The 70,534-nt window shown below is 44.9% G+C and overlaps 3 protein-coding genes and 1 long non-coding RNA gene across 5 annotated transcripts in view; 3 read left to right on the forward strand and 1 right to left on the reverse strand.

Annotated features, from left to right (window-relative positions):
* The first annotated feature begins 25,456 nt into the window (after window positions 1-25,456).
* POP5 (POP5 homolog, ribonuclease P/MRP subunit) lies at window positions 25,457-32,190 on the forward strand. 2 transcript variants are annotated; one of them, XR_012487105.1, is made up of 6 exons: window positions 25,457-25,515; window positions 25,614-25,756; window positions 28,558-28,707; window positions 28,829-28,912; window positions 29,028-29,240; window positions 32,049-32,190. XR_012487105.1 is itself a non-coding variant. In XM_074296120.1 (5 exons), exons 1-5 carry the CDS (start codon window positions 25,496-25,498, stop codon window positions 29,135-29,137), a joined length of 507 nt encoding a protein of 168 aa, XP_074152221.1. In that variant the 5' UTR covers window positions 25,457-25,495; the 3' UTR covers window positions 29,138-29,800. The 2 variants fall into 2 exon arrangements, 1 of the variants encoding a protein (XP_074152221.1); XM_074296120.1 differs by lacking the exon at window positions 32,049-32,190 and having other exon boundaries at window positions 29,028-29,800.
* RNF10 (ring finger protein 10) lies at window positions 30,314-57,135 on the reverse strand. The gene is made up of 17 exons (XM_074296108.1): window positions 56,892-57,135; window positions 44,353-44,549; window positions 43,136-43,335; window positions 42,448-42,538; window positions 41,305-41,489; window positions 41,086-41,222; window positions 40,433-40,593; window positions 37,845-37,973; window positions 37,262-37,532; window positions 36,947-37,080; window positions 36,579-36,696; window positions 36,296-36,397; window positions 35,556-35,702; window positions 34,473-34,573; window positions 32,360-32,417; window positions 32,101-32,259; window positions 30,314-31,510 (listed from the first exon to the last, which is right to left on the reverse strand). Exons 1-17 carry the CDS (start codon window positions 57,058-57,060, stop codon window positions 31,434-31,436), a joined length of 2,436 nt encoding a protein of 811 aa, XP_074152209.1. The 5' UTR covers window positions 57,061-57,135; the 3' UTR covers window positions 30,314-31,433.
* LOC141558645 (uncharacterized) lies at window positions 50,651-53,513 on the forward strand. The gene is made up of 2 exons (XR_012487107.1): window positions 50,651-50,725; window positions 52,338-53,513. It is a non-coding gene; the product is annotated as an uncharacterized LOC141558645 (long non-coding RNA).
* A 10,008-nt stretch (window positions 57,136-67,143) lies between the features above and the next one.
* Window positions 67,144-70,534, forward strand: part of COQ5 (coenzyme Q5, methyltransferase) — an 8,470-nt gene continuing 5,079 nt past the window's right edge. The window contains exons 1-2 of the mRNA XM_074296144.1: window positions 67,144-67,360; window positions 68,611-68,760. Coding sequence (XP_074152245.1) covers window positions 67,186-67,360; window positions 68,611-68,760 — 325 coding nt within the window. The 5' untranslated portion in view covers window positions 67,144-67,185. The remainder of the gene's footprint in view (window positions 67,361-68,610; window positions 68,761-70,534) is intronic.

Below are 70,534 nucleotides of genomic sequence, written 5' to 3' on the forward strand. Positions count from 1 at the left end.
ATGAATTGTTGGTGGAGTTTTTTAAAGGGAAGGAAGGGAGTATAACCAGAAAAAATAAATGTCTCAAAATTCCATACTTTATCATTTGGTTAAATTTAACACTTTAACAGAAGGGGAGGAGGAGAGAGAAAAGAGGAGAAATTAAGGAAGGTAACATCTTTTAAATTTATCTCCTTAATTGCTCAGTCATTTCAATTATGTCTGACTCTCTTCATGACCTCATTTGGGGTTTTACTGGAAGACATACTGCAGTGTCTCCTCCAGCTCATTTTATAGATGGGGAAACTGAGGCCACAGGTTAAGTGATTCACCTAGATGTCTCAGGCTGGATTTGAGTCTTCCTGACTCTAAGGAATATACCACTTTGTTACTCTTTATCTCCTTAGGGTGCCATCTTAATCCAAACTTTCATTGTTGTGTACCTGTGAAACCTGGACAGTCCACCCGCCATGCAGGGAAATGGAATCGCTTTCATCTGAATTGTCTTAGGAAGATGCTGAAAATTGACCCGCAGGATGAGGTACCAGACACCGAGGTCCTGTCTTGAACCAAACTGCCAAGCGTTCCAATTCTGCTGCAGAGGGCACAATTCTGCCAGGCCGGCCACGTGGCTTGAGTGCCAGATGTTGCCAAAAATAATTTTGTGGAGAACCCACACAGGGCAAGCGCTCATAAGGTGGTCAGAAAGAAGTGATACAGGGATACCCTCAAGGTCTAGCTTTAGAATGGATTGTATGACATGGCATAGGACCGCCCAATATGGCATACCCTTGTCAGAGAAGGTGCTGTGCTCTATGAACCAAGCGGAATTGAACTGGCCAAAGAAACAGGAGATGCATAAAATTAGAGAAGCTGCCCCAAATGTTCATGTGGATTACTTGTGTCCGAGCTGGTGTTGGTCAGACACACTGTAATTCTATTCTAACACATCACTGTTATACATACACACACATCACTCCTATTCCAACATACTGGTCGCCCAGACCAACCTTGGGAAGAGATCAGTCAGAACCCTGATGGAGGCAAAAATCTTGTCAGCCCAAATGAGAACCAGAACCAAGAGTGGAAGACGGACCCCTGAGAGAAGAGGGGTGAATGAAGAGGTTGGGGGTCTGTCTAAGGCAGATCCTGATAGAGTGATGGGTCCATGGATAGATCCCTATCAAATTGTGATGCAGGACAGGACATTCCCAGGTTTAGACACCAGAAAAAAGGGACTATTTGTTTGTTCTGGGCACAGGGCAGCAGAAAGTGAAGAGGGGAAGAAAACCAGAGGCAGATCAGAGACTTCATCAAGATCCCCATGGAGCCCTAAGGAGGAGCACCAGTTAGCCCCAGGCAGCTGTAGCAGGTGGTTCTGGGAATATTATAAATGGCTTGGAAGTCTCTTTGTCCCTGCGAGTTGTCAGGAAGAGGGCCACAGAGCCACCAGCTCCATCCACAGCCAACCTCATTTCCAGAACCTCAATTTTGCCCGAGGCCTTCTCCACTGCCTCATAGTCTCATTCAATACTAAAAAACTGAACAGACAAAAAATAAGAATCGGCTACTATTTTTCAGGCTCTATGTCACTCATCCACGGACCAGCTTAACTAAATGTGGAGAAGCTCACCACCAGGCTGGCCACAGGGGGATTAATTTTTCAGCCAAAGCAGTCCTCCAAGATCATCCGATAAGACAGGGAGAGATTGCAATCTAGGTCAGTGGAAGCCGCACCAATGAAATCATAGTTAGCTAAGCGACTAATCGATTAACCATCAATAAGCATTTCCGCAAAGTTCAACAGCAACCAATCTGACCAAGAATTGTGCTGGGTATTGCAGAAGATACCAAGGATGGGGACTTATAATCACAAAAGGCTTCTCTCAGGGAGTGATCCTGAGGTCAGAAAGGATTTCAGTCGGACAGATGGGAAGGGAATGAGTAACGCTGGGAAAAAGCACAAAAGCCCAAGGGTGAGTTTATAATAATGAAGAAGCTAGACATTTATCAAGTGGAATAAGTCCTCTCTAACCTTGAACTCTAGCCTTGTGACACTGGGCTCTCCTCCGGGGATTTTTTGCCTTCAATCTATCTTCAATTTCAAGCTATTTTCCAATGATGTCCGTCAGCCCCCGCCCTAACCCCAAACTCCCTTCTGGATCCCATTCTTTTGTTTGTCTGGAATTAGTTACATAACTACTAATACCTTCTCTGATCAGATTACCTTCATGTATTCTGCATTTATTTTATAGGGACTTGTTTATATGTGAGCTCCTTCACTCTGTGAGCAGAACCTGTGTCTGGGGAGGGAGGATTTTTATGGGGATTTTTTTGCTCTGTTGCTTTTTTGTTTTTTGCTCTTTTTTGCATCCCCATGACTTAGCACAGTGCCTGGCAAATAGTTAGCAAGGACTGTTAGCTCCATCCCTGAGGGCAAGAACTATCTTGTACTCTCAGAGCTTAGCACAATGCCAGGCACATAGGGACATCATCCATTCATTCACTGAAAGGGAGATTGGAACACAAATTCCGGAGGCTTTTTAATACCAGGCTAAAGAGTGTGGAATACCAAGGAAAAAGGAAGGGAGAAATGATGCAGTGAGAAGACAGAGGAAGAGGGCAATTCCTGAAGGAATCCTCCTTATCTATTAAAGTTTTTATAAAGAATTTTGGGGTGTTTTGAAAGTAAGGATGACCCTGATTCAGGTACTCTGAGGTCACAATCAATCCGATACTTGGCTCCTGGAGAGATGCTAGTGAAGGCCCTTTCCTAGGACCTCCAGGTTAGGGGTCCTCCTTCCTCATCCCCCCATATGAGAGTCCCTCACGATTTCTGCCCCCTGGGAAGGAAAACTCTTCCTTCCTTCCTCTTTCATCCCCCCTTATCTTCCTTCCCTCCTCCATCCCCTCCCACTGCAGCCCAGTGATTTTCCTGCCTCTCACATGGCGATTTTATTAAACATCTCGAAAAAATATTCTCTCTCACTCCCTCTCTCTTTATTTATAAAAATCAACTTAACACCCTGCTCCTTTGTTCTATTTGGAAACGGGAACAGCCTGGTTTATATTTAGCCGGAATCCTGCTCCTTTCCCAACAGAGCCCAGGGAGCTGGGAGCAGCTGGGGGAGGAGGAAAGGGAGGGAGAGGGCCAACGATGCTGGTGGAGAGAAGGGTGCTCTGAGTGAGCCCCATCAGCCATCGGGAGGAGAGGGGGAAAAGAACCAGCCCTCTTCCAGGCTCAACGATGGGAAAAAGCACCGGCCTGGGAGGCAGAGGGTTCTGGCCCTGGCTCTAGCCCTCAGAGTGAGACTTTGGATCGATCACTTCACCTTGGCCTGGGTTCCTGCTCCATAAAATGGGCATATCATGACTTCCATCATTTAGTTCTTGGGATTGCTACAACTGAATGAGATAATGTGTGTAAAGAATTATATAAATGCAAGCTATTATTATCCATCTCATCTCCATGTCCTCAGAACCAGGTCTTCCCGCCTTCTTGCTCCCACTTTTATTTATAGAATTCAGACCTTCCCATTCCAATACCAGTGTTTTTGTCACTAGTCAACAGCCCATTGGGATCGTGAGGACTGAATGGGACCCTGGAGAGGCTACCCAGTTTGTGACCTTGTCTGTAAGCCCTTTGATACCTGAATATCATGGACCCCACCCCTGTAGACACCATAGAGAGCTTCTTTACAAATACGCCATTTTACAGATGGAGAAACTGTGCCCCGGGGAAGGGAACTGACCTGGGCAAAGTTATACAGCTGGGGTTTGAAGCCAGTTCCATGTTCTAGGAACAGCAAGCATAACAACGCTGCTATTCCTGAAAAGAACCTGTCTATCGAATGTCCTATGGAATGGAATTCCCTTCCTCAGCCACTATTCCTTCGTAAGTGTGTTAAAAGCAAGCTGGGGGTCATCAGATGGCACAATGGGCACGGCACTGGCCTAAGAGTCAAGGGGACCTGAGTTCAGATTTCATCTCAGATATCTACTAGCTGTGTGTCTCTGGGCAAGTCATTTACCCTCAATTAAGCCCCAAGTAAGCCGGTTGCACAGGGACTGTCCTGCTGGATGAGATCTGTATTTGAAGTAATAGCACAGTGCCTGGCACATAACTAAAAGCTAATATCTAGCATTTATTTGTCACTTTGCAGTGTTTTGGGCTTTGGGGTTTTTTTGTGGTTTTTTTTGGTAGACATCTCATTTGAGATAACACATAGTAAATTGCTTTTTCCCTCACTCCAAAGCCAGTACACACAATGCCCATGACAGATGGGCACATCATTTCCAGTGATCATAGCTTTGAAACTGGAAGGGAACTAGCTAGATCCAACCCCTTTTGGAGTATGCTCTCCCTAAATGACCTGTTCAAATGTACTTGGAGCTGCAGGAAGGTAACTAAGGTGGAGCCTATGTTAAGAAAAGCTAAAAGGGGCATCTGGTCCAACTCCTTCACTGGTGAAGGCACTGAGGTCCAAGAGAGTTACATGGCTTGCCAAAGATTACACAAGTGAAAAACAAACAAAAAGACAAAAATAAAAAATATATATATTCGTTTCTAAGCATTTTAGAGGGTAAATTAGATGGATAAATGATTTGGGGAGAAAAGAACTAGAGCCTGATCCCCCGATAAAAGTACGGTATCTGTTGCTCATTACCTGTGTGATCTTGAGCAAGTCAGTTAACTTCCAGCTAGTCAGCAGTCAATGACACGGCCTCCTTGCCGTTCCTCCTCCCCAGTGACACTGCTTTGCAGCATTCTTCGTGCTTGGAATGCTTGCCCTGGATCCAGTCAGGACTTCCTGGCTTTCTCCAAGTCTCAGCTAAAATCTCACCTTCTGCAAGGAGCTTTTCCCTCACCCCCTTAATGCCAGCGCCTGCCCTCTGAAATGACCTTCAAGAGAACCTGCATATTTCTTGTTCCCACACAGCAGTCTGCGTGTTGTCTTCCCTACTGATTTGTGTGAGCCCCTCGAGATAGTTTTTCCATTTTATGTGTCCCCAAATTTTGTTTGATCAAAGAGGATGGCATTTGTAAAAGTGCTAAAGGCCCAGTGCGTGGATTAAAATAGGTGGTTAATAAAAGCTTTCCTTTCTCTCTCTTCCTTCTATCCTTCCTATTTCTTTTTCTTCCTCTTTCCCTTGTTTCCTTCTTTCTTTCCTCTTCCTCCCTTTCTAAGTGACTAATAAATGCTTTCCTTTCTCTTTTTTCTTCTATTCTTCCTATGTCTATTCCTTTCTTCCTTTTTCCCTTGTTTCCTTCTTTCTTTTCTTCTCTCCTTTTCTCTTCTTCCCCTTCATCTCTCCCTTTGTGTTCCTTTCTTCCTCCCTCCCTTTTCCTTCTTTCCTACCTTCTTTCCCTCTCTCCTTCATTCCTCATTTCCTTTCTCCTTTCCTACCTGCCTGCCTGCCTTCCTTCTCCCTTTCTCCCTTCTCTTCTTCCCCTTTCTCCTTCCTTCATTCGCTCTTTGTCCCTCTTTTCCTTCCCCCCTCCTCGCTTTCTTTCCTCCCTTCTTTCCTTCCCCGTGGGGCCTGGCACAAAGGAAATGCTCATAAATGATTGTTGGCCTGACGTAACTCTGGGTCTGTTTCATCATGGGGGGGGGGACTTCTGAGGTCCCCTCAGCCAGTCAGTCACTAAAGCCAGGTTCCCTGCCCACCAGGGGACACAGATCTATTTCCCTCTGACACAGGCCCAGAGACGTTAGGTGACTCGGCCAAGATCACACGGCCGTGCGGCGCGAGGTCCGGAAGGAAGCCGGTGGCCCGGACGCACGTCGAGGACGCCGGGAGTCGGCCCCTCGCGGGCTCAGCGCGTCCCCGGCGCCCCGGTTATTTTTGACAACCGCCGAGGTCTGAAGGCGTCACTGGCAACCTCCGAAGAACCAGACGCCCAAAGTGGAAATAGAACGCGGGGGGAAATGCCCGCCCCGCCACCGTGACGTCAGCCCCACGCATTGTGACGCAACACGAGGACTGCGGGAGACAGCTGAGCCCGCCGGCATCTTTAACCCGTTCGTGGCCGGGGCCGGCTATTGGGGACGGGGCGCCCGCCCCCGGAGCTCCGCAAACTTCCGAGCGCTAACTGTCCCCGGCAACCTTACCCGCGGGCGCCAAAATGAGCCGCTTCGCCCCTCCTGCGAACCCAGGGGCAAGGGCAAAGGGCGAGGGGCGAGGGGCAGGGGCCAGGAAAGGGGGGAGGGGCAGGAGCGGGTGTGGGGACCGGGGGAGGAGACGAGGCCCGTGGGAGGCTGGGGACTTGAGGAACGGAATAGGAAGGCGGCGGCAGCTCCCGCCCGAGTCCGAGGCAGCCTCGGGGAAGCAGCAGGGGCTGCCCAGGAAAGGCGCCAACTCCGAAGAGAGGGAGGGAATCATCCGGAAATCCGAGGGAGAGGAGGGGGCGGCTGCCGCTCCGGGGGGGGGGGGGGGGGAGATGGAGTGACTGATCTCCGTGCCAGAGACACAGACGCTCGCCTAACTCAGCGAAAACGCTGAGGGGCACGGGGACAAAGGGAGGGACAGGGACAGAGAGCAGAGTCAAGTGGGCGGGAGACGGGGAGCGAGGGGAGAAAAGAGAGGGGTTAAAGGGCGGAGAAAAACAGGGGACGTGGAGAAACGGACGGGAAAGAGAGCCAGAGAGAGGGACAGAATAGAGAAGGGAAGCGGGGGACAGACGGGGACAAGAAAAAGCCCGGGAATCGGCGGAGAGAAACTGGCCACACGCTCGGAAAGGGGCAGAGACGGGATGAGGTGACCCGAGGAGAGCCCCTTAAAAAATGGGGGCAAGGAGGAGAGAGAGACAGACGGGAAGAGAGGGGAGAGTCCGGGACAGACAGACAGACAGAGATCAGGGAAAAGAGGGAGCTACGGGGACAAGGGGGAGAGAGAAGAAAGTAGAGGGATCCGGAGAAAGGACAGACAGAAGGCAGTGAGAGAGGGACAGCCAAAAGACAGATAGATGAGGGGGGAGAGACACAGAGATGGAGAGAAGAGAGAGAGGGACAAGTGAGACAGCCAGAGAGAGGGACAGGTGAGACAGCCAGAGAGAGAGGGACAGGTGAGACAGCCAGAGAGAGGGACAGGTGAGAGCCAGAGAGAGGGACAGGTGAGACAGCCAAAGAGAGAACAAAGAGGGAGAGAAAAGGGCAGAGAGAAGAGGATGGGGACAGACAGAAGGCAGTGAGAGAGAGGGACAGCCAAAAGACAGATGGATGAGGGGGGAGAGACACAGAGATGGAGAGAAGAGAGAGAAGGACAAGTGAGACAGCCAGAGAGAGGGACAGGTGAGACAGCCAGAGAGAGAGGGATAGGTGAGACAGCCAGAGAGAGGGACAGGTGAGACAGCCAGAGAGAGAGGGACAGGTGAGACAGCCAGAGAGAGGGACAGGTGAGACAGCCAGAGAGAGAACAAAGAGGGAGAGAAAAGGGCAGAGAGAAGAGGATGGGGACAGACTGAAGGCAGGGAAAGGGACAGAAATACAGAAACAGGACAGAGGGAGGGAGATACAAGGACAGAGATGAAATGCTGGTCCTGGGGTGAGGACGGCGCAGCCCTACATCACTCTCAGAGTTAGATGTCACAGCGGAGACCCCGCTACGGTCCCCGGCCTGGAAAGCAGAGCCCGCTTGGAGCGGTTGCTTCTCCTGTAGTGGGCGGATCTCCCGAGAAGCTCTTTGGCCCCCACTGGGGGTGCTGCCCAGAACACCCCTGGCCTGGCTTCCCAAGGAGGGCGGGGTTCAATCTGTCTCACTTATAGTTGGGAGGTCAGGGGAAGTATCGTAAACTAAGAAGCCTGCGCTGTCACACAAGTAGGGAGAGGCGGGATTCGAACCCAGACCCACAGGTCAAGCTCCGGGGCTTTGGAAGGCGGGTCACCGAAGGCGCCTCCGGTCCCGGGCACGTGTCTCCGCACGTGAGAGGAGGCGGGGCGGGAGGGGGAGCTGACAGCTTTTGAGGGCGCCGCAGCCCAAGCTCGGGTGACAGGCGTGTCGCCCCCTCCCCTCGGCCAATCAGCGCGATTAGGAAGCGCGGTTCAGAGCTTCCCCCGGCGGCTATCCGTGTGCCGCGCGCCGTTCTGCGGCTCCGTCCTGTCCGCCCCGGCTCTTTCTCCCGGCCAGCTTAGCCTCTGTCACCTGCGGTTACGGGGCAGCCCGGCCCATTCCCAGCCCCTCCCCCCGGCCTTCCGCTCCCAGGACTCCCCACCCCAGGGCTCACAGGGCCAATATAAAAGCAGCCTTGGCCTCTCTCCCTTCTCTCTACACAGGGACCTTCCTGAGCCTCGCCCTGCAGTTCTTCGGGCGGCCGGCCAGTGTCTGCATCTGCCCCGGGGGGCGCAGGTTGGGATTGGGCGGTCAGTCCCCTTCTACTTCCTGTGTCTCTCCTAGACGCTGAACCAGACCCCGGCCCCAGAGCCGCGGGGGATTTGCCCGAGCTCCCTGAGAGTTGAGATTATTTCACCCTTAGTATTCCCAGCACCAAGCCTAGGGTTCTGGCACACAGCAGGGGGTTAATAAATGCTTGTCCATTGAGGGTACTGCTTAAGACGGAGGGTCTCCGCTCTGGCCTGTGATTCCCAGATCCCTAGAGTGGGCAGCAAGAAGTCACAGGTCATGGATTGTTAGAGCTGGAAGGAACGGGGGCAGTTAAGTGACACCACAAATAGAGCGGAGATGTTGGAATCAGGACCTGAATTCAAATCCTACCTCACACACCAGCTGTGTGACCCTGGGAAAGTCACTAAAGATTGCCTCCAAAACATACCATGAACCAGAGAAATAAATAGAAAAGACGGACACAGAAATTGTCGGGACGTAGAATCTCGGAGCCGGAAGGGATGAATAGAACGGAGAATGTGGCCACTGAGAGAGGTCCCAGAGCAGGGACTGTCAGAAATGGACCGTCTGCCGGAGCTAGCTGTGGTGTGTGGCTCAGAAGGACCTGGCCAGGCTGACGGGGCAGCTGAGGCACGACCAGAAACCAGACCTGGACTCCCAGGTCCAGTGTTCGTCCCACAAGGCCACATGGTCTAAGCCGGAGCACCCTAAGTCTCCTTGCCTCTGGGAAAGAACTTTCCGTCAGTGAGACTTCTTCAGAGCTCAGGATCGTTTTTTCCGCAGGCACAAAGGCCAGTTGGTTCTTAACCTTCTATCTGGGTCTCTGTCTTTCCTTCTCTCTCGGCTTCCTCTCTCCTTTCTCTCTCTGTTTCTCTGTCTCTTTGTTTCTGTCGCTATCTCTCCCCTCTGTCTCTTTCCTTTTTCTCTCCCCACTCGCTTCCCCTTTTCCCTTCCTTCTCCCCCCTCTCCCCTCTCTCTCTCTTCTTTGTCTTCCTGTCTCTTTGTCTGTCTCTCCCTCTTTCACTGTCTTTTTGTCTCTTTCTTCCCTCCTTTTCTCCCTCCCTCCCTGTTTCTCTCTTTGTCTCTTTCTCCCTCTTTCTCTCTCTCCCTTTCTCTTTTATCTCTTGCTTTCTTCTGTCTCTCTCTGTCTCTGTCTCTGTCTCTGTCTTCCCTGTCATCTATAAAATGAGGCAGCTTGGACTAGGTGACAACTAAGACCTGGTCCAGCTTCTGAGCTCCCTCAAGAGCCGGATTCTCCATTCATCCTCCTTTATGAGACTAGGGGGCACAGGGCCTATTTCCCCGGGCTCCCAGCTGAAGAAAGGATGGAGGAAATGGAGAAAGGAAGGAGGGGGAGGGGGGAAGGAGAGGCCTCTCTAACCTGAAAATAACCTGGATTTTTTTTTGTAGGAGGCAGTAGAGAGTGCCCCCTCCCCCCAAGCATACCATGAAGTTCAACTGGAAATGAAATTAGATTCAGCCCTGGGGGGAAACCTGAGCCGGGCAGCCACAGATGACTTGATGTCGGCCTGGGGCATCGATTTCCATACATCCAGGCCTGCCTGGAGAATGCTGGGTCAAAGAACACAGATGGCTCTTGTTTCCCCCGTGGCCCCCAGGGAGGAGGGGGGAGGGGGGAGGGGAAGGATGGCCCAGTGTCCCGGGTGTGTTCTGGCTGAGCCCACCGCTTCTCTATTCCTGCCTCTGGCCTACAGCCACGCTGAGAAAGTGACAGTTATTTTCAGTTTTTCTGTTCCTTCTCCCAAGTGGGGAAGCTCTGGAAAGGAGGCAATACAGGCAAAAAGCCCAAGCTGGAAAATGGGGAGGTCTGGGCAGGAAGAGGCAGATGATGAGGGCCCCAAAGGTTGGCAGGCCCCGGCCTTCCCCTTCCCCCCCCCCCAGCAGGACAGCGTCACCTACTTGTATAGTAAAGGAGTCTGGAGAAAATGGCACAGGAAAGCTGTGTGTGTGTGTGTGTGTGTGTGTGTGTGTGTGTGTGTGTGTGTGTGTGTGTGTGTGTGTGTTTGTGTAATCTCTGTATCTGGAAAAGATGTGACAGACGGAGCCAAGAGCTAGGAGCAAATGGAGCAAAGATCCAGGCAGAAAACAGTTGGGGGGGAGGCCAGGGTTGGGGTGGCAGGGGGGACCATGGCATTCTGGGAGGGCAGAGGGGACAACTGGTCTCTTCACCGAAGCCCCCCTGCACAGCGATCCAGAGATGCCAGTTTCTGCCTCAGTGAGTTGGAGGCCAAGGGGAAACTCTCAGAGCCCCTAGCAATGGCAGATGGAGGGTTTAATTTTAACCAGATTTTTTTTTGCATGTTCTGTTGGGGTTTTACATGGAATTTGTTTATAGGATTAGAGGTGCTGAAATCCCTGGATTGCTGACAGTGTGGCAATGGAGCAAAATCACGAAGGACATAAGACACGGTTTGAACATTTCTAAAACATTGCCTGACCTCCTGGACCGTGGAACGGCTTCTTGCCTTCTAGATGTCTTTGACCCACAAATCATAGACTTAGAGCTGGAAAAGACCTTACGTTGATCCCCAGCTTTTAAGGTTACCTATTTACACAGGAGAACACCAATTTATTGGATCAGGATCATCCAGGTAATGAATGTCTGAGGAATAATTTGAACTCATGTCTTCCTGGTTCTACGTCCCCACCTCCATCCACTATACCACACTGCCTTCTCCACTGCTCTTTCTCATCACTAGAGCAGCAAGGTGGTACAGGTGATAGAGAGCCAGGCCAGAAGCCAGGAAACCATGAGTTCACACTCAGCCTCAGACACCTGTAAGCTGTATGACCCTGGACAAATCATTTCATCCCATTTGCCTCAGTTTCCTCATCTGTAAAATGAGCTAGAGAAGGAAATGGGGAACCCTTTCAGTATCTCTGCCAAGAAAACCCCAAATGGGGTCATGAAGTGTTGGACATTGCTGAAAGGACTGAACAGCAACAAACTCATTAGTGGGCAAAAATCAGCACTACCTTATGTGGTGAGTTATTTTTTTCACATGAACTAGACATGTAATCTCTCTTGAAACTCAGTTTTCTCCTTTGCGAAATAAAAAGGTTGGACAAGATGACCTCTGATGTCCCTTTTAGAACCAGGAGCTCATGAACCAGATTGGATCCCTGTTTTATACCTTGTTTTATACAGCTCTTCTATTTGGTTGGTGGTTGTCTTTCCAAAATGGCATCTCTATCACTGACATTACTGATCGGATCAATATGAACTGGGAATGCTCTGCCCCAAGTCGGACACAAATAGTCCCTATGAACATTTAGGGTGAATTCTTTAACTTTCCACATCTTGCTCTTCTGTTTATGTTTTATTCTAGTATATTTATTTTTAATACACATCGCTTTATGAATATGTTGGAAGAGAAAATTAGAGCACAAGGAAAAAACCATGGGAAAGATTAAAAAAAGAAGTGAACATAATATGTGCTGATTTACATTCAGTCTCCTTATTTCCTTTTCTGGATGCAGATGGCATGTTCTGTCCAAAGTCTGTTGGAATGGCTTTGGATCACTGAACCATTGAGAAGAACCAGGCCTTTCATAGCTGATCGTCACATATTCTTGCTGTTACCGTGTACAATGTGTTTCCGGTTCTGCTTGTCTCAGCATCAGTTTGTGTAAATCTTCCCAGGCCTTTCTAAAATAAGCTTGTTCATTTTTATAGAACAATATTCCATTATCTTCATGTACCATAACTTGTTCAGCCATCCCCCAATTGATGGGCATCAACTCATTTTCTAATTCTTTCATACCACAAAATGTCACTCTTCTGTTTAAACTTCATAGTACCCACCTAGAGCTAGAAGGACCAGAATTTCTCCTTCTGTAGAATGAAAGGTTTTTTTTGAGATGAGGGACAGTTTCTCTTTTTCTCTTTGAATCCTCAGTAATTATGCAGATTCTCAAAGATGTAAACCTTAAAAATATTTGCTGAATTGGACGGGATCTAGTCCAATCAGCTCCTCATTTTGCAGGAGAGGAGACCAAGACACAGAGCTTTTCCCAAAGATTCTGCTCTTAATTGACAAGGGACCTGTATTCAACTCCTGCTTTGGATTACAATCTCTCTGACTACAGTGTCTCTATTGGGTTTGTATCCCATCAGTTGGAGAATGGCTGAATCAATTAATGGTATATGAAAGTTATGGAACATTATTGTTCTGTAAGAAATGATTAGGAGGATGATTTCAGAGAGGCCTGGAGAGACTGACAGGAACTGATGCTGAGTGAAATGAGCAGAACCAGGAGATCATCATACACTGCAACAATAAGACTAAACAATGATCAATTCTGATGGCTCTTTTCAACAATGAAATAATTCAGACCAATCTAATAGATTTGTGATGGAAAGAGCCATTTGTATCCAGAGAACTATGGAAATTGAATGCGGATCAAAGCATAATATTTTTACCCTAATTTTTGTTATTGTGGTAGGTTGTTTTTTTCTCATTTTTTTTTCTTTTTCACCTTTTGATCTAATTTTTCTTGTGCAGCATGACGAATATGGAAATATGTTTAGAAGAACTGCACATGTTTAACCTATATTGGACTGCTTGCTGTCTGGGGGCGGGAGAGCAGGAGGGAAGGAGAAAACGTGGAACACAAGGTTTTGCAAAGGTGAATGTGAAAAACTATCTTTGCATGCATTTGGTAAAGTAAAAAATATTTTAAAAAATCTTCCTGACTCCCAGAAGCACCACGTAGTGGGCTTCTTCATCACCTCTCTCTTGGACTAATGTGACAACCTTCTAATAGGCCTCCCTGTCTCCAGCCTCCATTCAGCTTATTATTTATTATTAATGACTCTACTAAGCACAAAGGATACAAGGAAAGATAAAAACACTACTCCCCTCAAGTTCATTCAGCTGACAAAGGAATTTTCCTAAAGCTCAGATCTGACCATGTCATTCTTCAACCTATTCAGTGAACTCCAATAGCTCCCTAAAATACACAGAAACAAACCCCGCAAAAATCCTCCTCTGTTTGGTTTATGAATCCCTTCACAAACCACTCCAATATCTTTGGCAAGAAAACTCCAAATGGGGACACAAAGAGTTGGGCATAATTGAAATGACTAAACAACAAACAGCCTGCTTCCTTCTTACCTTTCCAGTTTTCTTACAGCTTAATTCAGCTCTCCTGATCTATTTGTTCCTCAAATAGAATAATCTACCTTGGCTTTGGGCTGAATATTTCCATCCTTAAAATATTCTACTTCCTCCCCTCCACCTCCTAATTTCCCTGGATTCTTTCAAATCCTACCTTCTATAGAATCATTTTCCTGTTTTTCCCCTCCCCACCCACCAAGTCCTTCTCTTTGAGATTACCTTCCATTTAGAGGCCTACAGGTATTCAGGGAGGACTAGCACCTTGCTGAGTCCCCATCACAGATGCTCATCCCGCTTTGGTGCCCACCTTCACTCAATTCTCACCTGTGACTCCAAGAAGCTGTAGCATACACAATGCACCCCCCCCCCAGTAATCCATTTTAGCAGATGGGCTAAACCAATTGAGAGTAATCAAGGGGATCTCAAATCCATCAGTGAATTAGGGGGGTTCTACCCCAAACATTCGAAGACTTTCCCTAATAAAATGGGAGGATGAAACTAATTTGTTCCGATGGCCATGCAGGTGCTTGAAGCGGACATTGTGGAGTGTTTAGAGTTCTATTAGACATTGAAGACCCAAAGTTCATCCATTGCATGCAGGGCCATTGACAGTTGTCTTGATTTTTTCCCTGCCACTGGACTTTGTTGACTCAGCAACAGAAAGTAAGACTGACAACTTTATATGCAACTCTGTCTCACTGAAATCCAATTCACTAAATTGCAATTCATTAAATCCAATTAATGAGTTTTAATGAATTAAGACATCATCCATGATATCATTAATCCTCTTGGGAAACTAAGGGCAATATCTCCATAATAAAGCACAATGCCTACATATAACAGAAGCTTAATAAATGTTTAGTTTATTATTTATGACTCTACTAAGCACAAAGGATACAAGGAAACACTACTCCCCTCCTTAAGGAGTTCACATAATGAAAGGGGGAAAACAGGCAAATAACTGGTACTATGAGATGCATAATATATAAATGGAAAGTAATCTCAAAATTGCACATATTTAATTTATATCAGATTGCTTGCTGACTTGGGGAAGGAGGAGGTAAGGAAGGCAGAAGAAAAACAATTGGAACACAAAGTCTTACAAAAATGAATGTTGAAAACTATCTTTACATGTATTTGGAAAAATAAAATCTTATTGAAATTATTTTAAAAAGTAATCTCAAAAAAGGGATAGACACAAGGAAAGACTTCTTTTTAAAAAAAAATTTATAAGGTTTTTTTTTGACAGTATATATTCATGAGTAATTTTTTTTATAACATTATCCCTTGTATTCATTTTTCCAAATTATCCCCTTCCTCCCTCTACTCCCTCCCCTTGATGACAGGCAATCCCATACATTTTACACATGTTAGAATATAACCTAGATACAACATATGTGTGTAAATCCCATTTTCTTGTTGCACATTAAGTATTAGATTCCAAAGGTGTAAATAACCTGGGTAGATAAACAGTAGTGCTAACAATTTACATTCACTTCCCAGTGTTCCTTCTCTGGGTGTAGTTGTTTCTGTCCATCATTGATCAACTGGAAGTGAGTTGGATCTTCTTTATGTTGAAGATTTCCACTTCCATCAGAATACATCTTCATACAGCATTGAAGTGTACAGCGATCTCCTGGTTCTGTTCATTTCACTCAGCATCAGTTGATGTAAGTCTCTCCAAGCCTCTCTGTATTCCTCCTGTTGGTCATTGCTTACAGAGCAATAATATTCCATAACCTTCACATACCATAATTTACCCAACCATTCTCCAGTTCATGGACATCCATTCATCTTCCAGTTTCTAGCCACTACGAAAAGAGCTGTCACAAACATTTTGGCATATACAGGTCCCTTTCCCTTTCTCAGTATTTCTTTGGGATATAATCCCAATAACAGCAATGCTGGGTCAAAGGGTATGCACAGTTTGATAACTTTTTGGGCATAGTTCCAAATTGTTCTCCAGAATGGTTAGATTCTTTCACAACTCCACCAACAATGTATTAGTGTCCCAGTTTAAGGAAAGACTTCTTAACAGAAGGGGAGATTGAGCAGAAACTTGAGAGGTACTAGGAAGATTAGGAGTAAGAGGTGGATTAGAAGAACATTTCAAGCATAAGGCACGGCCACAGTAAATGAGAGGAGAGAGGATGTCCTCTGGGAAGACCTGCAAATAGGGGGGTTCATAGATTTGAAGATGGATATGAAGTGTGTGGAGCCAGGAAAGGTAGGAAAGAATTAGATTGTGAAAGGCTTTAAATACCAAATAAAGGACTTTATTTTTGATCCTGGAGATAATAGGGAGCCACTGATGTTTAGTGAGTAGGAAAGGTAAAACAGTCCCATGTGCTTTAGGAAAATCACCTTTGGCAGCTGAATGGAGGATGAATGGCAATGGGGAGAGACTTGATGCAGGGAGACCAACTGGAAGGTAATAGCAATATCTGGGCAAGAGATGATGAGGATCCATATTAGAGTGATGGTGACCTGCATTAGAGTGATAGGAGATGTGTAGGTAAAAAAAAAAAAAAAAGTCAAATGATTGGACTATGGAATGATGGAGATAGGAGTCAAGGTCATATGGCATCAGGGTTTCAAGCCTTCTCACCCTGGCCCTCTGACATGCTGGCCCTCTCTTCCTACTGGTGAGTTCTTCCAGGTGACTCCATTTTGGGAAGGAGTCCAGGATGATTAACCTTCATTCTCCTCTCAGCTGTGCTTCTGACTTTCTGAACTTCAACACCATGCTCCCCTCATCCCCTTCCCTTTTTCACACCCATGGTTAGGGAATGTTATAGGGGATGATCCAGCAAAGGAGACAGAGAAGAATTAGCCAAGAGAACTAGGACTCAAGTAAACCTAGAGAGGAGAATCTAGGAAAAGATGATCCACAGGGACAAAGTCTGCCAAGAGATCAAAGAGGATGAACATTGAGTTTATAATAGAATTTATTTTTATATTTACTTCCATTTCCTTATCTGTAAAGGAGATAATAATAGCACCTGAGTTTCAATATTATTATGAGGATCAAATAAGATAGTGTTTGTAAAGCAAAATGTACAGTACTTAACATTTAAATGATTGGGCGCTAGGTGGTGCCATAGTGGTACCATAGCCTGAAGTTAGGAAGACATCTTCCTGGGTTCAAATCTTGTATCAGACATTTACTAGCTATGTGACTCTGGGCAAGTCACTTCACCTTTTTTGCCTCAGTTTCCTCATCTATAAAATGAGCTATAAAAAGAAATGGTAAGCCACTCTAGTATTTCTGCCAAGAAAATCAAATGAAATCATGAAGTTAGACACAACTGAAATAAATCAACAATTTAAAAAAAATTGAAAAAAATTTTTTAAAGAAAAACTCTTAACTATGCTCAAAAACTTATCAAACTGTGCATATCTTTGACCCAGCAGTGCTTCTACTGGGCTTATATCCCAAAGAGATCTTAAAAAAGGGAAAGGGACCCACATGTGCAAGAATGTTTGTGGCAGCCCTCTTTGTAGTGGTGAGAAACTGGAAACTGAGTGGATGCTCATCGGTTGGAGAATGGCTGAATAAATTATGGTATATGAATGTTATGCAATATTATTGTTCTGTGAGAAATGATCAACAGGATGATTTCAGAAAGGCTTGGGGAGACTAACATGAATTGATGCTAAGTGAAATGAGCATAACCAGGTGATTGTACACAGCAACAAGATTACAAGATGATCAATTCTCATGGACATGACTTTTTCCAACAATGAAATAGATGATTGATTCCAGTTCCAATGATCTTGTGATGAAAAGAGCCATCTACACCCAGAGAGAGGACTGTGGGAACTGAGTGTAGACCACAACACAGCATTCTCACTTTTTTTTTGTTTGTTTGCATTTTGCTTTCTCATTTTCTTTCTTTTTGATCTGATTTTTCTTGTGCAGCAAGATAATTGTATAAATATGTATACATATATTGGATTTAACATATATTTCAATATGTTTAACATATATTGGATTACTTGCCCTCTAGGGGAGAAGGTGGGGGAGAAGAAGGGGAAATTTTAGAACACAAGGTTTTGCAAGGATTGATGAGAAATTATCCATGCATATGTTTTGAAAATAAAAAGCTTTAATAGAAAATTAAAAAAAAGAAAAACCCTTATGGAAACTTAGAGAATGGTAGAGAAAACACGGGAAAATTGGAAGTTGTGAACTGATCCAATCATTCCAGAAAGCAATTTGGAATTATGCTCAAAGGTTATAACATTGTAAATAGCCTTTGGTCCAGCAATATCACTACTACATCTGTATCCTAAAGATGTCAAAAAAAGGTGGAGTTGGGGATGGAGGAAATGGGGAGCCTAGTTGTACAAAATTATTTATAGAATCCCTTTTGTGGTAGCAAAGAAATAGAAATTGAGGGGATGCCCACGAATTTAGAGAATGGCTGAACAAATTATGGTATATAATTGTAACAGAATACGCTTGTGCTAAAAGAAATGAACAGGCAGAATTCAGAAAAACTTGAACTACAAAAGTAAAGTGGGCAGAACCAGGAGAACATTGTATACATTAACAGCAAGACTGGACCGTGATCAATTGTGAATGATTTAGCTATTCTCAACAATACAATAATATAAAATAATCCCAAAAGACTTCTGCCTGAAGAAAGAATTGATTATCTGAAAATAGACTGAAGCTATTTTGTTATTGTTGTTGTTGTTGTTGTTGTTGTTGTTGCTGTTGTTGTTGAGGTAATTGGGGTTGTGACTTCCCCTGAGGTCATATAGCCAGGAAGTGTTAGGTGTCTGAAGTCAAATTTGAACTTGGATCCTCCTTACTTCAGAGCTGCTCTATCCACTGCACCATCTATTGCCCCCCCAAGTAAAACTATTTTTCACTTTTGTGCCTGTTGTTTTTTTGTGTCTGTATTTTCTTTCATAAAATGATAGCTATGGAAACATACTTTGCATGGTTGCACATATATAACCCAAATCACATTTCTTAAAATCTTAGGGAGGAGAGTCATGGGAGGGAAAAAATTTATAACTCACATTTTAAAAAAATGAATGTTTAAAATTGTCTTTATGTGTATTGAGACAAAATCTTATTGAAAATAAAATAAAAATCCAACTATATAGTCAAAAAGAGAAAGAAAAACCTTATAACAAATATGTAGCCAAGCAAAATAAAATCCCATACTGGCTAGGTCCTAGGCCTAGAATCAGGGAGTTCAAATTCTACCTCAGATACTTTGCAGGTACTTGTGAGGTAGACCTTACTGCTTGTTTTATGTTGAGGAAACTGAGACAAAGGTTAAGTGACTTTAAATTTAAGGTCTTACACCTAGTAAATGTCTGAGGTAAGATTTGAACTCAGGACTTCCTGAGTTCAGGCCCAGCTCTAGCCTCAAGCTGTCAATCGAAAAGACTATTTGAGTGATGAAACCTCTCCTCATTAATAGTCTTCTCTTCCAATAAAACCTCCTCACTTCCTCCAGGTGCAAGGCCAGAGGGTGCTTAATCATTCTGGTTGCTCTCCATGGTACCCATGCTTTGATTAGTTCCTTGTTTCCCCATTATGCCTGAAAGGGCTGGCAGTCTACTCTCCCAATTAAACACCTCAAAGCTCAGATTTGATGAAAACTGGACTCTGTGACAGGCATCGGAGTGGGCTCCTCCCTCAGTCTCCCCCTCTGGGCTCTGACCCAGGGGTTCCCAGGAGGTGGCAGCCCATCTGAAGGATGAGGGGTCTTCCCTTAGCCTCTCCTCCACCCTGACTCTCTCCCGTTCCCTGTATGCTCTCATGTCCCCACTCTGTCTAGGCAGTTAAGCCTGGATTGGAGTCATCTATAATCTCCCCTCCCCCGTTGCTGCACCTTTCTACCCAAAATGGGGTCTCAGGAAATAGATTCCAGGAGGCCCCAGCCGAGTGGTGGTTGTTCTGATGGTTCAGTAGTGTCCAACTCTTTTTGAGCCCCTTTAGGTTCTCTTGGCAAAGACACTAAAATGGTGGGCCATTTCCTTCTCCAGATCATTTTACAGTTGAGGAAACTGAGGCAAATAAGATAAATCGATCAAAGTCACACAGCTAGTCAGTGTCCAAGGCCCGATTTGAACTCAGGAGCATGAATTTTTCTGACTCCAGGCCCGGTACTCTATCTGCTACCCTCTGTCATGAAGAAGGAACCAGCAAGGCAGGAAGAAGAGCTTGTTGTCTGGAGTGCTGGACTCACATCATGAGTTTTGTGACCCTGGACAAGAGCTTTGCTCTTTGGAAACTTCGGTAAAAATGAAGGACCTGCAGTAATGAGAAGGGAAAAAATTATGGAAAGGGAGCCTTCCTCCGGACAGGGAACCACCAGTGACCAATCTAGGTGGTCTGATCATGAGCCAGACCCTGGTAAAGAGGGGCTGCAGAGCCCCAAGGTTTGGACCGCTGCCTGCATTGCCAGAGATGCGCTCTCCTTTGTTCTGTTTTGCTCGACTTTGTTACGCGGGAGAGCAATAAAAATGCTTATGAAATAAATGGCATCTGTAGAACTCACTTTTTAAAAGATAAACATTTATTAAGCACCTACTGTGTGCCGGGCTCTGTGTTAAGTGCTGAAGATACAGAAAGGAGCAAAAACAGCTCCTACCGTCTGATGGGGGAGACAGCATGCCAGCGGTTACGCGGAGCGGGCTAGAGGGAGGCTGGGTAGGAAGTAGTTACCGGAGGAAGGCGCTGGAATTGAGGGGAGAGGGAAGGCTCCCCGTGGGATTTAGCCCCCAGAAGGGGGCGCCCCTGAGAGTGTGTGACCGCCCGTGTCCTCGGGCCCTCCCCCCTCCAGCCACGCGTGGGGGTGCGTCTCTGCCCCCGGAGTCCCCTCCCCGCACCCCCAGTCTGATTCCCCCCGGCCTCCCGCTCGGCGCGGCGGGGGCCCGGGTGATTGCAAACAGCCGTCTGGCCTCATTAGGAGACGTGTAATTAGCGGCTGGCTGAGCCGGGAGACGGAGCCCGCTAATTACCGCTGGGAGCTGCCGCGCCGCCGCCGCGCCCCGCCCCGAGCGCCCTCCCGGCCCGAAGGCCTGCCCCCGCAACCCGCCGCCAGGAGGCCGGGGGAGCCGGCCGGGTCACCCCCGAGTGTGGCGGCAGCCCCGGAAGCGCTTCTAGAGCTGGCCCGGGGGGTTCCTCCCCAAGGTGTAAATCAACTAGCATCTTATTAAGCGCCTACTGTGTACCCGGCCCTGGGATGCAAAGCAGGGAAAGGACCACGCAAATCAGCCGACGTCTCGTTTTTACAGATGGGGAAACTGAGCCCCAGCGTGCCCCGCTCAGGGGCCAGAGCCGGGCGGAGTCGGGATTCCACCAACTTTTCTAAGTGTTCCAGATTCTGCGAGTCTCCCGTCCTGTCCCCAGAGAGCGCCCGGCTCCCTGTCTCCGCCGACGGGGGGAAGTCACGGGCCGGGCTCCCCTCCAGAAGCCAGGATTTCCCCGCAAGCTCCTTACCCCTGCCCCCGGCAAGTTTTCGCCTGATCCAGACTTTATCCGTAGAGGGGCAAACGGCCCCCGTGGGCTCACTCAGCAGGCGGCCGGGGCCCCCTGCTGGCCAGAACAAGGACTGCGGACCCACCGGCCTGGAGTCCGATCCACGCCTTCCTGGAGCGAAGTTTTTCCAGCAGAGCGGGGTTTGGAGGTCGCCTAGTCCAGCCCCCTCCCCTAGGAAGAGGAGAATAAAGGAAGAATCGGGGCTCCAGAGATGGAAGTTTCACAGCTGAACCCAGAACTTCTGATCCCGGAACCAAAAAGGGAAGAGAGGGGAGGTGCAAAATGAGACTATCTTTCCCAAAATGCAAAAAAAAAAAAAAAAAACGATCTCTAAGGTTCCAAGTACAAATATTTATCATCCTCTTTCACCTCCTCATCAACACCATCCTCCTCTACTTCCTCTTCCTCCTTCTCCTCACCTTCCTCATTATCATCACCATCTTCATCATCATCACCATCCTCCTCTACTTCCTCTTCTTCCTCTTCCTCCCCTTTCTCATCATCATCACCATCCTCCTCTACTTCCTCCTCCTCCTTCTCCTCACCTTCCTCATCATTATCACCATCCTCCTCCTCCTCATCATCACCATCCTTCTCTCCCTCCTCTTTCTCCTCCTTCTTCTAATCTCTTCTATGGACCACATTCTCCCCCATTTGAATTTAAGCTTCTGGAGGGCAGACACCGGCTTTTTGCTTGTTTTTCTTGGGCAGGCATTCTCCTAACTATGTTCAATAAACATTCAAGGTTAGCTTATGAACTTTGATGACTAGCATTAAAACTAGTTAGATCATGAAGTCACTGCTACTATAATAAGTACTTGCTGAATAAGTGAACTAAAAAGGAAGAAGTGAATGTAAATTTTTTTAGAAAAGTTTGTAATGCTATAAATAAGGGAAGATATTAACACTTGCCCAGGGCCAGGTCCCCAAACTTAGAGCTGTCCATTGTTAAAGAGCTGCTAGTCCGAGGTATGATTTGAACTCACTTCTAAAAATAAGTCAGACTACTAGTTAAGTCTACAGTGTCCATGAGAAATCTTAGGATGCTGTTATGAATAATACAAAGGATTTGTAAATTAATACACTATGTTTCAGGCAATAGAGATACAAAGGAAGGTAAAATCACAATACCTCTCCTCTAGGAGCTCACAGTCTACAAGCATTTATTAAGCACCTACTGTGAACCATACATTAAGTTACCTCTGGGGATACTAAAAAGGTAAAAACAGTCTACTCTTCAGCAATTCACAGTCTAATGAGAGGCAGGAGTAACAATAAATAACTAGGACCTCCCAGGATCACTTAACTGCTATAGGCCTTAGTTTTTTTATCTGTAAAATGGGAGAAATAGCATCCATCTTCTTTGTAAAGCAAAATTTAAATACTACATGAATGCTAGCTATAATTATTATCATTATAAACATTTACAAAGTAAAAGTTAATCTTGAAAGTTTAACACTGCTAGGAAAACATATGCAAAAGATCAAAACTTTGTGTACCCTTAAGAAGCTTACATTCAAAAGAGGGAGATATGTGCTCCATAGAGCAACAGCAATAATATACAAGCATTTATGTGCTGCTTTAACATTTGCAAAGTGCTTTATAAGCAAAGGTTTGTCGTTGTGTGAGTCTGACACTTCATGATTCTCTTTAAGACTTTCTTGGCAAAAGTCCTGGAAGAGTTTGCCATTTCCTTCTCTCCTTTTGCAGATGAGGAACCTGCCGTAAACAGGGTTAAGCAACATGTACAAGGTCACTAAGAAGTGTCTGAGGCCACATTTGAACTCAGGTCTTCCTGAAGCCAGGTCAGCTCTTTACTCAGTGAGCCACCTATTGTCCTTGATCCACAAATGAGGAACCAAAACAGACAGAAGTTAGGAACTTGCTCAGTGTCACCTGGCTTGTAAGTGCCTGAGGCAAGATTTGAACTCCAGTCTCCCCATTTCAGGCACAGTGGATAAAAAGGGATTTACAGAATAGGTGAAAGAAGAAGCATTAGCTATACAGTACCTCTGGAAAGGTCTCCTTCAAAATGAGATCTGTTGAGTTTTGAAGGAAGCCAGGTGTATTAGGGATGAAGAAAAGCATTCTGGGTCTGGGGGACTATCAGTGCAAAACTCAGAGACAGGAGAGGAAATCTCTCTGGCTGCCTAGAACCAAACTCTCTCTACTCCTCCAAAGTTCTTGTTTTTGCTGTTTGTCTTTTGTTCTTGAAGACAACTATGACATCAGGAAGGTCATATACTGGCATGCAAGTGATTTCGATTGAAGTGAGGGAGGGCTGTGCAAAGTCACTCTCCCCTCCAGAGTCATGTAGATCCAGTGGCAAGGAATAGATCAGGATAACTGGAGATGGCTCAGGGTGCAGTGGGAAACCTTGGATTTTCCAAGCTAAAGTCTTTCATAGGTCTCAATATAATGGCCATTCAAGTGGTTATGGGTAGGTAAGAACTGAAGCATAGCTGTCAGAAAGTTAGTTAAAATTTCAGAAAAGCCTGGAAAGACTTGCATGGACACAATGCTGAGTGAATCAAGCAAAGCCCGGGAAACATTGTACACGGTAACTATGTTCAGTGATGACCAACTATGATAGCTGTGGCTCTTCTCAGCAAATTAGCAATCCAAGACAATTCCAATAAATTTTGAATGGGAAATGTCGGTTTGATCTAGAGAGAGAACTATGGAGACTAAATCTTTTTTTTCCTTCAATTTTTCTTTCTCATGGGTTTTTTTTTCTCCTTTTCTCCTGAGTTTTCTCTTCCAACATGACTCTTGTGGAAATTTATATATATATTTGTATGACCTAAAATAAGTAGATAGATATATGAAGAAAGAAAAGGAAAAAAAAAGAAAGGAAAGAAGGTCACAACATAACATTCTCACTCTTTTTGTTGTTGTTCGGTGTATTTTATTTTCTTACTCATTTCTTTCATTTTTTATCTGATTTTTCTTATGCAGCAAGAATTGTATGTTTACATATCTTGGATTTAACATATAGTTTTAACATGCCTAACATATATTGGATTGCTTACCATCCCCTAGATGGTAAGGGGAAGGGGTGGAGGGAAGGAGGGGAAAATTTAGAACACAAGGCTATGCAAGGGTAATTGTTGAAAAATCATCTGTAGGTGTTGAAAAATCATCTGTAGGTTTTGAAAATAAAAGGTTTTAATAAAAATTTTCTTTAAAAAAAAGGAAAGATGGAAGGAAGAAAAGAAGGAGGAAGGAGGAAAAGAAGAAAAGAATGAAGGAAGGAAGGAACAAAGGGAGGGAGGGAGGGAGGAAAGAAGGAGGGAGGAAGGGAGGGAGGGAGGAAGAAACTCTAAAACTTTTTAAAAGGGTCATATGCCCAAAGGGTCATCAAACTGGGCATACTCTCTGATCCAGCAGTGTCTCTACTGAGTCTGTATGCCAAAAAGATTATAAAAAAAAGGAAAGGGACCCATATGTGCAAAAATGTTTGTAGCAGAGCTTTGTGTAGTGGCAAGAAACTGGTAAGTGAATGGATGTCCATCAGTTGCAGAATGGCTGAATAAATTATAGTATATGAAAATCATGGAATATTATTGTTCTATAAGAAATGATGACAGGATAATTTCAGAAATGCCTGTAAAGACTTGCATGAACTGATGCTGAGTGAAATGAGCAGAAGCAGGAGATCGTTGTATATTTCAACAACAAGATCATGTGATGATCAATTCTTTTTTTTTTTTTTTAGGGGGTTAAGTGACTTGCCCAGGGTCACACAGCTAGGAAGTGTTAAGTGTGTGAGACCAGATTTGAACTCGGGTCCTCCTAAATTCAAGGCTGGTGCTCTATCCACTGCGCCACCTAGCTGCCCCATGTGATGATCAATTCTGAAGGATACTGCTCTTTTCAACAATGATGGGATTCGGGATAATTCCAATAGACTTGTGATAGAGAGAGCCATCTACATCCAGAGAGGATTATGGGGGCTGAATGTAGATTACAACATAGTATTTTCACTTTTTTGTTATTGTTGTTGTCTGTTTGCTCGTTCTTTTCTCTCTCTTTTTTCTTCCTTTTAGATCTGATTTTTTTGTGCAGCCTGATAAATGTGGAAATATCTAGAAGAATTGCACGTTTAACCTATGTTGGATTACTTGATGTCTAGAGAAAAGGGGAAGTGAGAAAGGAGGGAAAAAATATATAGAACTCAAGGTTTAGCAAGAGTGAATGTTGAAAACTATCTTGCATGTACTTTGAAAATAAAAAGCTACTTTTAAAAATTAAAGTCCAGCCGAGCCGACTCCAGAGTCCCCAGCCTTCAGATGCCCGCGGGGGCTTAGGGCGCATGCGCGCCACGCAGCCGCCGTCCCTGGAGGCTCGCACAGGCGCAGAGCCGAGCAACAACCGGCATTTTAAACCCCGCCCGATCTCTGAAGCTTTGAGCTCTCAGTGGCTGCCGTGCCGAAGCGGTTCTGCTCCCATTGGTCAAGATGCTGGTCTATCTGGCCGGCGACCCCGGATATCCGGTCCGGACCCGGGCGTTGCTGTGGAGATGGTGCGCTTCAAACACCGGTAAGGCGGTCTCCTAACCCCAGGCCCAGACCCAGACCCCCGGTCTCCAGCTCGGTCTCCAGCTCGCTCACCCGCTGCTCCCTGTCGTCCTGCTGCAGGTACCTGCTGTGCGAGTTGGTGTCGGAGGATCCCCGCTGCCGCGCCTGCCTGGAGGAGCGGGTCCTGTTCGGCCTCGTGCGGGACGCCATCGCCCGGGCGCACGGAGCCTTCGGAGCGGCCGCCTGCGCCTTGGCCTTCACAGGTGAGCCCGGGGCCGGGCGGGCCGGGGCGGCAGAGCCGGACTAGGGGCCCGAATGGCCGCCCGGCCCCTGGGGAGGGGTGTCCTCAGGTTGCCCGCCCTCCGCACCTCCTCCACTCTTCGCCTTCCCCCTGCCCTGTTCTTGGTGTCCCAGCTTGATGTGCTGGAAGCACCCGAGTGCTTGTCCCGCCCCGAGGACCTGAGATCTCGGCCCCTCCGCCGCGTCACTTTACGAGGTTTACCCCGCTGACCCCGGCAGCCCGGGCCAGTCTCCCTGCTCTCGTTAGCTTGGGTTTAAATCCGCTGCTGCGGCGGGACAGCGCGGGCGTTTGTGGAGGTTGACGCGGCCATTCAGAGAGTCATCTCGCCCCGGGAGGCAGGGACAGAGAAACTGAAGGGGGTGTGCCTTTTTCACGACCCTACCCGCCTGGAACTCCCCACCAGGCACAGCCAGCTGTGGCAGGGGCGGGATGGCGTGCCCTGAAGTCCGGAACACGCCCCTTTGTGAGTTTCACATGTGACCTCTGACTCTAACCCTGGAACCCCAGGCAAGTCACGGAACCCTTCGGGCCTCAGTTTCTCTGTCTATAAAATGAGCTGGAGAAGGAAATGGCAACTCCTGCTGAATCCGGGCCAAACCCCCTCCCCCATGGGGCCATAGTTAATCACAACGACCCACCGGATTGCCCATTACTAGGGCTGGCTTCCTTGTCCGGCCTTTCCCTCTCCTTTGTCAGGCTGACTCGGCCTCCCGCTCTGAATCTGAGATGCGGCCAGAGTGTGATCCTGCGCTGTTTGAGCCCCTGTGGTCCCCCCTCCCTAACCCCCCAAAGCGTTATAATCTCTGAGCCCACACGCCAGCACAGCGGGTGCCTGGGCTTTCTTTGCTCGGGCTCCAGCTCCCTTCCTCCCCAGCATCATGCCCCATTTTTTCCCTTGCCCTGCTCCTCTACCTCTTCCATTCCCGTTCCCACCTGCTGCTTCCTGGTCCGATCAGTTCCTTCTCCGTGTTTGCTCCTGCAGCCACTTCTTACATCCCCCAGCCCTAAATCAGGATTTTCAAAAAATCAGATCCAGCTACTTTTCCGTCTCCCTCCTCTTCACTGTCACTTGGAAGAATTCTTTCTTTCTCTCTCTCTCTCTCTCTCTCTCTGTCTCTCTCTCTCTCTCTCTCTCTCTCTCTCTCTCTCTCTCTCTCTCTCTCTCTCTCTCTCTCTCTCTCTCTCTCTCTCTCCTGTCTGTCTGTCTGTCTGTCTCTCCTCTGTCTCTGTCTCTCTCTGTATATATATAAAATAAAATTTTTTTTGGTCTGATTCCACAAGGCAGAAATGGGAACAGAGGCTGGGATTTGCTAAGAGAGGATTGATGGGGGTCAAGATCCCTGAATTAGCCAGAAGGATAGGGAAGGGCCACTTGTCACCCAGGCTGTACGTACAGGTTATTGTCCGAAACGTTGTAGAGGGATCCTGGCTCAAAACTGGATTGAATTAGATTTTTTTTGGGGGGGGGGGTTTCCAACCCCACCTGAGCCTCCTTCCAAGTTAGTTTACAAAGAGTAGCTATTCCCGTCCTGTGCCCCTTGAACCGCTCATTGCTCTCTCTGAAGACCAGCATTTCTAATGACTACAGTGGTTCTCTTTCAGCTCAGCACACGTAATAAGCGGGAAGGTGGGGTGGGGTGGCTGCACCATGAAGGCTGACTTTGCAGCTTGTTAGATACCCCACCTTTCCGCTGCATCAGCAGTAAGGGCCTCCTGATTCTGCCCCCTTTCAGACCCACACGTAGGGAGACTTGAAGTCACCCCCACGCCTCCCCATGAATGGCCCACTAGTACTTCTCAGACAGTGGGTCCAGAAGAGAAATCATCTTGTCACCCCAAGCCTTCTGTTTCCTTAGATCCCTTGCTTACTTGGCCTGGGGGTTACCATCTCATTTGCCCAGGCTCCCATCCCACCCCTCCAGCCTTTCATACATAAACTTAAAACCCCCATCTGCCTCTGTCACTCCCTTTCTCAACAATTTTAAGTAGCCTCCTCTCAAGCATGACTTGGATGAGGATGGGAATGGCATACTAACCAGTTGTGCAGATGCCCCAAAGTAGAAGAGCCAAGATAGAGGGCCACAGGATCCAAAAGGACTGTGATAGGCTGAATCTGAGATGGACTCCGCCCAGCCCCAAGTGTCAAATTTGTCTGTTTGGCCGCAAAAAACAGGCAACAAATCCAAGGTGGGGGAAGCATGCAGGATTAGACAGCAGGTCATGTTTAAAAAAAAAACAAAAGATCTAGGAGTTTTAGTGAACTGCAAACCAACAATCTCAGACTGCTTTAAGAGGTAGGGGGCCATCCTGCTGCATGACCCTTGTCGGGCCCTCTCTATTCAGTTCAGGGTGAAAGTCTAAGGATGTTGATAAGCCAGAGGGTGTCCAAATGAATGGCTAGACCCAGAAAAAGGTCTGTTGAAGGAGGTGGGCCTCTGTAACCTGGAGAAAACTTGGGGATCTGAGAATTGTCTTCTAATATTTTGGGATTAGACAAACTGGTTCTGTTTGGCCTCCAGAGGAGGCTGACACCTCAGCGCACTGTTTGGATTGGACTTCCAGCACATGGCCTTCACAGTTGTCACCAAGAACTGCTATGGCTTTAAAAAAAAAAAATAGCCTCAAAAACCATGTTGGGGGTGGCAGCAAGGGAGGATCCCAGCAGCCTCTCTGTCAGTGGGTTGATGCTGCATGGGCAGGTCAGGGGCCTACTTCCCAGAGGCCTCTGCCCACAGCCATTCTGAGACAGCATCTCTCTCCTAGTGAAGTACCTCAACGCCTACACCGGGGTGGTGCTGCTCCGGTGTCGGAAAGACTTCTACCAGCTCCTGTGGTCAGCCCTGCCCTTCATCACTCATTTAGAGAACAAGGGACAGCGCTTCCCCTGCTTCTTCAACACTCTGCACGTAGGAGGTAAGTGAGATGGCGGAAGCTTGCCTTTGGGTCTGGCCAGCAGCCGCCAATCAAAGGTGCCCCCACAACAGGTATTCTTGCTTGGCTGGGGACCACCAAACGCTCTGCTTTGATTTGTCAGGGACCATCAGAACCTGTCAGAAGTTCCTGATTAAGTACAACAGGCGCCAGCTTCTGATCTTACTTCGGAACTGCCCTGATGGAGGTAAGCAGTTTTTGCACCGGTGATTATTGGACAGCCCCACCTGCTGGGTAGGGGGAAGAAGATCCTGACACTAGCACAGATCTTTCATGATCACTATGCTTTTGATTCTCTGCAGAGGAACGGGAGTCTATCAGAAAGTCGGTCATGAGCTGTTCATTAGAGGAACAGCAGGAAGATGAGCTCTCAGGAAGTGAAAGTGAAAAGGATGCCACAGAGATGGAGTGAATGGGAAACTAGATGATCCTGATGCCCTCAGAGAAACACAGCTAAGCTTCCCTTTGCCACTGCTACTCATTTCAACACAGTGGATTCAACCCAGTTACCTCAGGCAAGCCTTGTTCTGTGCCTCAGAAGAGATTTTAGAGTAAAATCCCTGGGATCAAGCACCGTAACCCTATGAAACGAACTATCTTAAGCCAAAAGTTGTTTATCCTTTTTCTGATCAAAGTAACCAAATGTTTTATTAGCTCAATTGTTTTCTTGGTTTCCATTTTATTTCTATTTTCTCCTTTCAGTTTCAGAATTCCTAGTTTGGTATTTAACTGGAGGGTCTTAGCATGTATTTTATTCATGTAGCTTTTTCCCCCTGAGAACTGCCTGGGCTGCATCACACAGGTTTTGGTATGTTGTCTCATTGTCATTTTCTTGGATGAAAGTATCAATTGTTTCTGTGATTTATTGACTCATTCTTTACAATTAGATGCCCTAATACATGGTCGATTTTTGTGTATGTGCCAAAAAGTATTCCTTTCTGTCCCTATTGAATTTTCTCCAGTGGTCTTACATTTAGATTACTTCCCTCATTTCTTTATTTTGCAATTAGATTTGTCTGATTCTGAGAGGGGTTGTTTACCCTTTTTCAATATAATTTTTGTTGCTGTGAACAAATACCCTCTCCATCCATCCCTTGAATTGATTCCCCAGTCTTCACAGAAGCCACTGGTAAAATGATGTAACACATTTGGCTCTTAGAAAATAGGGAAAGGATTACCTCCCCTGCTGGTAATAGACAAGTTATTCACAGTAACCCTTCCAGGTGGGATAATTCTTTCCTTATTTGGGGGGGTGAGTTAGGTGAAACCAAGATGATGTATTAAACTACTTGAAGGTAATCCAGGAAATGGAATGTTGCCTTCAAGTTCTATTTCCTTGGTTACACTTAACCCCACTTTGGCCCAAGCCAGCAGAGGCTTCGGCTGCCTGGGCCCAAGCCCATGGCTGTCCTCTTGGTGATTTGGGAAGGATGCGTCACTCCCTCCTCTGCTGTTCCCCAGCTTGATCTAGGAGGAGGGGAAGGGGGAACAAAAGGGGCTGCACACAAGCTTCTGGGCTATACTGGAGCTGTCCCAGGATAGGATTGGCCAATAGTCCTAGGTTTTAAAAAAGAAGGCTCACGCTTCCTCTTGTGCATATGATTTATTGCAACTGTTTGCCTTCGCCATTACGTTACACCTAGAGGTCACTTTATTCAACAACAACAAAAATCCACATCACTGAAACTCGGCTTCAAACCAAACCCCAAGCAGCGCACAAGGAGACTGCTGCAGAAATCGAGGGAGGCGGTGGACAGGGCATTGCTGCTTTCAACCCAGCTCAGTATCAAGTCCGTGTGACTCGCGCTGCCTCCTCCTGCATCCCAATAGCCAAATTCTTGGCCGTCCCTGCTTGTGTCGCTCAGACCTGTCCCATTAATACCTGCTACCCCAACTGTGAGGTAGGCATGTGGTCGCTTCTAACCAGACTTGTTAGTAACTTTTTCTTGCTGAGCCATGAGGGTGAGGGGAGAGTCTCTCCTCTCCCGGGCAAGTCCAAAATCCAACTACTATGTATGTACTTGGAGGCCTAAAGCTCTCTGAAGTTGGCACTACAGGCTCTCTGCTGGTCAGAAGAAAAACAATTGCAATTTGAGCTGGATGTCCTAAATCCAATCTACTCCCACACCCTTCTGTTCTTTAAAAAAGAAAAAGAAAATCCGGAACAGGTAGAAGAGACTTAACTTGTTTAAAAAAAAAAAAAATAGAAAAAAAAAAAAAGAAAAGAAAAAAGAAAAAGATGTGAACTGTGATTAGTGTGTCCTCTAGAACCCTGTGAGATACGCAACAGGAAAGGGGGTATCAGATTAGTACAGCTGTACCTTCGAGCCCACGTTGCAGCAAGTGCCCCGACGGCTCTCGAGCTGCCCAGGGAGGGCTTGGCTCCCCCCCAGGTGCCAGAAGCTAGAGTAGAATGGTTAAGACCACCTGCACATGGGCCAATACAAGATGGAATTGGCACGAACTAGAAACCTTGACTGAAGGTTTGTCATGTGAGTGTCAATACTTTATTCTGGTGTAAATATTGGAAGCTGGAAAATACACTGTATTTAAATTAGTTCCTTTGGTTTCCCCCTTGATCTGTGGAAACCCCCCCTCCCCCCAACAGAGCTAATCTGTGCAAACTCAAGTCCTTAAAAACTATAGCAGCAAAACAAAGCAAAGGAAAAAGAAAACACAAGATGGAGAGGACTTGGGGGCCAGAAGCATCACTTGGTGTGGACCACCGAGGTGCTGAACAGCAGCTTCTTCTTCTGTTTCTTCCTTTTCTTTCCTCCCTTCTCTTCTGTTAAAGGAAGTACAGAGACAGGACTCAGCTATGACTCAGAGCTCAAATAACCAGAGCCAGGGTGGCTGCAGTCCCCAAGTGTTAATCAAATGTATAAAGATCAGAGGTGTGGGGGCAGAGCCCAGTACATTTCCTAGGAAAACTTATACTCAGAAATGACCCAAGTTAGAATATGAGGGCACCTGGGGCAGCTAGGTGGTGCAGTGGATAGAGCACCAGCCTTGAATTCAGGAGGACCAGAGTTCAAATCTGGCCTCAGACACTTAACACTTCCTAGCTGTGTGACCCTGGGCAAGTCACTTAACCCCAGCCTAAAAAAAAAAAAAAAAAAAAAAAGATGAGGGCACCTTGAGAACAAGCAAAGAAGCAGACAAGAGGAATGGAGCAGAGGATGAGAAGGGGAGAAACTAAGAAAGGGGTCTTCAAGTCAGCAGAAAGATGAACCATAAGCCCCGGAGAGAGGAATTTTTAGTTTGTGGTCCCTTATGACAATTCACTCCACTAAAAAATGGGGCCACCACCTCCTCTTTAACAGATTACTCTCCCTGCTGTCGAATGAGGATTTCAAGACGCTTCTCGTCCCTTACCAGAGAGGAGGTCTGAGGAGGCCGGGGTGTCCAATTTCAGGAAGGCTGCTTCAATCGCTTGGCTGAATGAATTCTGGAAGCTGGGCACAGGTACACGGTCTGAGTTGTCACTTTCCCCATCACTGTCCACTGGGGCAGGAGGAGCTAGGGTGTTCTCATCTAGAAAAGGCCAGTGTACTGTCAGGGTAAGAATCCCGAATCACTCCCCTTACAGCCGAGGTTCTAAACCACTGTCCACTTATTAAATAGCTCCTCTCACCTTTCTTGGAGGCAGTTTTGGACCACATATCTGCCTTTGCTTTTCCAACTCTCAGCATCTGCCAAAGAAAAGATGATGTTAGCCTGGAAGGGGAACAAAGCTTACTTAAGCCTAGCATGTTCCACTTTCTGATCTGGCCCCATACTAGACCCTGGACTAGGAAAGGAAAATATGAGCCTAAAGCAGATCAATACTTGACAGAACAATCCTAGCTAAAGCCAACCTAGTAACCAGATGGGTTATAAAGAATACAAGGCCCTCAAAATGGGTCTTAAGAGGTTTATAATGAATGTAGATAAGTAGTTCTTTCTATGTCTCTTAAATTGGTTCATTGGTTCCTGACACAACTTCTACCAAAGGCGCACCCTTAAATAGCTCCCTCTTCCTATTCCTCAATAGCTTTCCCACTTTCTAACAATTCAAAAACGACAAGAATAAGCCATTTCTGTATTGCAGTTCCAATTAAAGCAATAAGGTGGTAAAGTGGACAGACCATTGGACCCGAAAAATCAGGAAAAGTTCAAACCACATCTCAGACATCTGCTGGCTATAGGATCTTGGGCAAGGCACACCTAACCTGTCAGCCTCAGTTTCTTCATATGTAAAATGGAAATCACACCTGTCTCTCCAGGTTGTTTTGAGGATCAAATGAGACTAATAACTGCCAAGTGCTTGGCACAGTGCCTAGTGCCCCTTCAGGTATACACTGCCCTATGGTATGGTATTCTCTTCAGCCTATCCCAACTTTTCACTCCTTTTAATAGCCATTGGCTCTCTTGAGATTCAGCCTTTAAATTTCTCTCAAGAGCATTCAACATAACTCTAAGCCCCCATTTCCCAAGAATATCATACCCACATGCTTGGAAGTTATTCCCAATACCAGAAAAGTAAATATTTTTTTTCTTGTAAGAATCACTGGATGCTTAGTGAAAGGAACAAAGAATAATTCTCAGGTCAGATTGTCCACACAGAAGTTTTTCCCCATTTAATGGAAATTTTTGTCCAAGGACATACCACCTGGATTTTTAATATGCTGTCCTTAAGAGACCTCTAAGCTAATCTGATTTCAAAAGGAGTTATCGAAGTCAAGACAAGTGCCAAACTCCTAGATGCTTATCTGCCAGCTTTGCTATTTAGGAGGAATTAAACATCACAAACCCCCCCCCCATTTTATCACATTCTCATGTTCAACTTAATACCAGCTTAAACCTTCTTTTGTGAAGGCCAATACCAGCTTCTCCAAGGAATCTCAAACCAGTTCACCTCCACCAAGACTACTAAATAATAAAACAACTCAGTCTAAACTAGTGGCCGGGAAGAAATGAATTGTTGTTCAAGAAATTTCAGCTCCAGGGGGGCAGCTAGGTGGCACAGTGGATAGAGCACCAGCCTTGAATTCAGGAGGACCCGAGTTCAAATCTGGTCTCAGACACTTAACACTTCCTAGCTGTGTGACCCTGGGCAAGTCACTTAACCCCAGCCAAAAAAAAAAAAAAAAAAAAAAAAAGAAATTTCAGCTCCAAAACATTCTTCACTAGCTCTCTGAACATAAAGATAATCCTGTAAATTGACTTGGCTAGAGTCACACTGGCTCTACTATTTCTGAATAATTTGTCAGCTAAAATAAGGTTTGGTTGCCAAGGCTTTTACCTGAAACATCTTAATTTTTCTCTTCCCCCCCCCCCCCCGCCCCCTCAAAGAGAAGAAATGGGACTATTTAAAGCCAATGTCATCTGGACTGAAAAGTCCTAAAAATGAAAAGGTGGGAAGGGAGCCCAAATGTCCATTTTACACCCACAATTCACTAACCTTCCAAGCTCATCCGTACACAGGCACTGCTGGCTCTTCACCACAAACTAGAACCAACTCACACTATTCCCCTCCAGTAATGGTCGTCAGAAGTGCTATTACATCAACTAACTCAGACACTTGAATAACCATTTTCAAAGAGAAATGGAGAGGAGAAGATCTAGAAATCATCTGTCTCAGAGCCAGCTGTCTGAGACACTTGTACAAAATGAGGCACAGCAGATGGTCTCATGACCTTAAGTCAAGGCCAAAGTGAACAGCAGTGCCAAACACTCTTCTGCTTCTCCATCAGCAAAAGGTTTACCTGAGCAAAGGAAGGAAAAGGAGATTCTTCTTCCAGGCTCCCGACGCAGAATGAGGGATTGCCCTGACCATCAGCGGGTGACAAAGAAGCCAACATAGAGTCTGCAAAGGAAGAACCAGAGACCTAATCACAACAGTAACTCAAGGAGAGCTATTGTTTTCCTCAGAAAAGGAAGAAAATTAGGAACATGAGCTAAACAATCCAGATATTTTCTATCAACCAAATTAATGAAATATTAATCTACTTTGCCTTTTCACCTTTGCCTTTACATTCTGTGCAAAATTCCCTTCTTTCCCACCTGAAATGCGACCTGGTTCCCAAGTTCCAAAAAGTCCTGCCTAGGCACTCATCTAGAGAAGACTAAAATCCCCACTTGGCATATCTGAAAATGGGCAGGTTGATTGTTTGCCCAGAGTCAAAACTTAAAAAAGCATAGATGGAAACAGAACTGGTCAGGTCAAGCCGCCTCTTAGCTCCCAGATGTAGGGCCCTGAATCCACCATGGAGCTATCTGTACCACCCACTCCTGAACCAAACACCACTTGAAGATCTCCAACAAAAAGGAACCGATTATCTCCTAATATAACTCATTGTTTGTAACCATTTTAGTGGTAAAGTGTTTCCATCAACCTCAAATGCCTCCCTGTGATGTCTATTTGTAATTAAGGATACAATGGTGAGAACCAACTCCTTCAATGGTGTTCATTCCTTCATTCCCAGATAGAACTGTCCAATACTGACATTATGGATCCACTCACTGCTAGAGCGAGTCCCTTTGGCCAACTTTTATTTGTTTTGTTTTTGGCTAAGGCAATTGGGGTTAAGTGACTTGCCCAGGGTCACTCAGCTAGGAAGTGTTAAGTGTCTGAGGCCATATTTGAACTCAGGTCCTCCTGACTTTACAGCTGGTGCTCTATCCACTGCACCACCTAGCTGCCCCTCCTTTGGCCAACTTTAAAGGCAAGCCACTTAACCTTCAGAAAATTCTGTAAGAGAGGTTAATGACTTCAGCATTTTAAGATTTAGTACTGGGGCTTTTGTAACTTATGACCAACTGGGGGGACCATGATTTGACATACGCACCTGGATGGGACCCTGGGCTTCTGCTAAGAGGAGACTGTGGGAAGGAACCAAGGCCCTCGGAGCCAAGAACCAAAGCAGGATCGGGGGAGCAGGCGTTAAAGGCGGGAAACTGCTGCAGATTCTCTAGAGCAATGTGGACTTCAGGATCTACAAAGGAAGAGCAGGACAGCTCAGTCTCAGCCAGGAGCTGGTACCAAGATTGCAGCATCACAGCCACCTCAGCCAAAACCAGGCCCAAAAGAAACAGCCGAGGATGTTGGCTCCCCGTCCCAGCCCAGCCACCACCTCTTTTTTCTGTCTAGAATCTGTCTGGCATCAAAAATCATTTTTGCTGATTTTTCTAGTAGTTCTAATACCTGGAGCCCAGGACAAAATCAGCAGTACTGAAAGGGCCTACTGCTCCCTCCAGCCCTTCCCACAACTAGCCTCAGAGAGGGCAGAGATGACACCAGGATCATCTCAGAGAAGCTGGTTTGAACCACAGGCAATTTCACTCTCTCTGGTCTTGAATTCCTCATTTATAAAAATGAAAGTGTTGGGCTTGATCCTCTCTAGGACCCGGCCTAATTCATCTGGTCTGGAGATGTACAGACCAGAAGATCTTAGATGGAGACCTAAGGAGCCAAGGAGGCCACATGCCTTCTCTGAGGATCCAACTCAGTGATGCACATAGAGCTTCTGCAGCACCCGCTAGGCTAAGAGCCAGTGGGCACTGCCCCTCCAGCTGCCTCTTAACTTACATTTGCCCTGCCTCTTGTTTTCTTCTATCTCAATCCGGCGCTCCCTCCGCCTCTCCTCCCGAGCCTTTTTCTGCCGTAGCCGTCGCCTCTTCTCAATGTCATCTGTGGGTGAGTCAGGAATGACGTGAGCAAAGTGCCAGTGGACTGGGGCCTTTCCCCACCCCCAAACAGCCAGGCTCTCAGAGGGGTCACAGGCATGCCTCCCTCAGGCAGAAGCAGCTGCTACTCACTGCTTTTCTGACCATAAAAGAAAGTGGAACACACCAGGGAGAAAGAGATTCACCTGAAAACATTTCCAGAGTTTCCTTGGAAACGACAGGTGGCTGCAGAGCCAGTTCACAGATGCTGAATTCACAGGTGAGAGGCAGATGGCAGAGATAGCGATGCCGCTGTCGCACATCCTACAGTGCAGAGGGGAGCAAAGTTCAACAAAGACCTAAGCACTTCCCTGAGGAGAGCAGGGAGACCGTGCGTGGCATCCCTAAGGACCTGGGCCCAAAGCCTTAGCATGAAAAAGGTCTAGACAAGCGGCACCCCGTGCTGCCTGATGCTTGAGACACCAAAAGGGCCCAGCAATGACTGAAGATCTGTCACCACCAGTCTTAAGGATTCAAGAAGTGGGAACAGTGCACTCTTAACACGGGGGCTCACCTCTGAGATAGAGTAGCCAGCAATCTCTACCACTGTGGCGGTGATTTTCTCTGGGCTCTGCTCCAGGCTCCCATACTCCCGCACGAGGCAGCGCACATTCACGGGATGCAGAAACATGTACTGTCCATCTTCCGCTGTGGGTAATAGTCACCATCACCCTTCATCAGCCTTCCTCCCTCTCAAGTCTCAAAGCTCTCCCAATGGTGCAAACAGGAAGAAACCCCCTTTGACGATCTGATTTTCCTTTAGATTAAGTTATAAAAAGGTTCAAAGCATGCTCAGGGATGCCCAGCCCTCCTCCTAAGTGCCACTAACCTTGATAGAAGTAGTAGCAAGGAGAGTTGCCCAAGGATTTGGTACCGAGTGTGGCCTTGGGCTTCTGCTGGCTGGTTTTGCTGCAAGTGGTCCCTTCTACATCATTTCCATCCAAGATCTCCGACTCATATACCTCTGTTACTACCCTCGGCTCCAGCTCAGTCACTGGCTCCTCTTCTTCTACCAGGTGGGGAGGGGGAAGAGGAGAAGGTCCTCTAGGGCAAGGGTCCACAATTTCTTCATCAAAAGCAGACAGATACTCCAGTATACACTGTTGAAACAAAAGCTAATCAAAAGCAAATCCACTTCCTGCTAAGAATACATGTCAGCACCATCCCATGGAAAAGGCGCAGGCCATCTGGAGTCTAGCACTGTCTTCTTCCTGGTGATTCACTCAGCTGGCCTCTAAGACGGTTCTACTTCCAAGACTAAAAGTGGGGATGTGACTACCTTCTGGGTCAGAGATGTGAAAAATGGGGGAGTACACAGTAAGGGTTTAGGGAACCCTGGTCACAAAGAAAAGGTACTTGTCCCCAAGTCAGTGGCAAGAGAAGGGCTAATTAGCATCAAGGAACACACCCACCTGGGAGTCGGAGTTGGGCTCTTTGTCCAGGGGTGCTGCTATCAGGACCAGCTCCTCTACTGCAGTCACAACATCAGTCATCTGGCCACCTTTGGCTTCATCCGATCCTGATAGAGCTTCCTCTCGAGCCTAATGCCAGAGACAAACGTGAGTTCATCCCTTCTTGTTGAAAAAATAAAATTATTTTTGTAGGGAAAGGAACCATAATATCCTCTCCTAGGAAGAACACAAGGACAGCATGTACTCTAATCAAGCAGACTGTGAGACTTCCAGTTCAGGACCTCACACCACAGAGGAAACACAACCTCAAAGTCCTCTGGGAGCCAAAAATGTTCCTCCTTGGTTGGTGGGGCAGCCCAATTCACTTTTTCTTGGACTAAACAACCTTTGGAATCCTGCCAACTCAGATATGGCAGCACCTCTGCTCATAGATGTCTTTTATTGATTATTTTCATTCACTCAGAGCCACATTTTAAAACACCAAGGACACCCACCACTAGTGTTTTTAGCCCAAAAGGCTGAGGGCGGAATGCCTTGACAGCAACATGAAAAATAAGTCTTTGTGATGAAAATTAAAGATGTAGGCAGCAGTAAGAGATCGGCTCACAACCTTAATTTGAGAACCAGAACATCTAGCCAGTTTCATTTCAGCAATTCTTGATGTTCTAAGTGTCCAGCAGGGGTCACCACAGAAGAACTGATCAGCCTAAAAAGGGACAATTCCCTCCAGGCTCAAATTCTCCCTAAAGGTATCTGGGGAAAACTTTCAAGTGTAAATGTTCTACAGAAAAAATGTCAGCTGACCAGAATGCTCCAGGAATAAGGGCTCTTACAGCCTAATCAGGAATCAACAGAGCCAAAAAACCAAACCGTCTATGACAGTTGCACCAACATAAAAGTCCTTCTTTCAAGTCCATAAACTGAGTGTTTGGAGAAGATATATTTATTAGACAGGCTGCTGAGAACTGGCCATTTTGTCTGATACAAATGAAAATGTTTTAAGATTGCTTTTTGTAAAACAATTTTCTACAAACAGCCAGTATATATAAACAGAAAGGGACCATAAGAAGCATTCCTCTTCCATTACAGAGCAGCTTAAATTCATCCTGGGCCTAAATGCCTTCTGGGTGTTGGAATGCATCCTTCCAACACAACAAGCCAAGCCTGCTTCTTACTCACTTCCTTGTTTATATCTGTGGTCCCCTCTCTTCCCAGGCCCCTTGACCTGAGATCCAGTCATCCTTATCTCTTCTTTCTTTTAGGCAACAAGGCCTAACTATGCTCCCTCTGAAATGCCTCACCTGCCACACCTGTCCTGCCTTTTGTAATCCTCCCTCCCGCTACAAATCTGTTTCAGACCCTCATTTTCTCTTCAAAACTATTCCTAGGAACAAGAAAACCAATTAAGCAAGGGGGACAGTTATCTCTAACCTCTCCTGTATTTGTCCTTTACTCAAGTGTCTTACATTTCTTTAACACAACTGGTCTTAACTTATCCTTCCAACTTTATTTCCCAGTATGTCTCTCTCACATCTTAGTAACTCTGGTCAAACTGGACTTCCCTGGGGCCTGAACTCTTGCCCAGTCTTTCCAATCCATACCTCTTCTGCTGCACCTACCCTATGACTAACATGTTGATCCCTTTTGTTAATCCTACAAGATGCCTTTACATCTCCATCTCAGTTCACAAATATACCCACTCAGCAAGGCTTAGCTCAAAGGCTCCTCTAAGTTTGTATTAAGGAAAAACTAATGGAATAGAAACAAAGATGCCTTTCTGTGACTTACAAGTCTGTCTAGAAATCCTTTGACCTTGATTTCTCTCCTCCTAAAAAAGGATTATAAATTATATTATATAAAAAGTATATGTGAAATCTGTATACAGTTCTGGTTTCACGCACACCTTTCTTTGACTGTTTTTCTTTTTTCATGGCACTCTTCCAACTGCCAGACACATGGACCATTTTCTTCCTTCCTTTCTTTCTTTCTTTATTTTATTTTCTTTATTTATTTTTTTGCTACTACATTAAAACAGCTATCTTTTACATATCAGTTTATTCATGATTTTGCAATAAAAAATGAAAAAGGGATACAATTGGGTCAGGGCAGTTTTGTGACACTGCCATGTGGCTCACCAGAACATCTGCACCTGTCTGTGGTCCCACCAATAACACAGTGGAAGGCCTCAACTTTGCTTCTAATTACATCATCTACTACTCCAGAGTCAGCTCCATGATGGCACGGACCACATTTTATTCAACCCCCCTCCCTCTATGGAACTTGGCTATGCTTCAACAAAGCAGGCACTCAGTAAACACACCAATGAATAAGCTTCTTAGGGACTTCAGTGCAATAAATCCACCCAAACACAGAAATACTATAGAACTGAACATTCCTTTAAGGGTTCAAGATCATATTCTAATCGGGCCACAGCACAAATTAACTCAAGGGAAACAGAAGGCCTCCGAAATACAGCAACACCCCATATATACCATGGGGGGGGCGGGGGAAGATTTTCAACACTATACATCCTTCAATCCAGCTTCTCTCTGAATCCCATCTCTTATCCTTCTGCTTGGTTTCCTCACCTTGAGCTCCTGGAGGGCGGCTTCCACAAAGCACGCCTCAGGAGAATGTTTCTCCTCTGCCAGCTGCTGCTCCAGGGCTGCCTTCTCTTCCAAAATCACTCGCTGTAGCACCTGCTCCTTGGAGGCCAGCAGGAGTTTGGAGTATTGGCTGTGCTGGTCATCTGTCCAAGGGTAAAAAAATTCAGAATCCCAATTCGGTGAACCTAATAGTGCTAAAACTGTATAGCTAAGACAAACATCCATCATCAAAGTTGCTATATTCTTATACAAAATTTCATCAGGCTCAAAAGTTTCAATTCATTTTGCTGGTCTTATAATACCAGTAAGAAACATATGCAGCAACACAACCAGGATAATCAGATGGGGCTGTCTACCAGAGTGGTGTAAAGGATGACTATGGCTGCATATTGACTCAGAAAAATATTTTAACGTTACATATATTATTATATTGTATTTTTATTTATTTTGTTAAAACATTTCCCAATTACATTTGAATCTGGTTCTGGCCACACGTGGGAATTTGGGGACCGCTTTCGAACCTCAGGCTTGACATCTGGTTAACAAATTCAAAAGTAAAAGGCCTAGTCAGGAGGCTCTGGAGAAGTTGTGCCAGGGTACTATTAATTAAGCAGGTAACTAAGCAGGTAACTCACCTCCAAGGTGAATAGGCTGTTCTACATTCATCCATTTGGATTTGGGTAAAGCCACTAGCACACCCTTCTCCCTTCTCATGAGCTGCATTGTGATGGTATCGCCAACAATGTATTGGCGTGACTCTGTAGCAACAACACTGTAATGTGGGAAGAGAACTGTCAAGTGGAGATACCGCGCACCTGAAGCTCTATGGGCTGGTGAATTGCCTCTGAGCTCACCTCTTGAGATCCTTCTTGTGAACAGAGCTGTAACAGATGGGACATTTACTCCAGGTCTTCTCACTCAATGAAAGGTAGTGCAGAATGCACGCCCAGCAGAAAATATGCCCACAGCGTGTGATCTTGGCTGCAGTTGGCGGATAAAGGCATATTGGGCAGGACGGCACCTCATGACTACAGATGCGCTGCAGAGGCACAAGAACAAGAAGGGCTGATGTTAGGACTTGTCAGAGCAAACTCACCTGCCCCTACGTGGCCATCCCAGAGAAGCCTCAAAAAACTTTTGCATGCTGGTACCTTAGGCTGTAGATGAGAACTAATTCATAAATCACATTTGCAAACTAATCTTACATTTCAGGTCAGCTCTATGTAAGCTCCTGAGACAATCTGTCCCACTATATGACAAAGTTAAATTGTGTTCTATGTTCAGCAGAATTCTAGCTCACATCAGCAGAGAAGCAGTTTGAGTTTGCTTTTAAATGCACTGATTTTCATACCAACAAAAACCCATGCTCTTTCCAAAGTAGGGAGAGGAGGGAGGTGATTCCTTAGAGGTCTCCTTTCTCATTAAGAAGATCTAGAAGATAAATCAGGCCTAATGATATGATTCAGCAAGAGACTGTTTGAAAACTTCCCAGAACTTTTAGCATTCATAATGAATACAAAAACCAGCTATGACTCTATGACTTTTCATCTGCTGGCTCTGTCACCGGAGAGAAGGTTTGGGGTTATTTTTTTATTTTGTTCGCTTCCAAATATCTGCACAACAAGCCCAATATACAAACAGGCTGCTGCAAGTGAAATCACATCCCATGCAATGATCATATTCTGGGTCTAAAAGTCAACTCACCCTCTCTCCCAAGTTCAATTGGCTAACATTTTGACACTAACTTAAACCTATTAGCTGAGTTAGAGGCTACAACTGAGGCTGTTGTAACTACCCCAATTACCAGCACTGATTCAACAACCACATGTTGAATTCCTTACCCATGGAATGTGGGGTTAGAATTTCACAACTAAGATTCTGCAATGGAGGATATAAAAGTCTCAGCAGAAACTTGATCTGACAAGAGGAAGAGAGGAAAGGATCCCTTGAATTCTCTTACCCACCCACTATCAATAAGCTTAGCTGTTGCTACTGACCACTTGTTCCACAAAGTCCCAGTTGACCAACGTATCAGGGTCAGCAAAGTGCACTGTGTAGTCTTGGTCTTCGGACACCACAAATTGGCAGCTGGAAGAGTAATTGGGGGAGAAAAGAGCAGACCATCAATAGAACTAGCAAACAATCATGCTGGCCAACTTCAAGTCAAAAGCAGTCCCATATGCCAGCTCAGGTCCTATACAGAATTCCCCACTTTAGCATGTTACAAAAGGCCCAGTGAACATTAATAAGAAACCACTGAACTCAGTTTCCATCATATCAAAAGCCAGTCCAAGCCAGTCCAGCCCTCTCTAGAACTAAAAATAGCCCAGAATGCTTCTTTGTCAAAGGCTAAACAGCAAGTTTTGTCCCCAGTGGCTAGACTTGGGAAGCAGTGGAGTAAATCAAATTGCTACCTGGCCTAAAATCAAGCTTAGTATTATGGTAAGCTCACATACCTCTTTAGAACAATATGCACCTTTATCATAATTCTAGGAAGTGAGATTTGAATAAGAAGGCAATTTTATGCCACATATGACATCAAAGTACCTCCAAAACCACCAGCCTGGCCCTTTACTGTACCAATCCATGCTTTGCTCCCAAACCATTCTTTCTAGCTACCCAATAGAGAATGATTACAATGTCCTAGGAAAAATTGACATTTTTGCCCACTTCTCTTCTACTCACTTGGCCTGTAAGAAGAGCTCCTTGTTAAAAGGTTTTTGTCCCCATTTGTTCCTCTTCCCCCAGTTGCCATGTCCATTGCCTTCAAAGTGACCTGTCTGGCCACGGGGTTCAAAAGTGAAATTTAGTAAGTGGTTTAGATTTATCTTCTTAGGACCAGAGAATTGGGCAGGGCTGAACTCTGCCCGTTGAGCCTCTGCTACCTTAAGGGAAAAAAAAGGCACTATTTTAGATAGATTCTTATTTACTACAAATGCCAGTACATCATCTACTACTTTAACCATTTGAAAAAATAACACCATAGCTAACAGATTAAAACAAAGCATTTGCTCACTTTTAAAGAGAAGAGTTTAAAACAGACCAAGTAAAAGAGCCCCCAAAAGCTGGATAGGGAAATCTGTATCATGCCAAATGTTGTGACTAAGACAGTCTGCCCCCCTATCGGGCCTGAAGTTATATAAAACTAAAACAGCATGAACCTCTGTTGTGCAGATTAGGTACAAAAGGTTTTTTAAGCAAAAGCCTACAAGATGCCCACCTCCTCACCCTCAGTAACTAATTGCTGCCTGGGCCAGTCTCAGCTGATACTGTCTGTTGGACGTATATTTCCTAGAGACCAACCTGCTGTGGCTCACTCCCACAAGCTTATGAATTCTGCCAGAAAATACTCAAGACACATTTCTACTAATTTTTAATTGAAAATGACAGAATTCGAACTTGTGGCCTAGGAAAAAAATCTTATCAGCATCAAATTAAAAACCAACTTAACAGATGATTGTGTACAAATACATAATCATCTGAAAAAGAAGTCCTATGTGTCATACACAGGCCCAGCCTGCAGTTTTATCATTCTCCCAGTAATCATGAAAGACATGGTCATTCTGCCAAAGTGCCACTTAGAGCCAGCCAGAACATAAATGTCATTCTACAACCAAGGAACTCTAAAGAGGGCATCATCCCTCCTACTTGCAGAGTATCTACACAAAGCTAAAGTTACCCAAAACACCTCAAAACCCAGCAATTATGACATGATTTGCAGTCATCCTGAAAACACGTTCCTGCCTCCAAAGGCATGTCCACAACTTTCTGAGGAAGGAGCAAAAGTTTCAAGAACTGCAGGGCTTGTAACAAGCACTCAAGTTGATAGTGATCTTCACAAAGTAGACAACTGGCAGGCTGCCAATACTTCCTGCAGTCCAGAACCTTCACAGAAGTCTTACCTCATCTCGTCTTCCACCATTAGAAGAAGAGCTAAAGAGTTTGCTGCTGCCGCCGCCCCTTTGAGGAGGCATCTTATTAAAAGTTTTGCTTTTCTGTGCGTTGGAGCGACGGGACTGGTTGTTAAAGTTTTCATTTTTAGGATAGGAAGTTTCACGTTTACGGTTATAACGTTTGGATCCACTCGCATTCTTTCCATCTAAAAAAGCAAGAGAAGACATTTCATTGAAAATCCAGACTTCTGAATTGCCAACCCCCCCCCATCCCAATGGCTGGATATGGACTAAACCATTAGGTTTCATTACTAGATTAGAAAAGCAAAGGCAAAACTAGATGCATTAATCATAAATCTGTTGTTTCTACTGGTTTCTTTGGAAATTAGGGTGAATATAACTATATGGTGCTGTAACTTTCCCATCATCCTATTTTCAATTTCACCACTATGGACCCTCAGTGCTTTTGATGATTTTCTTAGCAAACAGTTTCAAGGGCTGATAATTATCATAATTCTATTCCCTGTACAGAATTTATAGTCATTGCTTTTGGAAACACTTGGAAACAAAAAGTACAAGACCTAGTGAAAGTAAACTACTACTAAGCTGTAAGAATGAAAAACATGAGAAACTAAACAAAGAAAAAAACAGGGCAACTAGGTGGGCACAGTGGATAAAGCAGCAGCTCTAAAGTCAGGAAGACGAGTTCAAATTTGTTCTCAGATACTTAACACTTCCTGGCTGTGGGACCCAAAGCCAAGTCACTTAACTCCTATTGCCTTGGGGAGGGGAAACTGACCCCACCCAGGAAGATTTATATTAACTAGTGCCAAATTAAGAGTAGATATAAAACAAAAAGTCAAATACAATAAAATCTAATCACTAATCACTGCCAAATCAAAATCATAGACATAATTAACAATGTCTCCAAATTATTCAAGTTAAAGCATTCAAACAAATATACATACATATACACATACATAAGGGAAGTTGAAAGTTAAATTCAGTCAAGGGAAAAGGATAGTACATATTTTAGCTAGAAAATTTCAATGCTGAGCTAACATACTTTCTTTAAATCATTAAGTATAACTCCAGCCTAGGCTTTTCACACACATCTATAAAATAGGCATACAGCCAAGGCAACCTGCTTATTAAAGTTTCCTAGTTAAGACCCTAAAAATCATTACAGGATATTATTACTAGAGTTAAGGGTGAAAGAGTGAACAAAATTTTAGGAAACAATATACATCTATGATTTTTCAAATGTCTATTATACATGTAGAGTTCCAAGCTTTTTTCTCTTTCCTTCCCTCTCTCCTAGACAGCAAGCAACCCACTATTGGTAAAAACATATTTCCTTATCCTGTGAAGTAAAATCAGATCAAAAGGGGGGGGGGGGGGGAATCATGAGAAAGAGAAAAAAAACCAAATAATACTGCCACCAAAAAAAAGATGACAAAACTTTACATGGGCTCCACAGTTCTCTCTGTGGATGGCTTTTCCCCTCCATCTATTGGAACTGCCTTGAATCACCTCCTTGTTGAAAAGAGCCAAGTCCATCACAGCTGATTGATCATCACACAATCTTATTGCTGCTGTGTATAATGATCTCCTGGTTCTGCTTACTTCCCTCAGCTAGCTTTTCTCCAGACCTCTCTGAAATCATCTTGCTGATCCTTTCTTACAGAACAATAATATTCCTTGACATTCCTATACCATGACTTATTCAGCCATTCTCCCACTGATGGGCATCCACTCAGTTTCCAGTTCCTTGCCACCACAAAAAGGGCTACTACATTTTTGCACGTGTCTTTTCCCTTTTTTATGATCTCTTCAGGATACAGACCCCGTAGAGACACTGTTGAATCAAAGAGTACAATAGTCCTTTGGGCACAGTTCCAGATTGCTCTCCAGAATGGTTGGATCAGTTCACATCTCCACCAACCATGTATTAGTGTCCCAGTTTTCCCACATCCCCCTTCAATATTTATCATTATCTTTTCTGTCATCTTAGCCAATCTGAAAGATAATGAAGTGATACCTCAGTTGACTTAATTTATATTTCTCTAATCAATAGTGAACTAGAGCATTTTTTCACATGACTAGAAATATGCCCACTGATTTTTACTCTAAATTAAAGACTTAAGAGACCAAGTTCAAATTTAGCCAAGGATGAATTCAATTCAAGAAATTCAAATAAGAAAAAGGAAAATGACCTATACGTACAAAAAAAATTCATAACTCTTTTTCTCAGGACAAAAAACTTTGGGGGGCAGCTAGGTGGAGCAATGAGTGGATAGAGCGCCGGCCCTGAAGTCAGGAGGATCTGAGTTTAAATCTGGTCTCAGACAGTTAACATTTCCTAACTGGGGCTTTGGGGAAAAAAAAAAAAAAAAAAAAAAAAAAAAAAAAAGAAAGAAAAGAAAATCGAGGGAATGCCCATCAATTGGGGAATGGCTCAGTAATGGTGAGTCTTTATGATGGATTGTTGTTCTATGGGAAATGATGAGCCAGATGCTCTCAAGAAAAAAAAAACACACCTGGAAAGACCTCCATGAATTCAAGCAAAGTGAAATGTATCGTATACAAAGTAAAGTAATAACATTGTTCTGGGATGTTCAATGTGAATGGCTTTGCTATTTTCAGTGGTGCACTCATCATCCATCACTACTCTAAAAGACTTAAGATGAAAAATTTTATCCATACCCAGAGAAGAAACTGATTATGTCTGAACAGAGATTGAAGCAATTCTCATTCTCTCTATTAATTTTTCTTGAGGATTTTATTTATCTATGTTTACCTTTTTTTTTTTTCACAACTTGACTTTTATGGAAATGTTTTGCATAACTTCCCAAGTGATTTCCTAATGTGGGTGGGGATATATAATAGGGAACCTAGAACTCAAAAAATTTAAAAAACAAATGAATTTAACTGGGAAAAAATGTTAAACAAATTTAATTTTTAAAATTAGCTAAGGGGTGGTGGTGCAGCTAGATAGTGCAGTGGATGGAGCACCAACCCTGAAGTCAGGAGGACCTGAGTTCAAATCTAGTCTGAGACACTTAAGACTTCCTAGCTCTGTGGCCTTGGGCAAGTCACTTAGCCCCAATTAATTGCCTCAGCAAAAAAAAAAAAAAAAAAAAAAAAAAAAAAAAAAAAAAATTAAGAAAAGAAAAGCCAAGGGATTTGGAATCCCCAAAGCAGCCCTCCACAAAAAGAGAAAGTACCACTCTCATGCAGTTTTTATTCTAAATTTATCCAGATGTACTGATTTGGAATAAAGGCCAAAATCTTAATAGGAAGAAAGCTGGATTTGGAATCAAAAGGTTTCAACTACCTGTGGGATTTGAGCAAGTCACAATCTCACTGAGTCATTTTCCTCATCTGTAGATAATAAGTAATATCTGTAGATAATAATCTGTAGATAATAAGTAATTAGACAAAATAATCTCCAAGGTCCTTCTGCAGTTCTGAATCCTCTAAACTTTTTGAGAATTATCCTATTCCTAATTTATTAAGGTAAGAAGGGAAGTGAGTAAGTAAAGCAAAATTTGTGGTTAATTTCAAAATACCTTTACAAAGTAAGAGCAATTTGGCTTGGAAGCTAGAGCTGGCTTCCAAGGCAGTTAGATGTAGGTTTAACTCCCACCTGGGTAAGACGGACCTTTAACCACTCAGGAGCTCTAGACATCCAAGTTGCAAAGAAGTTGTCACATTGCATTGGTAAGGGGAATTTCCTTTGTAACCCAAAAAGGTAAAGAGAAATTTTGGCAATTTATCCTGCAGTAACTGATTTAAGTCACAGTAATCAAAGTATTTGTAGCAATGCACAAAAGTTTAAAGAAAAATTTAAATTTTCCCTTTGGTAAAAATTTATCCAAATCAAGTCAAAATCACAAGTTATTCAATGCTTCATGAAAACAGAAATCTAGTATCTATACCATCTGGGGGGGGGAGCCTTAATTACCAGATGAATAGAATCAGGGTTCTGCATGGCTTTCCCCCCTTATATGGACTATATGGATCAAACCAATACAAGCCTTAAAAACTAGAAAAAGACAATTTTCAGAAGTCAGAATAAGTTTAGTTGGCTTTTAAATCTTAATGTCAAAGATAAGTTTCTCAAAAAAAAAAAAAAAAAGAAAGAAAGAAAGAAAAGAAAAAGGAACTTGAGGACAAGCAAATTTCCTTCACATTTCAGCTGCAATAGTAGTCTCCAACCCCTGTATTTGGTCAGCTTCTTCAGGCAGGCTCCATCACTCACAAACCTGCTTACCACTGGTGCTTAAGATCTAGTCCTATTATTTGGGCAAAATGCCAGTAACCAGCTCTTTTAATTGGGATGGTCACAAAAAAAGGGGATCTAGCCTGGAATGATCGTCACATTCCTGATAATTCTGGTCAAAAGCCGTGTCCACAATTTTCAAAATCTTTTTTTAGACACTGCTTTTGGTCAAAATTATCAGGAATGTCTGATAGGATTTGAGTATAATACTTTCTTCTCAGCAGTTCATTGAATGTCTGATATTAATCATGGAAATCCCCTGGATTCATGGAAATTATATGGTTAAATCCCTCAAAAAGCTTAAAATTCAAAAGGAAGAATACTTCTAACTGTTCATTTTCCAGGGAATTAACTTTGAAAAAAGAAGGAAAAAATTGGGAAATCAAGGCAATGAAAAGAGCAGATGGCCAAATACATACTTCTGGTAATCACAAACATTTCAACATTTCTTAGGGCCCTGGCAAATTATTTGTATATTAAGATGGTGAGGATGGCTCATAATGATCTAAAATAACTAAGATTTGCCTCTGACTTGCATAGAGCTGTTAACTCATCCAGAAGTCCAGTCTTCAAGATTTCCCCCACCTATTACAACACGGGCAAGGAACAATTTCATAATGCTTACAGAATCACTCTGACAGAAAGCAAGTCCAGGAAGTATTTGGTTCTGAAACACAAGGGATGACTGCAACTGACCACATTACAAATACATGATTTTATAACTGCTACATCCTCTACCCTAATCTTCTTCCTACTTCCATCATACTAACTACCAAGTTTAAGACAGCAGAATGGGTCTGTTATCTCTCACACTGCACAAACCAGCAGCGGAAAGATTGCCAGTGCAGCCAGACCTGGCACTCAGAGATAAAAACTCATAGCACTATTTTTGCAAGGACACTGTTTGTGGAAAGCTGGCTAAGATAACTTGGGGGCAATTTTTTTTCTCAAATAGTGGATGAGCCAAAAAAGATTCATCTTCAGACTGTTCAGTATGAAGGGTTAAACAAAATCCTAGCCCTCAATGGACCTACTCCTGGGCCTCAAAAGCTGATTCCGGAGCAACTGTCCATTTACTTATTTCCACAGCTAATGATAGAGTCTCTATCCAAGAGTCTCTCATTCCTCACTTCCAAATTAAGGACTCCATATCATTTTCAACAGGAGTCACAACAAATTATTTGGCAACATCTTCATATATTATATTAATTGTGAAAGCACAGACAGGTGGCCCTGCTTAGGTCAGAGCAACAGCTACAAGTTATTGCTGCTGATTCATAGGAGGATCGTGGTCAAGTTCCTTACCCACAATACTCGGCAGAGTAGCTGACAAATACTTCCATCATTCTGGGTAACACAGATGTTTGCTACAGGCTGGCTAACAATTTATTTAGGACTTCAATGGGATAAATACTATATTGAATTGATGTAGCCAACGCTTGGGATTGGAGGCCATGTGGGCAGGTAAAGGGCTTTCTAGTTTGTGGACAGGGCTGAAAGAATCCGTATAAGCTCTTCTGACTTCAGTACAAAATTCAAGTTTTTTCCCTTAAGTAGCACCTGTGGAGTTCCCACACATAAGACTCTAGCCTAGAAGACACAAATATTCTCAAAGAAGCTTGGTTTAAAGTCATCCTAATTTTCAAGGCCAACATCAGCTCAAACTTCCTGTATAATTCTAAGGATTGCTAAAGGCAAATACTTGTTTGCACTCCCAACCTTGCTTTTGGTGTCAGTAAAGGAACAGGAAGAAAAGAAGGTCACGTAGTTAACCTGAAAGAATTGCCTCAATACCTGAAGTGTTGCTAACCTTTAAATGATTGGGTCCACCTACCCTTCAGTGGGAGGAGGTAAGAGTCTTATTTCTGGAATATATAGCTTGATGCTTGCTATAAAGCTAAGTTTCTTTTTCTTCATTTTCCCTCCAACTTTTTTGGGGAGCAATGTTCAAGAAACATTTCACTGTAAAAAATTCTTAGAACAGTGTCTTAACTCTTTACTAAAAAATTGCATCTATTATAGGAAAGAAACTATAAAAGAAGCTATAATCCATAAAATCCAAAGTACTACATAAATGTCAGCTACACAAATATAAAGGTAAGAGATCTTATCTGGGGGGGGGGGAACTATTGTACTATATAAATGGACAAAAGAATAAGTAATTCCCATTTAAAAGGCCAAAGAAATTTGAGGCTTTATCTTCTAGTATTCCAACAGAGTGAACATAAGTAAACTAATAATGGCAGACATTTAGAAAGCACTCTTTGAAGGTCTGCACAGTGCTTCATTTATTACCTGTGGGGGTCTCCACAGCCCTTATTTTAAAGAGGAAAGCGGGGTTCAAAGGATAAGTAGCTTGGCTAAGGTCACATAGAAACTAAGGTCAGCACTATCTCCCTAAACTGTATTGTTTCATCACTATCGCTAGGCAATGAAGTCGAGCTAGTGTTCTAACTGAGAGTGACCAATCTACCCAATTTAGTCATTTTAAACTTAGGCAACTTTGGTGGGATTTTTGGTAAAATACCAAAAAAGCTATGGAGTCTCCAGCCTTTTTCCTTCTTTTTAAAAGAGATGACAAGTGTTCCCCTCATAATCCCACCAACCCCACCCCAGCTCCCAATATAGAGGCTTGGGTTGTCTGCTGACAAACTGTTTATTAAATCACTTTGAACTGCATTCCCACTCTATGATTTGTTATTTTATGTTAACACAGTCTACTTCAACCAACAGGTGAGTCATAAAATTCAATACAATCCTGAAAATTAGCCAGTACTTAAAACATCTAAAAACATTCACAGTGAACTTTATCCTTTAACCTTTATGTTAGGTCATGTTTGGTAGGGAGCAAACTATCTCACCGTAAGCACACACTAGGGAGTCTCTCTTTTTCCCTGAGCAACTGATAGGCACTAGTAAGCATGTGTATGGTTTCTTTGTTTTTAAGCAAGTTATTTTAACAAACACTTCTGTCAAGAGATTGTCATCTGTGTGTTTACACAAGACTCAGGAAAATCCAGGCCTCTGATTACAACATTCTCAGTACACTCCATAATTTTTCATTTTCATACAAAAAAAATTTGGAAACCATCTTGGAAAAAAAGTGTTGATTTGAAGGAGCAGGTAGAATCCATGTTAGGTAATCAGAATGAATCCATAATATTTATCCAGAACACAACTTGACAACAAATTAATACAAATATTTGCTTGCACAAGGCTATAACCTTAAGCCTTAATCATCTTGGGAACAAAAACTCGGCTCATTTTCTCAAGTTTCAGGGCAGTATAGTCCTGACACAGCACAGTGGATCTGTTGTCTTGTTAGAGATTTCATTAGCAAATGTCAAATGAAACAGTAAGCAGCTTACGTCAAGTGCTTTGTGAACCTGAAAGCCCTCAATAAAGGGTGGCTATGACCACTGTGGTAAGGTACAAGCCAGGTTACTTCCATGGCCCCCACTTAGAATTTGTTTCTGAACCTAAACTAAGGAGGTTCCTAATTTGGAGGCCTTTGTTCTGTGTGAAGGAATGCTGCCAGACAGCTCCCTCGCCCCATTATGTGTTCTTTAAGAAGAGAATATTAAAACTGCCTAAAACCAAACCACCCAGCCTTTATTTTAAGCTTCTCTGACATATTACCCACCTAAAAGCCGTTCATCAGGAATCTCTATACTATCTCAGTCTCTGAAATCCATCTCCACTGTTGTAGACAAGCCTTTCTTCCAGTGCCATCCTGACTAGTTTGAATGTTTCAAAGTGAATAGGAAGAAAGGAGAAGATGGGAAATGGGGTCCAAGAGGAAAGAGGATGGGACTTGGGAAGCATCTGGGGCTTGCGTCACACCCATCACTGATTTGGGAGCTGGGAAAAATAATCTGCTGCATTCCTGGGAGAAGGGCCTTACAGAGACTCTGAAAACCACCTAATTCAAATCCCCAAAGCCCAGTGCACAGTCAGTGGGCAGCAGGAGCCAGACAAGTCTTCGGGAGGCAGCAGTATCTTACAAAAAGAGTAGCTCTGGGATCCAGAAAGCCAGTGAGAGCCATGACCTGATTCTCATGTGGGGCTGGGGCTTCTAGGTGTGGTGAAGGTGTCTGAGCAGACAGCCTCCAAGGCTCAGCTCTAAATCCTCTTCTACAAGCTACAATTGGAGCACTGGGACAGACTGGCATAAGAGCAAGGGGGTCTGCTGATAAACCAAGTTCTTCTCTGAAAGGCCCACACTTTGGGAATGCTTTAGAGGGCATATGTTCACCAGGGAACTCCTGGCCACCTCTCTGCCCCTCCCCCTTCTGGGGAGAAGGAAGGAACAGCTGAAAAGACAAGGTCATTGAGTGAAATGGAGGGGTCAGCAACATTCTCAAGTTCCAGAGGAAACGGATCCAAAGAAGCTTAAAGGGACCGACCTAATATGGCGGCAAAGACTAGAACCCAAGCACGTGGGCGAGGCAGCCTGTACCAGAGGGACCCATGCTTCTTCCAAATCCAGTAAAGGGGAAGGGAAGACAAGGTTCCTGCTAGCTAGCCTCAAATCAAGGTGAAAGAAACGAAGCCTCAATGGAGCCCACCAGGAGACCTGAGTCCTAATTCTGGCCCTGCTCCCCATATAGGGCAAACTTAGTTTCAGTTAAGAAAATTCTTAAATTAACATCTGAATTCTCTCCCAGCTCCAAAGCCCTGATATTTGACTTTAATTTCACCATCTGAGGATTAAAGATAACCCTCTAATCCTTTACCTCACTGGATTTTGGGAAGTTTCTTCAAAACTATAGGGACTCATGTGACTACACATGTATAACCTATATCTAATTGCTTGTCTTCTCCATGGGAGGGGTGGGAAGGGAGAGAATAAAAAACAATCATTAAAAGTTGTTTATACAATTAAGAGCTAAGTGGACATAAACTATCACAATGACACTACCAACTTAAACTCTGAAATTAGAAAAAACTGGAAAAAAGCCCTCACTAAGAGAGGGCCCTAAGTCACAAATGGAAGGAAGAAGAGGCTATCTAATTCCACCCCCCTCATTTTACCAAGGCCAAAGATAGGGTAAGACTTGCCCAGAGCAGCGTAGATCATAAGGGCATAAACTTGGAGTTCGGTTTAGATGAAACAAACCTTAAGGCACCACTAAAAGGTCAGCTTTTACTAATCCAACACCCTCCAGATCACAGATAATAGGATCATCGACTTAGAGTTACAAGGGACCTTCACTGTAGTGGTTCTGTCCTTTCAGATTCCATGACCTCATTTTGGGTTTTCTTGTCAAAAATACTGGAGTTGTTTGCCCTTTTCTTCAACTTGTTTTACGGATGAAGAAACTGAGGTAAACAGGGGTAAGTGACTTGCCCAGGACCATAGATAGTAAGGGTCTGAGTTGGATTTGAAGTGAGCAATTCCTGACTCCAGGCCTCAAACTCGATATTCGCTTTGACACCAAGCTGCCTTCAGAGACCATCTAAGCCAATCTCCCCTTCCCCCACTCCACGTGAAGCAGGAAAACAGAAGCAGAATGGTGGCTAGTCCAAGGTCACAGGCAGAAATGGGCATGGCAGGACTGGAGGGGTGGGTGTTCCCAGGCCCAGAGGATTATCTAATCCAACCCCATAGTTTGGGGTATTGGGGGGGAGACCTGCCAAGGTTACCCAGGTAGTAAAGAGTGAAGCCTCTTTCAGCCTAGAGCCTCCACTAGTCAATAAAGTTATGCACTTGAACAGGATTTTAGACAAGTTAGCTCTGGCCCATCTCTGGCATTAAACGAATGGGAACTGAAAGGAACCAACACCTCTCACACTGCATGATCCGTTTCCACCATGTGCTAGGGAAGAAAAACTGACCCAAGTTTATTATGACCAATAAAGGGCTTTTACTGACTCAAACTTCAGTGGAAGCTCCATAAAGATTCTAAGTCACTTAGAGCAGGAACCCTAGCAGAGGTTTTCTCAAGCTTCCTACTCAGAAGTGAATCACCTGGCCTGAAGGCAGCTCCACCCCAACACACTCCTAGGTTACTGCTTGGAGAGGCAATGGGCCCATAGAGAAAACCCACATTAATGAAGAAAACTCAAAAAAATGAGTCCCAAAGAAGCTCAGTGACTAGTCCCCATCACAGAGGCTGAGTGGATGCCCAGGCCGGAGCCCAAGGTCTCCAACTGCCACTCGGCCCCACCCCCCAGGTCAGTTAAATGACCTCAGAGCTGAGGAGGAAACCAACCAGGGGCAGACCCTATGCTGAGAACCCAACCCTAGGTGAAGAAAATGAGGTCTAGAGGCATTCAAGGCCTGGAAGTGAAGAGTTGGGCACAGGTTCCATATTCCCCCTCTCCAAATCTAGATCCGTCTCCTTAGAGAAATCATAACTCTAAAAGGCTAAAAGGTGGCAGATTTTCATCTAGTCCAACCCCACAGGAAACAGCTGGTAACTGGCAGAGACCCTGCCGTACAGCTGAAGAGGGACCCCGAGATACCTACTCTGATTCATTTAATAGAGGAAAGAAACAGACCTTAGACAAGGAAGAGTCTCTTGTCCAAAACCAAACCACGGTGGTGGCCCAAGCAGACAAGGAGCTCTGGACCTCAGCCTCCAGCCTCCCTGGTCTATACTAGTAGCACCCTACTCTTTCACTTCAGAGATGAACTGTCATCCCATCCCATGATCCCCCAGTCTCAGGCTTACAGGCTTTAAAGCCAGAGTCTAGTCCCACCTGCTCTGTTTTATCAAGAAGCAAAGTAAACCCAGGCCTTGGGGAAGAGACAAGTGTTACTACAAATAATATTCTCAATCATTTAAAAGGCAGCAAGGTGTAGGGGACAGAAAGCTTGCTTCAAAGTCAGGAGAACTTAAATCAAAATCCAGCCTCAGTCAAGTTTGAGGTGGGTCAAGACATAATTCTCCAAACTTACAAATAAAGTCAGAAGATTTGTATTGACAAAGAAAGCTTCTTACAGGAGAATAGAAACAAAAAATAACAGTTCACATTTATAAAATGCTTTAAATATGATATGGATGGGGCAGCTAGGTGGCGCAGTGGATAGAGCACCAGCCCTGAATTCAGGAGGACCCAAGTTCAAAGCTGCTCTCAGACACTTAACACTTCCTAGCTGTGTGACCCTGGGCAAGTCACTTAGCCCCAGCCTCAGGAAAAAAAAAAAAATATATATATATATATGATATGGATGCTACATCAGCAAAGGAAATCTGGGGAATGTTCAGCCATGTAGAAGAACCAGGAGGGAATAATATGAGAAGTCATGAGAAGAGAGTATTTAAGAGGATGTCAATGTAAGACTTACAAAGTTTATCAATTTGAGCAAGTAAGAGATTACTGGTAACAGGGTTTCAATCAAACTAATTCTGAGGGAGTTAAAAGGAGCTGTTCACATCTCAAGGAGGAAGGGAGAAAATTTAGGACTCAAAATTGAAAAAAAAAAAAAAAGTTCAAATTGGCTTTACATGTAAAAGAAATTATTTTAAGTAAATAAAGTGCTTCAAGATGGCCTATGTTGTCTCTTTAGATCTTTACAAGAACCTCAGAGATAGGTACTAGTATTCTTGTCCACGTCTGACTGTTTTTTTTGGAGTTTTCTTGGCAAAAAAATTCTGGAGTAGTCCGTCACTGCCTTCTCCAGGGGATTGGAGCAAACAGGTGAAAAGTACCTTGCTGTCTGAGGCCAGATCTGCCATCAGGTCTTCAGGACTCCAGGCCCAAAGCTCGAAATACTTCCCCATCTAGCCAGTTAGATGCTATTATTATTCCCATTTTACAGATAAGCAAACTAAGGCCGAAAGCCGGTTTACCAAAGCTATCAAATCCGAGGAGGGATTAGAGCCAAATGAGTCTGAATTAGAACCCAAAACCTCAGGCTTCGGATCGAATCCAGAATTCTTTCCAAGCTTGTCAGCGAAAATTAAGAACCAATACATTTATGCGTTATTTTGTTTGGTCCTCACAATCGCCTTAAGAGAATAGGGAAAAGTGGGCTAGGGAGGATTAGTTTAGAAACACCCCACAGAGTGTCAAGAGACACGGCAAAACCACCACCCAGGCGCCTCTGGATCTGCCCACGAGACTCCGCGAGCCCGCACGCCTCCTGGTGCCGGGGAGGACCCCAGCACCTCGAGAGGCCGCAGGCCGGCGCCGGGTCCCGCGGCCAACCTGGACCAGGAGGGCTGCAGGATTCGAGCGGCCCCGTCCCTGGGGGCACCCTTGCAGCCAGCCAGCTCACCCGCCGCCCGCCAGCCCGCGCGCCCCCGTGCCTTACCGCTCTTGGGTTTAGACTCGCCGGCAGGCCCCGCCGAGGTTGCGCGGGGTGGCTGCTGTCCTTTGCTGCTGCAGCCCCCAGAGGCAGAGGAGGAGCTGGGGGGCCCGCTGTTCTTGTCCATGTCGGGGGCGGCGCTGCTGCTGCTGCTGCTGGGCGAGCTTTGCGGCATCAACGGGGGCCTCGGCGGGGGCGGCGGCGGGGGGGGCAGCGGCGGCGGCGAGGGCGGCGGGGACGGCGGCGGCTTCGGTCGGAGCGGAGCGGGCGCGGCGGGGAGCCAGGCTCATGGCGTTGGGGGCCGGCGGCGGACGGCGGGGGCGGCGGCAGCGGTTCTCGGCCTTCATGGCGACATTGTCCTTGCTTCCTTCCTCGGCTTCTCAATCGGGACGGGCGCGGAGCACGGAGGGCTCCCCGGCGCGGGGCGGCTCGCGGCGGGCGCGGCTCGGGCCTGGCGGCGAAGGCCGGCGGCGGCGCTCGGACGTCCGGGCCGGGCCTGGCGGAGCGGGGCGGAGCGGAGGGAGAGGGAGGACGGGGAGGAGGAGAGGGAAAGAGGACGGGGCGAGATGGAGGGACCGCGAGCCCCGCCCGCCGGCCGGCCGGACACTCTCGCTCTCCCGCCGCGGGGCAGGGGAGAGGGCAGCGGGGCGGGGGTCGGGGACTCGCCTCGCCTCAGGGCCGGGGCCGAGGCCGAGCTGCTCCGGGAATGGCGACGAGTCGCCAAACAGCGCCGCCGAGAACCCGGATGCACTATTTATACCGGGGACGCCGAGCCGGGAGCATCCCGGGAAATGTAGTTTGGCTCGGCTTCCTTTCTCCGGCCCCGCCAACCTTGCTGCACAAACACAGCCTAAACTCGCAGGCCTCTAACGTCATCAGCCGGCCCCACTGTACAGCCTTATGGGAGTTGTAGTTCTCCGGGCCGCGGATCCGATCGGGCAGGTGTGCAGCGGCCTTGGGAACTGCTCCCATGGGAAAAGCCACGTGGATGAACAACCTCGCTCACAGAGGGAAGAGGGGGCCGCGGCGAAGAAAGGAAGAGAGGTGCCGTCCGTGTGCCTGTGTGCACACGCGGGCACAGTCATGCAGTTACGTGTGCCCAGAGGGAACCAGCCGCTTATTGAAGAAGTTTGGAAGCCCCTCCTGTCTGCCCGGAGGAGGTGCCTGTACTGACACACGCGTGTCTCTGGCCTGGCATCCGCACGTGAATCGAGTTGTTTCCCTTCTATTCCATGAACACTGATTAAGTTATTTCTCCGGGCCGTGTAGCGTCCATGTATGTGCATAAATACATCAATCCGTCCGAGTGGTGTTATGTGGATACTCAGCCAGGAAGGATTTTAGTACCTACTGTGTGCCCAGTACTGAGCATCCATCGTTATAAATGTACCAATGTTGTGTATATTTAAATCTCTATGTGTTTGTATATGCTGCATTCAACAAGCACGAAGCCGCACTGGGCCAGGCACTGTGTGCGTGTGTGCGCGCGTGTGTGTGTGTGTGTGCCCGCGTGTGCGGCACATAAATACATCGAAACCATGACTACATGCACAAATGTACTCGTGCCTAAGAAACACACGTGTGGAACAAGACACGTGTGAATCTTTGGGGATTTGTTATCAGACAGTGAGTACTCCTCTAGCAGAAAGGCGGTCACCGGACCTCTAAGTCCCTTTCAGCCTTAGACCCGGGCTCCCAAGGAAATCAGAAAACGTCCTGACCAACCCTCTCTTCTGCTTGGGTAAACTGAGGCCCACAGAAGGGAAGTCGTTTTCCAAAGTCACCCTGGCACCAGAACAACCAGGATTCGATCCCCAAACCTTCCACTTCAACTCCAGAGTTCTTTCTATTACAAGCTGCCCCTCCTCGCCATCACGAGCTCTTCCCCTCTTCCTGGATGGGTAATCTGGTCAGTCCACCTGCCAGAGACCTGCTCTTTCTAGGGAGATATTAAGCCCCTACTGTGCGGAGAGCCTTGGGCCAACACTCAATGCCTGCCTTCATGGAACTTGTTAGAGAATCAAGCGTGAAGACACCACACAGTGTCCCTGAGCTGAGCAGTTCTCTAGCTGTGATCAGGAAATCCCTGGGGGTTCCTAAGACCCTTAAGGGAGAATTTAATATTGTCATAGTAATAAAGACGTCTTAATTTCTAATACACTAAGCATAAATGTAACCCACACAAACAGAAGTTCTCAGGGGTATGAGATCAATAATTTATAAGTATGAAAGTATAAAGTCCCAAGACCAACGTTTGAGAATTGGTCATCTATTTATTTGGTCTGATGGAGAAGGGACATTCATGTAGTTACAGGAGCAATATAATCCTGAAGCAGATTAGAGCTAAAAGGAAAAGATCTAAAAGCTCATCCCTTCAACCCCCAAGGTTAGGCTCAAAAGAAAAATAGAATAAGTGATAAACAGAAAACTTCTAATTGAATCTCTTTATTTTACAGGAAACTGAGAGGCAGCTGTGTGGTGGAATGAATACAGCCATTGGCAAGAAGTCTGGAAGATCTGAGTTAAAATTCTTTCTCAGACCCTCAGACACGTAACCCTTTTTGCCTCAGTTTCCTTATTTGTAAAATGGGTTGGAGAAGGAAGTGGGCAACCATTGGAGTGTTTTTGCCAAGAAAACCCCAAATGCGATCATGACAAATTGGACATGACGTAAGCGCCTGAACAACAGCAACCCCTCTGTGCTTCCTTTGGCTGACTCGGATAGCTGTGAAATCAGCTTCAGATCCAAGTGCACACTGGCAAATCATAAATCCCCTTCTAATCATGGTGCCTTTTCTAAAGTCCAGCAAGGTGACTCCTACATTCTGAGAACTGTCTTTAGACACCTAACAACAACATTTTTTAAAGGATCCCAATTTACATCTGTGACCAGAGCTACTCCAGCACCAATAAGCTCTCATCCACCAGAGAATGAAAAGCAGTTGATGTAAGATAGTCAGTCATGGGCATGAACAGGGGATATTAGTTTATTCATTTTCCTCCTTTCCTCTTTTCATACCCTCCTCCCTTTCCCCAGCACATTTATGAAACAATTTAAGGTTTATAAAGTACTCAATGGGCATCTTAGGAGATAGGTGTCCTGGGTATATTATTCCAATTGTTCAGATGAGGAAACTGAGGCTAAAGGATAAATGACTGACCACTGGTTAACCCCTGAACCCAGATCTTCATTTGAATCTTCACCACTCCAGATCCAGTGCTAACTTCCCTGGACCACAGTACCGGAGTTGAAGGCCTCTGACCTAAGCTGCTGAGTCATTGTTTTTGAAGCTATGAAGGAGCCTCAATGTAAAATGGATCTATTGAGAATCAATAGAAACAGTTTTTGCAGTCCTTAAAATAAATGCCAGCTACCATTACAAAGCTGAAGTATAAGTAATTATACTGATTCCACTAAGTCCGGAAGAAGAGACAAAAGGTTTTCTTTGCAGAGGTGGAGGACTACTGGGGCGGAGCATTGAATGCATTGTTCTATGAGATTAATGATTGATAGATATGGATGATAGATGATTCCATCTCTTTCTTATTCCTTGTTATAAGGAATGGCAGACTGGTGGGAAGGGTAGGGGCATATACTGGAAATGAAAGTCATGACAAAGCAAAAGCTTTTCAAAATATTTTTTAAATAAAATAAATGATTTAGAAGTTCCATGATCAAAAGAAAGACTGAATCATAGTTGATAAAGAGCTGGCTTTGGAATCTGCAAAACCCAGGACTTTTTTTTTCAAGTCCTTTCTCCGACACACATTATCTTTGTGACCCTGGACAATGTCATTTAAGACTGGTCTACTCCAGATGAAATAAAGAGATCTGCATTAGAAGTAGAGGCAGTTCCCATAGCAGGAGGTCCCAGTCACACACAAAATAAAATCTTAGATAAGGTACCACTCCTCTCTATTCATTGGAAAACATTAGCAAATCCATTCAAAACTACCAAAGTGCTACAAAGAAAGAAGAAAAGAACGAATCTCCAGAATCTCTCACTGCTAGCAGCATTTATAGATCACTTTAAGATTTAAAAAGCTCTTTACAAATATCAAGTCATTTGTTCTTTACAAGAACACTGGGAACTATTATTATTATTATTCCCATTCCACAGATAAGAAAACTAAGGCAAACAGAGGCTGACTTGTCCACATAATTAGTGTCTGAGACTGAATTTAAACTTAGGTCTTCCTGACCTTACTATCTATCCACTCTCTAGTCTTTTCACTGTGCTACCTAGTCTCTCTTTTTTTTTTTTTCCCCTGAGGCTGGGGTTAAGTCAGTTGCCCAGGGTCACACAGCTAGGAAGTGTTAAGTGTGAGACCACATTTGAACACCTAGCTGCCCCCCACCTAGTCTCTTTTTTAAATATAACTAATTGATCTCTGAAACTTGTGACGTATTATGGACGAGGTTAGCAAGGACACAAGTGCCAAATGAATTCAGAAAACATCAGCTGAAATCAACAAAAATGTTTGTTCAACTGAATCCATCTCCTGTACACTAGTTTTTTGGTTTTGTTTTTAAGGTAAATGATGCATTTATGAATGAAAGTTTAACAGTGAAGTCAGGACATCTTCTAATCTGGGGGTCAGTCTTTTAAGGAGCCTAGATTTCCTCCCAGAATCTAGTTCTAGAGCTAGGAGGCCCTTAAAGAGGGGGAGGGGAAAGAAATCTGATATAACTCCCCTTCATTTTGTAAAAGAAGGAAGCTTGCTCTAAGGAGAATGAGTGATTTGGCCATGAATTCAGGCACTTCCTCCATGGCTTACTTACATAGTAGGTAGTCTTCATTAGATTGCTGTGGTGAATAAAGAATTCATCCTCTCAGGTCCAGCTAGATGATAGAGCACCAGATGTGGCGTCCAGAGGAACAGAATTCTAATCTATTCTCAGACACTCTCTAGCTGTATAGACAACCTTATGGTGATAAGACTTTACAGATTTAGCAGAAGCTTGTCCTCTTGAGACAAACCTGCTTAGCATAGTGCTTGGTATATAGTAGGTGCTTAATAAATGTTTATTGATTGATAAATACAAAAGTCTACTTCCAAGAACTACAAAACCTCTACAGCTCAGGCCTTCCTCTGCTCCCCTAAATTACCGTTTTATACAGTTCCATCAATGAAAGGAGTCTGTAGCTATATCCTGAGTCATCTGGTGTTAGGATTCTTACAAGGTGCTAAATCACTGGAATTGATAGAGACAATAGTTATCTAATTTAGCACGGTTCAGTATGATTGATCTGACCCTACAAGGAGATGTTATGGGGCAGAACTTGAAACAAGGTACTCAGTGGAAGTGAGACAGTTAAATCAATCTAGTTTAGCACTGATTTAATCCTACAACAAATAATGGTTTCCTAATGATGCAATGAAATGGTTTCCTAGTGACGCAATGATTGGTGTGGGGAATATAAGGAGGAGCTGTCAGGGCCAGGAAGGAGAAGCCCACTAGAAGCTCATTCTGAGGGAGCTGAGGCTGAAGCTGGTCGAGTCAAAGGACTAGCAGCAAGAGCTCTTGGAATGAGAGAGAGTGGCCTCTATTCAAGCTAAGCGGGCCCCAGGAAAGGAGACTTTTTTTTTTTTTTTCCCTGAGGCTGGGGTTAAGTGACTTGCCCAGGGTCACACAGCTAGGAAGTGTTAAGTGTCTGAGACCAGATTTGAACTCAGGTCCTCCTGAATTCAAGGCTGGTGCTCTATCCACTGCACCACCTAGCTGCCCCAAGGAGATAAGGCATTGAAGGAGAAAATAAAGGATTTAGACTTTAACTCCTGGCTGCATTTGGGGTGATTCTGAATCTGAAACGAAGACTGCCTCCAGAAGCTCCCCAAGAAAGCTGCTCCCAGAGAACGTTATATTTTTAGAGAAGAATAACTACAATCTGGAACCTTATCTCACATACAAAATGTAGAGGCAAGAAGCTTAAGGTCCAGCTATATCCAAATTTCTGTCCTGGATCATTCCTTTATTATGGTTAAGCTTTTATGACTAAAGTTTGGGATCTAAAAGATTCAGGAGGAGTTGACTTGTAATCTTAACCTCTCACACATCTCTGTGACCCTGAGCCAAATTCTTCATATCTCTCGGGTTCAGTGTCCTCCCCTGAAATATAATAAATTTAAAGTAAAAACCTAAAAAAATCTAAAGTACAAGAAAGTGGATTAGACTGGGATTAGGCCTCCAATTCTGGGTGTCTGGTTCCATGATTGAATGTAGAAGTCGCACAAAAGGGCATCCCGGCTGGCTTCTCTTCCTTTTAAGGGATGATAAAATAAAAATTAAAATTAAAAAGAGAGTGAAAATTTACTTTCTTCTACTGTCCTCTGCCTTCCCACCTCCACCCAAAACAACTAAGTCTATTTTACATTGTTAAATCATTCCCAAAATAACATAAAAGGTGCTTAGTCCCATAATCAGAGAGAAGACAAGAACATTTTTGCTTTAGGGTGGGCTATTTCTATTGGTCAATAGATCCATCTATGAATATAAAAGGTTTCTTTATCTTGCCCAGGGACTACCCCATGAGCCCCATGGCACTAGAGATCAGTAGGGAAGCTCCATTTCTAATCGAGCCTGGTTCCCTCCTCCTTAGGCAATCTGGTGGTCCTCTCCTTCCCAGGATTCACCACATTAATGCCAAGCTTAGTGCAGACTCTTTCTTAATCGCCATGCACTGCAGCTCAGAACTCCTGAACTCAAGATATCCACAGTCTCAGTCTTCCCAGTATGGATTGTAGGGATTGTAGGGATGTGCCATTGGCCGGGAACGGGTGGACAATTTGGACGATACCTATAGTACCATCCTGGGGGACTTCCTCTTGCACCTGAGATCGGACAGATGTGGCAGCTGCCTCATCCTGAGTCCTACCCCTTTCAATAACATCCCTGATGAGTGCAGACCATCATAGTTGCTACTGCCCCACCTCCCTCCCAGACTCTTGCCTCAGGTGCAAAAGGTACAATAGATTTTTCTTTTGCCTCATTTCCGGTTCCTACAAATTAGATTAGATCATATCTGTCTTTCAGAAGTTTTTTCATTTCACAATAAGCTCTTGGGGTCTTGTGTGCTTTCTCTAAGAACTCCGAGAATAATTTACAACATAAATACATCAAAAACAGGACTCAAAAAGGAAACATATGGAAAAGCAAGCAAAAACTCACCACCCCCCTCCTCCCTTCGCTCAAGATGGTTTGCATTCTCCTTTCCATAAACACAGAATGTGAAAAGGATGGGGGTGAGGAAAACGCCCCTACAGTGCCAACTGGAGCTGAAGATGCCAGCTTATGGCAGCAGGAAATAGGGGAGGGGGATAAGTGCTGGCTGATTCTAACTCGTTAAATGGAAAGTTCCACAGCTAGTGCTTAGCACGACATATATTTATCCGCTGCCCACCCATGAGACTTCAAAAAATAGGTGGAACACGTATAATCATTAAGTTTAAGGAATAATGTCTGGGTTTTTTTTTTATTTTTTTGGAAAGCAGAGAAAATTCTGCTTTGGAGCAGGAAAGCCTTAGTTCAACACTTGCCTCTTCTACATACAACCTAAATGCTTTAGCTAAATAATGTTTGGAGTTTTTTTTCTGGGTTCAACTCTATCGCAAATAAAATGAAAGGTTGAAGTGAAATGGATAATCTTAAATTGTCCGACTTTAAATATCATGACTGGTCTCATGGACTTTGGGGAAGGAGGTAAGGAGACCATGGCACTATAGTCAGTCAACAAGCATTTATTCAGCACCTACCATGTTCCAGGTACTATGCTAAGTGCTAGAGTCACTTAACCACAATTTCCCCCTGGACAAACTGATATAAAGAACCCCACCTATTTATCAAAGGTCTAATGAGGATAAAATGAGATGATAGGAGAAATACTGAGCTGAAAATTAATAACTATACAATACCATAAAGGAATCACTAACATCAATCAGCCTCCCAGTGTGCAGTGATGTCCAATTCTTTGGGATTTTTCTTGGCAAATATACATGGAGTGGTTTGCCATTGCTTTCTCCAGCTTGTTTTACAGATGGGGAAACTGAGGCAAACAGGGTGAAATAACATAGCTAGGGTCACACAGTGTGAACTCAGGTCCCACTAACTCCAGATCTGTGCTTTCCTCCCATGCTACCTATCAGCCTCCCAAAAGGGATGCAAATTGGTAGATTTATGGTGAAGTGCTAAGAGGTAACTAGGCAATCCCATTAAAACTGTGAGTTGTGAGGCAAAGATAAGCCCAGTAAAAAATGTCCTATAGGAAAGGGAAAACTTCTTCCCGGAGCTGGCAAAAGTGGCCTATGACTCCCTCTCAAAGGAAGTCTTCCACAAAAGCTAAGGGCCAGGGAAGCTAGGGGGTGCAGAGGAGAGAGCACCAGCCCTGGAGTAAGGAGGACCTGAATTCAAATGTGGCTTTGATGGGGTCCCTTTAATATTCCTCTCTGACTGCCCATGGCTGACCTTGATTCACAAATCCTGGTCAAAAGCACCCTTTGAATATCCAGGCCCAGCCCCCACCCTCAGCTCAGCTTCCCCCAGCCCTCACCTGATCTGAGCAAACTGAAAAGCCCACCAAGAATTTAGGGGTACCACCCATCATCTTCTAGGTATAAAAGAAACCCACCAACACATGGTATCCTTCCGGCCATGTAAGGGTTCCTGCCCCCCCAGGGTTCTGGCCCTGGCGTCTTTCTAACTGAACTTTACTTCCAAATTCCTACAATAAACCTCTTTTTATCAAAATAAGTTTTCGGGCCTGTAAATTCATTTACAGGGGACACTGCGCCTCATGGGATGTGCGCTGAGAAACGGGGTTCCCCCTTTCCTTTCCCTCATTAGCTTCATTCACTTAACACGTCCTGGATGGGTGACCTTGAGCAAATCACTTAACCCCATTGCCTCAGAAAAAAAAAAAAAAGAGTTAAGTGACCACTAGTGACCACGTGCATGTTCCTTATCTCTGTTGATTATCTCCAATATATCCAGTTGGTAGCTCGCTCATCTTCAATTGTTTTCCTCTGTTCAAATGGGAGCTCCTGATTTCATGCCTTTCTTTGTAGAGCCAGAATTTAGCACACTAGGAGCTTGTTGTATACTACTAGGAGTATTTGGTATACAACTAAATGCTTGTTGATGGAATGACTATTGTGTCTATTTTCAGTGATATCTTGAAGTCCAGATTGCTTGAAACAATTTTTTCAAGGAAATGGTAGAGACGGCAACAAATCTCTTTAAATTACAGGAATATGATAGCGATAAAATATACTTGGGAAGAAACTAGGAAGTGGTCAGAATATACACAGACAACTGGCTTTCACACACCAAATCACAGCACAACAAATGCCAAACCTATTCCAAATTCCAAATATCTTTGAGAATTCAAAAAAACCTTCTCTACCCAAAGGGCAGCATCATGGCGTTGTTTCTTTATGATACATGCAAAGGTTAAGAACAACTTTTTTTAAAAAGATGTTTATTCATCTTTATATTAAAACGATGAAGAAAAAAATAAAATGGCGACTCACTGCTATCCCGAATACTCATAAAGTCTAAAAAAAGCTGAATAAGAAGTTCTCAAAATGTAAAGTCACAGCCACGTGGCGGCAGGTTGAGACAAGGTCACTCCTGTGAAAACATCTGCTGCCTGAGTTTCCCAGATGTTTTCCTGAACTTAAAGAAGATAAATTTCCATTGCAAATGTTGTTACGAAAAATCAATTTCACCCATCTGCGTAACAGTCGGTAGGATATTAACAATAGCTACCATTGGTAGGAGGCTTTAAGGTTTGCAAAGCAAATTTTACAAATATCTAAATGGATCCTTTGCAACCCCGCTGGGAGGTGTGGTTATTAGTTTATTATCTCAGTTGTACAGGTGGGGAGACCACAAGTAAATGACTGGCTCAGGGTCGCGCAGCCAGCTCGAGCAGCAGGACCAACTTCTACCCAATAAAAGATGAGAATCGTAAGGGCGGCACTGTGATGACAGAGCCTAGGAACTGGCTTGTCTGGGCTGCAATGGGACTACCTTCACAGGGGATGGGCAGCGCCAGCCTCATTCCTGCAGATGGCAGAAGAGAGCTCCATCCAGATGTGTCAACCTGCAGAAGGACCAGGAGGGAACCGGTCTAAGAGCAGCAGCAGCAGCACAAACATCACTTCTAAGCCCCGCCCCCAGACTTCCGGTTTCCCAGAGCTTGATTTCCGGGGAGGTGGTTCCGGGGCCCTTCGTCATTGGCTAGGACCGTCACTGACGTCACGCGCCCGAGCTGCCTAGTGTCTTGGTCACCGGGTCGTCATGGTGGTGTGCAGGAGCCGTGCTCTGAGGCAGCTGAGCGGTCGGGGCTGGAATCGGGCCCTGCTGTCTCTGCGGCCGCCTTGGGCCTGGGTCCGGCCGCTGTCCAACGGGAAGCCAAAGGTGGAAACGCATTTCGGATTTGAAACGGTGTCTGAGGAAGAGAAGGGGGACAAAGGTGAAGCAAGGAGGAGGCAGGGTCCAATGAGGGGAGGGGCTTTCTAAAGGAGGACGGGCGGGACGGGAGCCAGGGAAAGGAGGGGCCTAAAACAGGTGGGCGGGACCAGGCGGTAGGAAACGAAAGGATGGGGGAAGGGCTCAAAGAACTGGGAGAAGGGACCTAAGGGGTTAGAGGGGTGAAGGGAGGCCTGGGGAAGATGAGGAGGGAAATAGCCTAATGAGAGGGGGTGTATGGGAGCTGAAGGCAGGGGAAATGGAAATGGAAGGAAGCATTTATAAGACACCTCCTGTTTACCAGGCACTGTTCCAAACGCCTTATAAATAACCCATTTGAATAAGTTTCTCAGTTTGGGGAGGGGGCCAGCTTGGGGAGGAGGAGGAGAAGAAAGGGGAACACGATGAGGGAGGGGCTCCACCCAAGCTCTGAGAATAATGGGGAAGTATTGAGGGGTTTGTAAAGGGAAGGATTTGAGTGAAAAGGGTCTGGGGGGAATGGGAGGAGAGATCTAGGGACAGGGGGTGGATAAGGAACCTGAAATTGTGCTGTGAGGGTTCAGGGTGAGAGGTCAGACTGAGGGATCTGACACACTGGGAGAGTCCAAGTGCCTTGAGGGGCTGGAATAGACATGAGAACAGGTGGGTTACTGGAAGAGAGGCCATCTTCCTTAACCTCAGAGAACAGAGCTGGAAGAACTGAATGAAACAGAACCAGGGAGGGACAGCTAAAAAAGGAAAATTTAGGCTGGAAGTTGGGGGAAACTTTTTAATGACTGGAACTATCCAAAAATGGAGTGAGCCAGCTTGGGATATTGGGCTTCTCTGCACGTCTGGAAGCACATGCCGGATAACCATTGTCAACATGGACGGCTTCCCAGCTTATGAGCTGACCTAGATGATGCCTTCCATCTCTAAACTCCCTGACTGCCTGTAGCAGAAATAATGTAGATTCACAGTAGTTTAGAGGAAGGAGAGAGCCAGTAGAGGATCCTTTGTGAAGGGCAGTGGCCTTTAAGGACATGGAAGAATTGACAGGAATCTCTGCAATCTCAGGTCTGATCCAAAAGAACATTTTCGGATAGCATGTTGCCACAGGTGAGCCCGGGAGGAGACGGCTGAAGGGCCTTGCTGAGGCTACAGGACTGAGACCTGCCAGGGATAGTCTTATCTAAGGCCTTTTCTTGCAAAATTTTCTCAGTGAATTGCCTCTCAGTGACACATTTGTAATGGGCTTTTTTGAATCCACTTTAGTCTACCATGTATTTGAAAGTGTGGCCAAGAAGTATGATGTGATGAACGATTCAATGAGTTTGGGGATCCACCGGGTTTGGAAGGATTTGCTGTTACAGAAGATGCACCCGTTCTCTGGAACCAAGCTCCTTGATGTGGCTGGAGGCACAGGTAGCATCCAATTTTGTACCTTGATTTATCTTGGACAGACCAATGGGTCAATCCTTGGATTAATCAGAGCTAGAATTAGAAAGTGTATGTGATAAAAATGTCCTGTAGAAATAGCATATGCTATTTACTGTTTTTTACCTTCAGAGTACAAGCTTTTTGAGATCAGGATTTTTGAACACCTTCATTTTAGTGCTTCTAACCTATAGTACAAGGCATTTGATCAATATTGAGTTGAGTGGGATAGACCAAAGCCACGGAGAAGTCTGCTGCATCCTGGAGATATGGTATTAGTGATGAAACAATTATAAAATAAAATGGTTATTTTTAGTCTCATGAGACTTTCAAACTAGGTTATTACTGTTTCATCTTTGAACCTAATTTGTTTTATTTTTTACTTTTTCTTCACTTTAATTGGCCATTTTAATATAGTAGGAAGGGGCAGATTTAGAGCCAGACTTTCTAATTGTGTCATGATATAATAGAAAGGCCTCAACTTATTTCTGATCTGCTAATTCACACCACTAAAATCACAGCTCTTTTAAACTATCAGTACAGTACAGAGCAGGTGTTTGCTAAGTGCTTTTTATGTGCAAGACACTGTATAAAGCATTATTATTATTATTATTGTTATATTGCATTTCCTTCCCTGGATACTTTTTCTCATGTAGCCAGCTGTCCTAAAATTCCTTTGTATCCATTAGATAATACAGTACATTGGAAAATCAGAATACTTGTACCTGGGAGCTGGACGTTGAAGGTGGCTGTGAGGAAAATAGGCACCTGGTAAATCTTAAAATTCTATCCTTGTCCTCATTCTCCTTATCCTTCATGATGTGAATGGTTAAGTTATCAAATTTCAGCACTTTTGAGGGGCTTGTCAGAACTCATAGTTGTTCCAGGGTATCAGAATATTTTGGAGATACCCCGTTTCCCAAAGCTAAGGTCTAGCAAGCAGGCTGTGTCCTGAGCTTGGCATAACAATAATCCTCTGCCTTCTGGAATGATAGCACCTTCTGGCAAAAGTGTACTGCTTGTACCAACACCAGGTGTTCCCTGAGGGATTTAGCTTCCCCTATTTTCCAGTGTCGTCCATCACATTCACAATCCCCCCTTTATGATCTCTTTGGGATCCAGGCCCCAGTGAAACACTGCTGGGTCAAAGGGTATGCACAGTTTGATAGTCCTTTGGGCAGAGTTCCAAATCGCGCTCCAGAATGGCTGGATGAGTTCACAACTTCACTAACAATCTAGCTCACTTGTGGAATATAAGGCCAGCCTTTGGTTCAGCATGTTAAGCCCTCCTTCTGGGGGAAGAGTTCCTCACTCTGAAATTAATTACACTTCTGTTTGTGTCCTAACTCTCCTCTCTCTTTTGTTTTGGCTCTAACCACCCACAGGTTAGAGACTGGTTCTAGTCTAGTTAACAAGGTTCTGGTTGGAGGGGCAACAGGATGATGGCCAGAGTGTATGTAGGCAGTCTGGTCTGAAAAAGTCACTACAAATTACCTTTTCTCATTAGACCTTACAACCAAAAAGAAAAAAGAAAAAAAAACAAAACAAAACTTAGTTTTTAAGTGTCTAAGCCAGGCCCTCCTGATAATTTACCCATTAGGCCATGTTTCATCTTGAAGACATTCATGCCAGGAGCCTGGGGCTAAATATGGCAGTCTATGTACTAAAAGTTTTCTAAAATGCCATTAGCTGACTGAATATATGAAAGAAATGGAATATAATTGTGTTATTAAAAAATGATGAAGAGACTGATTTTAGAAAG

The sequence above is a fragment of the Sminthopsis crassicaudata genome, chromosome 1 (assembly GCF_048593235.1).
Source record: "Sminthopsis crassicaudata isolate SCR6 chromosome 1, ASM4859323v1, whole genome shotgun sequence".
NCBI lineage: Eukaryota > Metazoa > Chordata > Mammalia > Dasyuromorphia > Dasyuridae > Sminthopsis > Sminthopsis crassicaudata.

Excerpts from the sequence above, each read along its gene's own strand:
- POP5 (XM_074296120.1), top strand. The coding sequence starts at position 25,496 with ATGGTGCGCTTCAAACACCG. Across the intron at positions 25,516-25,613 it reads ATGGTGCGCTTCAAACACCG|GTACCTGCTGTGCGAGTTGG; the intron begins GTAAGGCGGTCT and ends GTCCTGCTGCAG. Across the intron at positions 25,757-28,557 it reads CTGCGCCTTGGCCTTCACAG|TGAAGTACCTCAACGCCTAC; the intron begins GTGAGCCCGGGG and ends TCTCTCTCCTAG.
- RNF10 (XM_074296108.1), bottom strand. The coding sequence starts at position 57,060 with ATGCCGCAAAGCTCGCCCAGCAGCAGCAGCAGCAGCGCCGCCCCCGAC. Across the intron at positions 41,223-41,304 it reads CACAAGAAGGATCTCAAGAG|TGTTGTTGCTACAGAGTCAC; the intron begins GTGAGCTCAGAG and ends CCCACATTACAG. Across the intron at positions 40,594-41,085 it reads ACAGCCTATTCACCTTGGAG|ATGACCAGCACAGCCAATAC; the intron begins GTGAGTTACCTG and ends ACCCTTGGACAG.